Source organism: Parasteatoda tepidariorum, chromosome 1 (assembly GCF_982258835.1).
Source record: "Parasteatoda tepidariorum strain Cologne lab strain chromosome 1, Ptep-v5.0, whole genome shotgun sequence".
Taxonomy (NCBI): Eukaryota; Metazoa; Arthropoda; class Arachnida; order Araneae; family Theridiidae; genus Parasteatoda; species Parasteatoda tepidariorum.
This window is the reverse complement of record NC_141755.1, coordinates 16,564,539-16,636,627: the sequence shown is the minus strand read 5'-3', so window position 1 is coordinate 16,636,627 and position 72,089 is coordinate 16,564,539. Positions and strand designations below refer to the sequence as shown.

The following is a 72,089-nucleotide window of genomic DNA, read 5'->3' as shown; positions in this document are numbered from 1 at the left end:
CTAAAATTCAAAATAACGAAAAAATAAAAAAAATTTTTAATAAAAATAGATACCATAAAATAAAATTCAAAACTTAGCATAAAAGGTAAAAGTAGAAAAAGATAAATTGGAAAAAGAGTCACCCATTTCTGTACACAGCACTGAATTTCTGTACATAGCTAACAACAATTGTTACAGGCAAAAATCTGATATGTTAACATAACTCTTTGACGACACTGGAACGAAAAAGCACAAAAACAGCAGTAATAGTTCATTTAAGCACAAAAAAAAAAACCCAATTTAAATCAACAGTAAATAACAGGTGATTATATGGTGAGCAAATATTGTTAAGGGCAACAAATTGGAAACATCAGTAAAAGTTTAAAAAAAATTAATACATGGAACTCAAACATATTGTGACGCAACTAAAGCGAGGAAGAAAAAAAACGAATAAGGCCAAATAAAACAAAAAATGTAAAGACAATTACTAATAAATGTCAATTAAAATGACATAAAAGGAATAATAACATTAAATTGGAATCAAAAGTAAATTCGATTGCATTTTGCAATAAATAAACAATTTGTCAATTAGTAATATCAACATAATTATGAAATTGTGATTGGAAACGTCGTTTAGAACGCACTATGTTTGAGATAATCATACATTGAATTCATTGAACATAAAATATGTGAACCAAAAATACGCTAAACAGAATTTATGTTAACCATACACTCTAATAAAAATAAAAATTAGACATTGTGATCAAAGGATTGGAGAAAAAAATTGTTCATTAATTAGCAATATAAATTTCAAATTGCTGACACAAAACTAAGTGCTTAAAATGAGTAAAATAAATTAAGAATTATTCTCATATTCATGAATATAAGGTTTAACAAATAATAATATAAAGAACATCTTATCTAAGAAACATCTCATTTACTGATAAAAAAAATGATCGCAATTAATTAAATTGCAAGTTGAGAATAACAAGTATTGTACATTAAAGTCTCAAAGTTTATTGTGTGATTGATAAGTCTATCTTTTCAAAAAAAAGTCTCAGCTTGAAAAGGAAGATAAGAGAAATATCTTTCCCCTTTTTTTAAGGAAGTGTGGGTGTGGGGGGGATTTTCTTGACACTGTCTTATTGAAGGTGACACACAGGGTTTTGATGGTCACTCTCGGTAGCAGGTGGCAGAAGTACAATCTTATCTCGTCATTCGATCCTTTTCTCCACAGGACTCTCCTTTCAACCTTGGGCATGTGAGGAAGGCTTTCCCTTCTGCAGGTGTTTTCCCCAATTAACGGAATTCCCAAGAAGTTGAAACAGGAATCGACTAGGATCCCTGCAACATCCTGTCAAAGATGCAATAAAAATCCGTCTATGCACTCCAGGGCAAGTGGTGAAATTCATGCAGTGTGGGAATTTAAATGTACAGTGATTTTTCTTTCACCCCATGACCTTATCGTAAGGGACAGTGTCCTTGAACACTTAGATAAGTGTTGAGTTCAACAAAACGGGACTTGAAAGTGGGGGTTCAAAAGTTATTCATTAGAGGGGAGATTCTTCTTCTTGAAATTCTCAGAGCATGGAATGATGAGGAATAAAATAGGAAATTGTCCATTTTCACACAAATATGCTTAATAAGAAAACCTTTGTTTCATGATCAGGAATTGTGATAAAATAAAATATCAGTACAATTACAAATTTGAGATATTTGAAGAAATATCTATTTGATAAATAGCACTTAAGATATACACTATAAACACAAAATTATTGCAATTTATGTTAAAACTATATTATTGAGCATAATCGAACGAATGAAGAAAAATATAAAATGTCCAGTCACTTAAATGCAATACAACATAAGATTAAATAAAAAAAATTAGAAATTGACTTGAAAGTATACTAAAAAAATTGAAAATAAAGACAGAGTGTATGGTTACGTACATTAAATATTATTCATAGCAATCACATTTACAAAGAATTCGCAAAATTCATGTTAAACACAGGTAAAAAAATGATTGGTAGTGACATTAATTTATTAAATTTGAAATTATTATTATTATATAAATTTAATGATGCATTTAAAGATTTAGTTTACACAATTTATATATTAATTGAGTAGGAAAATGTATACAAAGAATCTTGTATAATTATTATTATTATTTTTTTTTTTTAATAGTTCAACATGTGACCTCTTTTGTATATTTACTCATTTATACAAATAGTCATTAAATAATTAAAGCATCGTTAATTATAAAAGATTTTGTAAATAACGTACTATTATAACAACAATCTTAAAAAATATGATGGTAACAAACAAAATTGTTTTACGAAAGAAAATATTCATATAATTAAAAAAAATTTTTTTTTAAATACACTTAACAAATGAAGGAATGTTCTTAAACAAAGCAAAAAAATAGTTGTTTTACCTCAAAAGGTACTTAATTATTATTATTCTAAAATAATGAAGGTAAATTATTAAAATCATTTACATTAGTAAGTATATTTAAATTATTCAACAGGTTACGCAGATGATTTTTCCCATAGAGCATCAACACAATTCAATTTATTTAATAATTCACTTGAATCATTATTTTTTTTTTTATATATATATCATCTGGTTTTTTTTTTAACCAGGAAATCATAATTTATCATCTGGTTTCTTTGACCAGGAATAACCTTCTGATTCATTTTTGATCAGTAAAATAAAAAATAACTTCTGGTTCTATTTTGACCAGAGAGAATTCAAAAAAAAATTTTTTGGCTTAATTAACCAGCAAAAAAAAGTAAAAAGTAAGAAGAAAATTCCTTAATGAATAAAACCTTAATTAACAGTGGACCAGGGTTTGAACCTGGGCTTTTGCAATGACGCAATGTACTTCATTTATACTATCCTATTAACCAACGTTAACATCAAAAAGAACCTCTTAAAAAAAATATCATTCCCGAAAAATCGTTGAGCTCAGGTATTACCCAGAGCAATCAGGACATATTTTATCCCAATTATATAAATAAAGTAATCCCAAATAAATTTTTGAGGCATCTGTATTACCAGACACGATTCAGGAAAATCACTATCCCAAATATTTTTTTTTTTTTTTTTTGTAATAATTCAAATAAACACTAAATTATCAGATACACCATTAGGGAAAAGGAAACAAAACCAATCAAATAAGCCTGCCAAATCTTATATCAAAACATTGATTCACAGATAATTGAGAAATAATAATAAAAAATTGCAAAAAAAAAAAAAACTAAGAAAAATTGACCAAAAGAAGAGTTTAGCCAGTAGATAGTAGAACCAAAATAACCTAAACATGAAATTTTTTTTTTTAATTCGTAAAATACACAAAGCCACGTATAAATACAATTATGGTAAGTATTTTTATTTATAATTATTTTATTTTATTTCTTTTTTTTATCTAAAAAAAACAAATTTACGTTGAGATAGGAAAACAATTAGAATAGTTTGAAAAAAAAACATTGAACCATTCCAATGAAAGATCCAAATGATGAGTAAAGTAGCAATTTTGAAAACTTACTGAAGACGTCTTTTCAGTTTTTGTATGGCCAGCATACAACAAAATTTATAAAAATTGGGACTCAGTCCATCAATATGGAAACTTTGATTAATTTAGTTCAAAATTAAATATATTTAATGTAGAATAATAGAACAAAATACACAACTTATTAGATTGTGTAAAAAAATTATAATCAGAGCACCTTGTTTTGTAAAATTAGCACTATTAAATAATATACATTACAGTTGATAGGAGCTAAAATATATATAAATACAAAATAAATCACTTTTGTAATATTATATTAATATGCCTATTTAAAATGTTAGATACACAGTTAGATATAGTTCAATAAACACTTTGAGAATATTTTATGACATTCTTATAAATATATACTATATCAATTTTATCACTACCAAATCAAATAGCAAAACACATAGAGAAAAATTCAAATAAGAACAAATGTATTGTTCATTAATAAGTTTAATTAGTTGCATCATTTCAAACCAAATAACCTCACAAAAATAATAAATACGGCACCATTTGTAAGAGTTAAATAAAAATATTTATATTGGTGCGTATAAAGTAAAGTAAATTTGTTTATGTATTATAATTAATAGATTGCAATATTTGGAAAAGTACTAGTAATTGGATATAGTCATGATTAAAAAATTAGTTAAATGATTGAAACGTCGTGATAAATATAATTAAGGCCGAAATATATGAAAGGGTAATTAAATTGAAATAAGGGGGGAATGTGATCGTTAAGGAAAGTGGTAGTACAATGCTAATGTGGGATAACAATAACCCAGTAGGTTCAAAGGGTCACAAAGTGTGAGGTTTGAACAAATTGGATAAATTGGTATCACCGAATTTAGAATAAGGGTGAAACTAAAAATAATTAAAGATTAATGGTAAATACGATAAAGTCATGCTATATCCAAACAATATATGATTTAATACAGTAAGCTGATGTTTCCAATAAGAAAAACTAATGAATTCACATATATGCATGCCCATAACAATAATTGAAAGGTACTCACCCTGTACACACAGGACATGATAAATCATGAAAATAGAGGCAAATAAATTCTCCAGCACAAGATTAAATTATTAACATATCATTTTATTTAGAACATACATCTTTCACCACATCTACCAACACAAGAAAGACATTTTATTGAAATGGGTGACGGGAGAATTAAAACACAGAAGGCGTCATAGATAAAAATAAAATATAAAAGAACGAGTAATTTAAAGGTTAATATGAATATGGAAAGAAAGCTTAAATTCAAGATGGGTTTTTTTTTTTAATATGTTAAAGAAAATTAAAAGTATAAAAATGTTGATTTTAAATTTTACAGAAATTTATTACAGCTATGGATTTAATTTAAAAATAAAAGTTAAGAAAAAATGTAAAAAGAAATCCCTCGATACGGACCGAAGTCCGCATCTCGAAAAAAAAGAACATGCAAGGAAGAAGTCAACAGAGAATCTCCTCCAAGTCACTTAAAAATTCCTTAACTGGGGTAGACCAGAAAAACTACGACCAATTAAATTTAAAGAGGCGGAGATTTTGAAATTTAAAGTAAAGAGATTGGTTAGTTAGCCCCCCTAAAATTAAAGGAAGAAAAAGAAAGGCGTGAGTAGAGGGGTTGGTTGACTTTCCCCACAGGAAGTGCGATGACCGCAACGACCGTGAGAAAGGTCAACAAGAAAGTTAAAAATAAAATTGCCAAATTGAAAAAAAGAATAACGTTTACAGAAAAATTAAAGGTTAAGTAAAATTAGAAATTAAAATTGTCACATTACATTAAGTGTAAATGTGACAATTATTTTTAGTCGAAAAAAAAAACTGTTTGTTTTAAGCACACAATTAATCCTTTTTATCATTTAAAAAATTCACAGCTCTCATCGTATCTTAGTGTTGATAAGAACTGTTGAAATGTCCGAATCCAACTCCGGACATTCCCGAGAGCTTGACTCTGGCTCCAACCTATACTTAATTAAACTTTCCACTAAATTCTAGGTTGTAAGTATTGGCTGTTACAATATCATCTCGTTTGTAAAACTTAATTAATGCTATTAATTTAAATATTAAAGTTATTGCTTTTCTAATATTCCAAAACGTCTAACTCTGAAAAACATATCTGATGTCTACTCTGATAAAAAAAATAGAGTAGATACTTATTCAAACAGCACTACAGACAGCTGTGAGTCTTGGCCTGTCGAACAAAATCGTTCAAGATCTTTCCTATTTTTAGCTTTCCATTTCCCGTTTTTCACCTTGAAGGTCGTTAGATCGATTCTTGGTGGTACGGTCATCTCTTTTTCTCCAGGGTGAGTAACCAAGTTATTCAACAAAAAATAAGCACCTTTTAAGCACTTGTCAAGCACTCAAAAAATATTTTTAAGCTCTTTAAAAAGAATATCATAATTAGGCAGGGTCGGAAAGTTTTTGACAATTGACGGTTTTATCTTGTTTCAACCGTCATGTCGAAAAAGAACTTTTGGCGTTGTTTTTGACAATTGTCAAAAATCATGAAATTTTGAATCATGTAAAACGAATGGAGTTTTCATACGCTACGGACTGACAATACGCCGAAATAGATTGGGGTTGAATTAATTGTGAAAACGTTGAATAGAACAATCTTTGAATAGATCTTTGCATAATTCGAAGGGAAAATCAACATAGTAAAGGAAAACTCTCATTTTGAAAAAGGGAAAATTAAGCACTTTTTAAAAACACCCAATGAAAAAAGCACCTTTAAGGGCTTTTAAAAAACGAAAATGAGTACCCTCAAGCACTTTTTAAAAACGCTACGCACCCTGTTCTCTTGGTCTCAAGTTCAAAGATTTACAATTTAAAAATTTTCTTTGCTTTTCATTATCATTTAATCTATCAATGCGCCCCAACCATGCCATACGTCTGGATTTAATAAATCGAATTATGTTTTTTCTTCTGATTGAATTGTCAAGTTCACTATTGTTTCGTATACTGCACTGTGCATTTACTTTAATTGGTCTGAAAGTTCTCACTTTTTTTTTCGATGGTAGGTTAGATTCGTCTCTAAATTAATTTTTCAGATATTATGCTCATTTGACATAAATTTAATCTTAAAATGTGTTGCAAGAATTTCTTTTAAAATATTTAAAGAAAGCAAAAAGCGTTAATGTTTCTTATTCTGCGTCCTTTATTTAAAAATTTTGTAATCAGTTTTTGCAACATATTTTAATTAAAAAAATGTAAAATACATAAATAATAATAAAAATATATAAAAAATAATAGTATAAAAAATTTATAAAATATTAAATAATTTATAAAAATATGATATAAAATATTTAAGGAAAGCAGATAAAAGGTCGGTGGCTTTTGAATAACAATAACATCAAATAAACCCAGACTTTTCATCTTTAAAAATTCTATTAGAAATTAACTACCACACATTTTAAGATTAAATTTATATAAAATGAACATAATATCTGGAAAATTAACAGAGACTATATCAAGTCGATTCCTTCATACATTTTCGTGCAAAACCATAGAAAAGTTGATTACTTAAGATTTCTTAAAACTATTCATGTTGTCCAGTCGAACTATTACCAACTTTTTAAAGTTAATTAAATAAGCTTGATAAACTGCTTGTCATATACAAAGTATGTCTTTGAAGCATATTTCAGCCATGATGTATTAAGCCTAAAAAAATTACGGGTGGTAGTAAAAAAAATCAACTATGTAAAATCGACCAGTTGGTTACCTGTGTATCTTTTAGCTAATAACGACTTAAAAGATCCCACAGACCTTAAATCTTGATGCTGGCTAATAAAACAGGTGCAAGATATTCAAGAACCCATGTTAATCAACAACAATGATCAATTTTAATTTTAAAATTATTTTAGTTTCGAAACTGCCAAAAATTTGTAATTCACCCGGTTACAAATCTCCGCTATTGAATATTTTTTCGAATTTCATTTTGTATTGCATTTTGCTAAATTCAATAATTAGAATTTTAATGCTTTGTTCTAGGAACTATTATATCAGGAATTTATATCTGTTGTTTCCAATGCCACTTGCCAATACCAGCAGGCCTGCTTGGTGAAACAGAGCGAATTTAAGGCAGAGTGAGGGTTTTCTTCTTCTTAAGTGGCGTCATCTATGGCCCAGAATATGAATTCAGCCACACACACGTCACAGTCCGTGGCCGGACAATTTCATACTTCCACAGATCGCAATTTTGGCCTGAACCAGAGAACGATCAATCTTCAATTTTGAACCCCAAGAGGTATGATTTATTATGGGAACATAGACTTTGTTACCCTACAGATTTAACGTGTTAATTAATTAATCCCCATTTACAACACAGGGAATATTCGGCCGGCGGGGGTCGAACTCACGACCTCTTGGAGCCAACGTCCTATTAGGCTATCCCAGCCCTGAAATTTAAATATAATTTTAGCCACCGAAAAGCCATTATAAGATAGGCTACGTTTTTGATACAAGAATTTGATTTTTTACATGTTTTGAGGTTTGAAAGTACATTTTTATTGTATTATTACAATATAGTTAATTTATTTACTGAAGAAAATTCGTATTTTTGACTGCCCATAGTAAAGAAATAAACAACTCACTTAATAGATAAATGTAGGGTACTTATTTAGGTATGTAACATGAATCAAAAATATCTTTGGTTAGAAAATAAAAAAATTTCTGCAGCATAATTTTTTTAAAAAATTGTATCCTCATAAAAAAATTTAGTCAAAATAATCAATTTTATTGTTATTACAATTTACGTGATATAAGTAGTAACAGCTAGTTTCGTTAAAACTATTATGGATCTTAAATATGCTTTAATAGACATCGTTTAAGTTTATGCCACATAAAATATTTATTAGTATAATGTTTAAAATACAATGACTTGTAGTATTTCAATTTATGAAACTTTTAATTTATTATAGAAGATAATAGTATTTCTTAATAAGTATTTGAAATTGGATATTCGTAAAAAACTATAATCAAGCAATTCTTCCACGTAACATTTGGAGAATCAGATATCTTACTTAGACTCAGAATTATAGATTTTGGCCATTGCATAAAACTTTCAGGCAGTTTCAGAAAACATATCCCACATTTCAGACTCTGCTCATAATGCCGACAAACCGAAGCACAAAAAAATTCTTAAAATTGGTAAATTTAAAAAAATCAAATTAATAAAATGTTAATTTTAACTGGTTCAGCAAGGGAGTCCTAAAGTATTAAGGTTAAAAGTAAAAAATACCTGTTTTGAAGTGATATTTAAAATAAAAGAATTAATAATATACTTATTTGTGCTATATTTTTCCATTCAAAAATACTTTATTTCACACTGACTAGAATAAATTTGAGTGGAAAAATTCTTTTTCATACAATGCATTTATGTATTAGCGAAAGCAATTTTTTTGAGCAAATAATATAATCCAAACTGCACCGATTCTTTTATATTATTCAATTTTTTTCTCATCAGCAATACTTCATTTTCGCACCAAGCATTTTTAAAATATGACAAAATTATATTAATGTGAGGGGCATAGTTAATCTTTGATGCACATAGACATTTATTTTATATTTACGTCGATATAAATTTTTTAAAAAATTACAGTAATCTGAGAGTATTGAGGGATTGGTTGGATGATTAATCTGCCAGATGGAACAAAGAGCTTATGTAAATAAGCAAAAAGTCATGCAGCACAAAAATATTCACATTACATTAAAAAATTAAAACATCAAAAGTTTTATGCCATTATGAAGGAAATCAGATTTTCTAAGTAAAGTATTCAGGGGTGATTGTGAGCCCAACTCAAATATTCTGAAAATTTCGTGAGTAAAATCATTAATGTCTTTATGAATTTAAATCCCTGATATTTTCAAAACATGAAATTCTAACTAAATTATATGCAGCATAATTTAAATGAATAATTATGTGTAAGTTTACTTTTATCTCTAATAACATTTATTATTCTATCAGAAAAAAATATTTACAAATTAATGAGATGCCAAGTACAAAATCTAGTTCTAATATTTTTAAATAAAATATACAAGAATTTTTATACATAAATGTGATCGGTGATTTCTCGAAACTTCTGGACCTTGGATTTCCGGAAACTTCCGGATCGCAAAATCCAGATTTTTGCCGGAGCACAATCATCTCTGAGTATTTCAACAACAGCCTGTTGTGGGCCAAGGAGTTGTGGATTTTGTGATCAAGAACATGGCAAGTAGTATCAAATTATTTAAAATCTCATAAAATAAAATAGATTTAATAAATTTAATGGAATCAATGGGACGAAGTTAAAGGACAGAATTGTGTGAAAATGCAAGTATGGCTTAGATTCTTTAGAGTTGTAAAAAAAAAAATGTGTATTTGGTCAATAAAACTCAGTCAAAAGTTTGGACTATAAAAGGTACAATATATTATACAAGAAAAATGAAAATAAGTGAAAACTGATTTTCGGAAAAGTAAATAAAAGTGGTGTCCTCTCTTAAGTTACTGTTAAAAGTAAAAATAAATAAATGACAATACAGAGAAATGTAATAATTTTCATTGCAAATTTATTATTTGTGAATACTACAATAAATATTTACTACAAACAAAAATTGTAATACAAAACTCAAAATGAGGTTCCCATTTCTAATATAGTTACATCTAATTAGTAGATAAAAATTTTAAATAAAGAAAAATAAACTCTTATATATTTATTGCAACAATTCCACATAATAAGGTTACCTTTTATGCACAATTTTAAAAAATTCACATAATGCAATCCATTTTGTGTATGAAAAGATAGTATATTTTCAATACAAAAGAAAGTACAAACTAACCTTGAACTTTCACAGTCTGCTACTAGGCAAAAAAAAGAAAAATACTTATTTTAATCTACAGTGTGAGACTATATTTTTTTTTAATTAATTTTGTTTACAAAAAAAATAAATAAATATACTTTTAATTTTCTACACGTCATAAAATATTTAAACATCAAGAATTAATGCGGAATTTAAAATGAAGATCTGTTTATTTTAGTTATTTATATATAGAGTCTTAAAATTAGCAACATGGTTCATTTATTTGGAAAGAAATTGTTTATTTGGAAGTTCAGACATGTTTCATTTTGATTGATTTATTACATACATGCAGATAAACTTTGTTCTTTTGTAGAAACTTTGTTTCATTCCATTTTCATTACAGTTACAAGTTACTTATTAAAATTAATTATTTTGGGGCTTAATTTTAAAGGAAAAATATGTATGAAAAGGTAATAATGGTCTTATAATGATTTTATATTTTTCTTTTTTTTAAAAATTAAGTTACTTTATTATTTAATATAATTTACCTATTGCTTCTCAAACAAAATTCATTACAAGTAGAAATATTAAGTACAAAGTAGATCAGTGAGGTGCCCAGATTTGATAAAAATAAAAAAATGCCATAAAATGTACAATTAAAAGGGAAAAAAAATTTTAAAAAAGAAACTGTGCTTGTTAAGTAAATTGTTATAATAGACCAGATACTATAATTCAGAAATACGAAAGGAAAATTATCGCAACAATAATTAAGAAAACTTCTATTATTGGTAAAGTAAATTTTACATGTTTCTTAGTTAAAAAACTAATTGCAACACAATACATTTTAGAAACATAATTATAAAAAAAGTATAAATGATTAAATTAAAAAAACAGAAAAGCAAGCTTAAAATGGGAACCTTCATAATGAGTGAAATACATTGTTATTTAAAAAAAAAAAAAAGGCCTGCTTCATGAGATACAAAAAAATTAACATTTTATAAAATAATTCAAGTAGTATGAAAAGTACAAAAATATAAATTTTCTCAAAAATACTTTTAACAACATGAAAAAGTACATTTTTATAAGTATACTCATGACAAAGAACTGCATTCGAGGTAGAAATTCAGTTGAATTTCATAATAAGATTTCTGTAAGTATCAAAATCATAATGAAATCATGTCAACCAAAAACTTACCAAGCAAGCTTGGTAAAAATGGCACTCAAAATCACAAAACACATATAACAACTTTCAATCCAATCCAAGTTCATTTGTCAATATGATTTCTTTTAATTAAAACTGAAAAAAATATCTATTTCAATAAAAACTTAAAATATTTTATGCAGTAAAAGCTCAACCACTTAATATATACAAAGTATACTTAACCATCTTTGTTTTATACAGTGCTTGCTTAGCTTTACACTCACACTTGTATTAATATCATATATATTTTTTTACAGCATATCACTACAGAAAGAAATTAAATAAAAAAAAATTAAAAACTTAATTTGGATATAAATTCAATTTAACAGATTTTAATAAATGTTATTCTCGAAATTTCAATTAATTAAAATTTTAATTTCCAAAATTTTATTGAATATTTTATCAAAACCTACTTTTCTTTCAAATAAAATATTTAAATATTTTAAAGAAAACAATTTAACGACAATAGTTAAATTAGGCCAAAGTTCTAACAGTATATAACAAGTAAATAGAAAACATATATAATGGAATTTTAGATTACATAATTTCATTCATGTATATCTAATATAAACCATGTTAAATAACATTACATTATATATAAATTAATATCAAAATGTGAAAAACATAATCTGTAACATTTATGAATGCCTGTATTTGATTCAAAGTTAAATCATTTACCAGTTAGAACATAGTATTTTTACAGTATTTCATATTTAAACTTTAAAGAAACGAATTGTATTTTTCTAAATTATAAGTACTATTAGATGAATACATCCATAAACAAATATAACACATTTAATGTCATTAAAAATAACAAAGTACAGTTGTACAACTCTACAAATAACAATAAACACATAAAAAAAAGTTTAAATAATAAATCATACACTTATTTTTTTAAAAACAATAAAAAAAAACATAAAAGTAATAAAGTTTTCCATTGTGTATTAAATGTATAATACACAACTGATAAATAAAAAGTACAAAAAACAAAACTTATACACAAAAAAAAAAACTTGCAATTTTATCCGAGAGGAAAAAATATGGAAAAAAGATTAGAATAACAGAATTTTACACTAAATATCTTTTTTATTTTTTAAATTTGTAATTAAGGGAGATTTCCATTATTTATTTGAATAGCATTCTATATAATTCTTTAATTTTTTTTTGTTTAATATATAAAGTAAAAAAGCTTTCAAATCTCTTGGTCCTATATTTTTAAGTAGCAACACCCGATTCTTAAGCAAAGCAAATAATAAAGTAAAATACAGTTTTCAAAATTCCATCCATCCCGAATACAATGCATGATTATATGATCTTAATTATGAATTCTTCAAGTAGAGAAATATTACATTTTCTTTCTTTTGAATTTGTCACATGACATTTTTTCCTTAATTTAATATATTCTTTGAGTTAAAAAAAAAATGTGAATGTATGCAAAATGATAATAGCCAAAAAAGTGATAAGAAATTAACAAATATTTATTGATAATATATATTCTTTTATTACAATTTAGTTTGGTGATTAAAAAAGTTGACCAATGCACTAGGAAGAATGGTAATTAATTTATATCACATATAAAAATAGATCACAAACAAAAGACATTAGAAAATGGACAAGAAAATTTGTGAAACAAAAAACTTAAAACATCAACGAATGTTAAATTTTAAACATATAATTTTATACAACATAATGAGGTCCTGCATCATTTTTAGAGCAATTATTAACCTTATCACGGATTTTCTGTTCGGATGAATTTTATACAAAAATATCCCTGCTAGCACAATTTGCTCATAGAATAACAAGATAAAAAAGGCAATTTTCAGTTCAATGGAACAAACACATTGCTACCCGAGCTGAGTTAGGATTAAAAGATTGACCGCACCTATGCAAATAATCATATTTAAAGTAGTGACTCTAGAAAATTAATAAACTTAGATTTTTGACAATAAATATATAAAACCAGCACATAACTTTTTGATAAATGGCATATACTAACACAAAAAAGTAATTATTTAAAGCAATAAAACAGTATTATATATTTAAAGATTTAAATTAAACAAATACTGGCCAAAATATATTAAAGGTTGAAAAGACGAAAGAAAAAGGTTTTATTCTAACCAAATGCATATAAAAGAAGAAAATATATAAGGTATAATCCAAACTAAAAGTTATGCTGGAATGTTGTTTTACACACAGTTAATAACACAGAAATACGAAGTCAAAATGCAATTGCCTAAGTTGAAAAATAAGCCTTGATGAATAAAATGAATACAAAAAGCAATTAAATAATCATAAAGAAGGAAAATGCATTAAAAAAGTGAAATAGCCTCCATTAAAAACACAGTATTTCTTAAAAATTGAAACAAATTTTTAAAATACTCTGTTTTAAAAATGCTAAAAAAATTAAAAGCATAATTTTAAAAGAGGCAAAGTATAAAAGATATACTTTAAAACTTGGTACAGAAACAAAAAATGAAAAAAAGAATGAAAAAATGTAAAGAATAAACTGTAAAAGAGAATATTCTAAATGAAAAATAAGCAGCACTTTTGATTAAAAGTTCAGCAAATAAATTGTTAGAATGTTAAAAAGTTGCTAATGAATAAAAAACATAAGTTTATGAATCATAAGTTTGTGTTATTTATTTCTTATAAACACAACAAAAGTTAAAATTTAATTTTAAATAAACATACATAAAACAGGATATTAGCTTAAGAGACATTTAATCGTAAAGTACACATATTTTTGGTTCTTGTACAATATCTAAAAAAAGGACATTGGAAATTTATATTTTAGGGGGAAAAAATGCCAATTTAAAAGATTTATATTAATTTATAATTTTTTGATATTGCTCTAACTAGAGAATTTGAAAACTAATACACATTTTCTCTTTCAAATAGAGAGAAAAACTTAAAAACATAGAAAGTATCAAATTTCACGGGGAAACAAAAAAAGAAAATTTAAGTAAATTCAGGGGCAAGTGACACTGCAAAATTAAAATTCTATCGCAGGGGTGATTGTGAGCACAACTCAAAAATCCTGAAAATTTCTTGAGTAAAATTATTAATGACTCATTTCAAAAAATTTATGTCTTTATAAATTTAAACCATTGATATTTTCAAAACATGAAATTCTAAATAAATTATATGCAGCAATATTTTATTTCACATCCGTCGTTGAACAGCCAACCCAATTTTGGGTTTACGACTACTTATGTTTGACTCCTTAGCCTTGTCATTTTGAACCAATCCAGAAGACAAGGAAACTCCTGGATCAGTACCCCCAGAGATATTGATTTGTTATAGGAACATGGACGACTTTGCGACTCGACAGATTTAACGTGAATCAGTCACCATTTACTATACCAAGAGTCTTCGGCCGTGGGGATCGAACCATGCAGCATATTTTAAATGAATAACTTAATCTTACTTTTATCTGAAATCACATTTATTATTCTACCAGAAAATATATTTACAAATGAAAAAAACGCCAAGTATAAATTCTAATATTTTTAAATAAAATATACAAGAACTTTTATATATAAATGTGATTGATGATTTCTTGAACTTTCTGGACCTTGGATTTCCGGAAACTTCCGAATTGTGGTTAGAGAAAAATCCAGAAATCTGGATTTTTTCCAGAGCACAATCATCTCTGCTATCGTAAATAAGAATTTCAATTGTATTCAAATATACATTTAGTTAAAACTTTTTTTTAACAACATGCTTCACTTAAAGCAGTGGTTTCCAGGACAGATATCTGTTTTGACTTAACAGGAAAAGAGGTCACTCTCATATTTCACAAGGCCCTCATTCAAAATCCACTAGTATTTCTATCCTTTGTTTATCAATAAATGTAATCAACATGTTCCATTCTGCCCCACAGTGTTTATTAGAAAAGTAATAAGTTACCCTCACAGTATATTTTGATGCAAAGCATGTCACTTGCTCCAACCATAGGAGTAGTATAGGTAATGCTACAATACGATATATACAATACCAAGTTTATACATTATTGTTCAGTTTGGTTTATCACGATTGAAAATTTCACAGCTTTTTACACAATAAAAACAGAAAAAAATTCAACAACTACCACATTTTTTTTAATCAGTTGCCTTGATAGGAAGAAGGAAAAAAATTATATGAAATTTTCTTAGCCAATACCATATACATACATTACAAAGATGTATTCGGTGGTAGATAAAAATCTTATTTATAAAATATACTATGTTAAAAAAAAATTATAAACCCACCATAATATTACTAATTTCCATAAATAATTCCCAACGTTATATTATGAAGCAAAAAGAAAATTGTATAAATGTATAAAATTTGTAAAGCCACATAAAATACTTTAAAATTCTAAGATCTTATTTGATTAAATGGACGGATTTAATGTTTTCAACAGAGAAATTTATCACAGGAAGTATACAGCTCCACAGCTAACAAATACTACAATAGAACAAGAAAAATAAATTTAATTTAAAATATATACACAAGTATAAAAGTAAAAATGATTAACATAAAAAATCATGAAAGTTAAGGATAGATTAAAAATGAAAAAAAAAAAAATCTTTAAACTTTTTTGCCATTGGAAAATATACTGAAAGAAAGTTGAAAAGAGGGCGATTAGTAAAAAAAAGAATTAGATTATTTAAATCAATCAGCCGCAATTATAATTTGCTTACACCATGAGGACCCTTTAAATTTATAAACATCAATATAAAATTTGGGTTAAAAATAAATTTAAAAAATGCAATGTATAAAATGCAAAATCAGTATAAAAAAGAGGAAAACAAAATTTTTTAATAAAAGGATTTTTTTCTTTTCAAAAATTTTAAAGTATAAATACAAATTGTAAGCTTAAATATGAAGTTAAAAAAATTAAAAAAAATTTGCATAAGTTTAATGGTTAAAATTATTAATTTTAATTAATCAATTTATATCTCTTCTTTGTTTTATCGTTCAGAGAATTTTCCAAATTGGAGGAAAATGCATTAGACAACTTGGGTAACATTTACTTAAATATTTAATAAATGTCAAAAATGTGCATAACTTTTTAGTAAAAAAAATACATAATTTGTATTAAATGCATAGAATCACAACAGTTTATAGAAAAGCAAGCTACCTTCATAAAAGGTAATAGTCATTTCATTGATAAAATATAATTCCCAAATGCTTGGTAACACCTTTGTCATTTATTTACCCAACACCAGTGAAATAAATATTACATGAAAATACTTTATTTGGCATTGGGTTAGTAAAAATATGGTAAATAGTTAGTGCATATTTTAATATAAAATGAATACATTCAATATACTAAGTATACATTTGGAATGTATTAATTCAATTTCATTGTTCATCATTGAGAAGGAACATTAGTATAACATAATAACACCCTCAGGGTTTTTGCTCATGTTGAGTTTTGGTTTTCTTTTCTCCCACGGCTGCCTGACTGCTAAACTCGTGAGAACTATATTTAAAAAGAACAAAACACAGGATACTACAGCAAACCAAAAACTAAAACCAAACCAAGCTAAATCTTCAGATTTCCATTGTTGTTCGATTTCCTCTTTCGTCATGACATTCTGCTTTAATCTTGCATAATACTGACCAACCCAAGTTAGGACACTGGCAGCAGAAAATAATGCTACAAAAATAAATAGCTTATATGTTGTAATGATGTAAGTTGAAAATAAAAATACATGACAGTGTGCTGCAATCTGACATAATATTGAGTAAACAAAGTGCAGCAAATATATGTTACCATTTAATTTAAAATGGTAACATATAATGGTAACATATTTGGATATGTTACCAAATATATGCACCATTTTAACACATATTTGTCCATATAACATTATTTGACCAGTAGCCAAATTACGAAAACTCGTTATTTGCATATTGCAGTAACTAATTACTTATTGAAAAATGATGGCATTTGCTCAATCATGGTGCAAATAATGCTAGACAGATATGTGTTAAGATGATTGCCAAAAGATAAGAGTAATATGCACTAAAATTTTTATTCTTAAAAAGAACATAGTTTAAATTTTTTTTTTTTTTTGTCCATTTAAGGAGGAAGAAAAAGTAATTTCTTAAGATTTGAAATTTCTTCTACTTTAGCACTCTTTTGCTGTGTGTCCCCAGCCTTTTCAGCGATAGCAGGTTTAAATCATACAAGGGGTGATTGTAACACAAAGTGATAAACCAAGTGATGCAAAGTGGTGAAAATTTTATGTGCAAAAATTTTAGATCATGAGTTACTGTTACCTTTTTATACAGATGCAACTAATGCTAAAAAAATGTTATCTCGTCACAAAAATGTGTATGTTTTTGTGTGTTGTGCTCTGTTGTATCAATACGGCCCACCCTTTGAATAGGTATCTGTGGCAGGGGTAAATGTTATCACCAGGCAAAGCAAAATGCACAACACTTCTGGCACTTTCCATGACAAAGAACAATAAGTTCAGGGCCTGCCGTTATAAAAAAAAAAGGTCCTAAGTGTGCAAAAGAGTGAAAGTAAAAGTTTTCCCAATGTTTATCAATAATTTTATTATTAAATTAGAAACATACATTAATTATTAATTAAAGGACAACAAGAAAATTAAGCAGAGGATCAATCTTATTACCTCCAAGACCATTCCAAAGATATAGACCAGCTATACCTGTGATGACTTCAACAGGAGTTACAACAGTATTGATGACAGCAAACACGGCACTTACTAATGCAAACAGCATAGCAAGTGCCAAACTCATTATAGTTAACAGCCACAAACTGAAAATGAAAAGTTGAGGATTCTTGCCCATTTCCTGTTGAACTGCAATACAAACAATTTTAAAGGTTACACAAAACAGAATTTGACACAAAATAATAATATCTGATTGAAGCATTTTCATTTGATTTTGTGTTTTTAGATTTTATGACTTTATTTTAGTGATTATCAACAAAAAAAAAAGTTTTGATCATAATGAGCAGTTAGCTGGGTAATTGTAGGAAAAATTTGGGTCACTTAAAATGGATCCTACAAAAATGAGATACATTTGACAAAATAAAACAGGCCTTTTAAAAAAACAATTGCTAAAATCAGGAATGGCAACTTTATTCCACGACATAAAAAACCGTCTCAGAAGATATGTTTTTTTCCAACCCTAAGATGAAAAAATCGAAGACATTTTTCTTTATAAAGGAATATCAAGCATTAAGTTGTAATTTTACATAGTTTATAATTGCAATCTAGTTTAAATAATGATATTATTTCCAAATAATTTAATAAATCATTGTGAAAATAAAACAACAAAAATTGGAGAAAAAAAATTTAATGAATTTCCAAGGAGATTAAAACAACTATAGTTTCTTTCACTGCTTTATCTACGAAGTAAGGTAAATTTTACTTTATGTAAAGAACTTTTAAAAAATTGTAATCTAATTATTTATTATTGTATAATATTACAAATAACTCTTTGTTTTTTTAATTACAAACAGCATACTACTTTTCATAACCAAATGCTGTTAAATATGAATGCTGAAAACAATTTTCATATGGTATGCAAAAGATTTCAATAAATATTTTTACTACAAATTTTCAGATACATAAAATTATAAGTTAATTATAATTTATAAAATTAACTTGAGAATATTTACCATAAATTTTTTTCTATAAATCACTGAATTTTCATTTTTAAACCAATAAATTTGATAAATTTTATAAAATTGAAAAAAAAAACATTTATTAAGCAATAGGTAAACAACTTTAAAGTTATTTTTCTTCCTTTTTTAATATTTGAGCTAAAGATTGTGTTAAAACTAACAAATTTTCAAATATAAATATTATATCTACAATTTCTTCTTTTTTAATTTTGACCATTTTGCTTAAATTTACTTATACTATAAATTTAGAAAGAAAAACTAGCTCCAATTTTCCAAATCTGACATCCAAATAATGACTAAATCCTACAACTAAAATTACTGGGCTTCATGCAAGTAAGGAGATAATTGTTACCAAATGTTAAACAAATGTCACTAAAATTATGCACATGAGCGACAAAATTCTGACCTTGAAATATGTTTGGAAGTTACAAAATAGTAAGAAAAAATAATTGTTTGCATTGAATCCCTGCATTTTTTTTATTTTTAAAGTTGCACTAATTTTATTATTCCTTGCACATGTTAAGTTTCCGCTTTTAAATTTTTCAATTGGAATAACTGAAAGCGTCTGGTACAAATGTTTTTAAATGCTAAAATTTCAAACCTACATATGTGCTGTGCTTTGCATTGCATTCATGTACTGACAATATAATTGTTTATTGATAAAACATTTTAGAATTGAGTTTATTTAGAATTTGACTATTTTTAGATAATAAATTTTTTAATATGATATTTTATTAGTTCTTACTTTCTCAGTTTCTTCATTCATTAGTCTCAATATTTTAATCTTTAGGTTTTAATATTTTAAACACGATCACTCTGTTTCTGGGGTAAATAGTGATCACCTAAGTTTTATTTTTAAAAAAATGATTTATTTTTTAAATTTGAGGCATGAACAAGAATGCTTGTACACTTTACTAAAGTATAACTACATTTACTTAATAATAGTTTTTTTTAATCTAACAAAATAAGTATCTTTTAAATTGCTTTCCGTATTTTCCACTTCAAAGATAGGTTTCAAAATGTGCACATTTCTGCAAAAATCCTCCTCCTTCTCTTAATAATAAATATTTTGAGTAACTTTCTTTTTCTTTGATATAAAAATAGTGTAAGCTTTTGTTTAATTGTTTCACATCTACTGTAAACATCATAATTGATTATAGGAAACCACATCAAATGTTGCCCCCTACTGATGGGGTAATTATTGATCACTGAGCAGGGCTTAATCTAGGTCGATTTTGGTACCGTTTTTCGGTACCTTCACAAAATTTTAAAAAAAGAATCGGTACCTTCACAAAATTTTAAAAAACGAATCGGTACCTTCACAAAATAAAATAAAAATCAGTATTTCAACAAACTTTGAAGCAAAAAAAACGCATCTTCACGAAAATAAAAAAAAAAGTTCGAAGGAATTTAAGTGCTGAATAGTTTTCCGAGCGGTTATTATTAGCGGTTATTATAATTTTATCTATGTATTCTGTATTTCTATTATTTTTTCAACCACTAATTCAAAAGTAAAAGTTAGCACAATATCAAAATAATAATTTCTTAATCATAATAAGTTCAATAAATTTTATTAGTAAGTAAGTTAAAAAAAATTTTTAAACTTTATATAAATCTAATTTTTAACCATAATATTAATCTGTATAGTAAATTCCATAATTTCTATGCTGGCTGGCTGTATAATTTACATTGAATTAATAAATGTAATTAATCTGCAAGCGGTCTTATAAGCAATTCCTTGAGCAATATGTGAATGTTTTTTATAGTATTGTACTTTTTGTATACATATGTAGTTTTTATGTTTTTTTTAGCAATACTAAATTTTCACAAAAAAAAATTTTTTTTCCACAAAAATCATTTTTCTCTCACAAAAATAGGTACTAGGATTGAAAACCTGGATTAAGCCCTGCTGAGGTAATTCCTGATCATTGTCATTTCTTCTTATAAATAGTATAAAAAATAAGTAATTATCTTGTCTTAAATAACAGTTCATATTTATTAAGTGGAACAACTATAAAATATATTTTAACTGTAATCACAAAATTTATTTTTAACTGTATACAAGACAAATGTGTCCTGATTTGCACCATTTCTGGTTTGTCTTATCTTGCTTCTATCTTAATTTTATGTGTACATTGTTATAATAATTTTTAAGTTTATAAATTAGCCTAATATAAATATGGTGAGAAATTATAAGTCTAATACCGATGCTAAGCTTCTAGAAAGCAAAATAAGTGAATTTCTTTTAATGATTGAAAATGAAAATTTCTGTGTGAGAGCTAATGCCAGAGCTGTTGACATACCTTACTTCACTTTACACTTTCACTTAATGAAGTTAAAAAATCCAGCAAAAGTAACCCACGAGGGAACTCTTTCTTATATTCCAGCAGAACATGAGAATGAGTTGTCTGCTGGCCTAAAATGTATGGCACGATGCAAAGAGTTTTGGAAAATTTAAAGTGCTAATCTTTATTCTTGCTTTTGAATAAATCGTTTTATTAGCTGCTTAAACATATTTTTTTGGTTTATTTGTTTGATCTTGATGCCTTATTTGTTAATTACCATTGTATAATTATTTTTGAACAGCCTCTTTATTATAAAAACTGGTGATCAGGAATTACCCCAGAAATGACCAAGAGAAGGGGTAATTCCTGATCACTAAAAATTTTAAATCTTTTAAATTCTAATTAGATTTTCAAACAAAAGAAGGTAGGATAGGACTCATCTCATATAACCTCAAACTTCCAGTAAATATTAAAATTCTATCTTGAATAGTTTTTACACAAAATAGATGTCTGCATTTTTTGATCAGGAATTACCCCAGGTCACCCTATGTTGAATCTATTAACTAACATTATTTAAGCTTTTTTTTCATAAATTTTAATTAATACTTATCTTCAATCATCATGGGGTGTTGAACTTAAGAAAAAATAGGCAACTTTTTTTTAATAGTTTTAGGGTGTAACAGATAGCAATTTATAATTTTTGATGCGTACTATTGCATGACTTATGCCATTGTAAAGCTAATGTTTCCCCCATATAAAGTTTTCTGACCACTAAATGACTATTAGGTTTATGTTAATTTTAATAAAATATCTTCGCACACAATCCAAAACTATCTGCAAGCTCACAATTTCAATTGCTTCACGATGTTCGAATATTGGATTCAATCTCAACAATGCAAAAATTATTTTCACCCCAGTCACATCAGCTCATCTTGATGCCCTGGAATCTTTCATGATTCATTTGAATGGGGATTTCCTTGTTAACGACATTAGTTCCTCTCCATAACGTTTGGAAATGCATCTTACCCAGGGTTGGCAAGGTTTAGGACATAATGGATTAATCCACGGTTTAAACCCTGGTTTAAACCGTCCTGTCCGAAACCCCTTTGTCCAAAACTCTTTTACTCAAATTATGTCAAAATTTTATCTGAACAATATTTAAGAGGTAAAATAGACATAGAACTAATAATATATTGATAATTAAATATACTACAGAATGTTTGTTTTTAAAAGTATAATGTTATTAATATTGTTTCATTCTTCAATTTAAGCATTAAACAAGGGAAGATTAATCAGTAATCAAGTTCAATTGGTCCTCTCATTCAATAGTACATAACTGAAGTTTGACCTTGCCATACAGGTTAAGCTATTAGGGACTAAGTGCTTGGTTAGTCATAAACAGGTTTATTTATCTATAGTACTATTCAAGAATACTTTTATTTCATTCATGTTCAATTCCTTTAGCATAGTGGTGATACATCACCAGTGTCAGTAACTGAAACTGATATTATGCCCTTCAAAATTGTTAATACATTTTTCAGTTATTTTGTATTTCCAATTTAAACTAATATATTTATATTTAAAAAAAAATATTCTTTTTTAAATAGATGTCATTTCTATCATGCAGAAATTATAGCATTTTTTAAAAAAAATATTGTGAAAAATAAAAGGTTAATTTTTAAAAAAATTTAGTATTTTTTTAAAAAAATTATTTTTTAATATCGCATTATTTATCCTTATACAAAAACATTACTTATCAGTATTAAAAGCATATTTATATTTAAAGGATTAGGTATTCACTTTTGTTGTTCAATGAATTGTGGAGCTTCAAAAATTATAAACCTTTTCCTATTATATTATATTATTTTCCTTTAATAAGTTGAAGTAAATTGTATAAAAGATATCAAATATTTATTGATACATGTAATTATTATGTGTACAATAGTTACACCTATAGAATTTTTACCCTTTTCCAAAATTCAAGGTTTTGGATAGTTTAAGACAGTTTAGGACAGTATTACCCAGTTTAGGACAGTATTACCCAGTTTAGGACAGTAAAACCCACGTGTCCTGTCCAAAACCAGTTTAGGACATCCAAAACCCCAACCCTGATCTTACCCTAATCTTATTCTCTGCTATAGCAATTTTCCTTGTTCCATTTTTCATATTTTTTCTCTTTCAGCTTCTGTTGTTTTTCCAACTTCATTTCTCCCCTTTATTTTTTTTTACAGGCAACTTTATCTTTATATAAAATTTTTTTTGTTTCCTTACATTCATGTCAGACAAGTCTTGAAAATGGGCACATGTTTTTGAAGTGCTAAAAAACATGTCTTGTGTTTTTTATTTGTATACTTTTTAATCCAATCAAGTTCTTCAATCAGGTAATATCTTACTTTTCAATTTATTTGGCTAGCTTTACTATTTATTTGGCTAGCTTTAATGTCTGCAGGGGTCTGTCTAGGTTTTTCTGAGAGGTACCTATTTTGTGTAAAATTTAGACCTAATTTGTGAAAATTAAAAACTATATCAAAAAAATCAACAAAAATATGGATTTATCCTTTCTTACAATAATACAAAAATAAAATTTTAAGAAAGAGTATTTTGTGAAACTACCTTTTTTCCTGATGTTGAATTTGTAAAGGTACTGTTAAACAGTAGTAAATTTGGCCTGGACAGACCCCTATCCATCTCCCGCAAGCAAATTCAGTAACTAATTTATTTTTAAAAAAATTTGAATACAAAATTAAAATGACTTGCAATCAGTAAGTGAGGAATATTTCTGAATCTTGATCTGTCATGATCTGACAATCGCCAAAAAACTTGCAAATTTTTTTAAAAAAACAGGTAGATGCTTGCCTGGGGGAGGCTACAAGTTATAGCTTTCGAGTGGGTTTCTTTTTTTGTAGTTTCTTGTAGGCCGCTGCCCGAAAGTTGCCAAGATTTGGCGTTTATTTTGCCACAGATCACAAAACGGAGATCTTCCCAGTAAGTGACCTTACATTGGCTACTATATCACCAGCAAAATGGAATAGAACCTCAGACGGTATATGTCAGGTCAATTGTTTGAACCACTAAAATTGAACTCTTGAGAAAATCTATCAGAATGAAAATTATAACACAGGCTATTATTATTTACATGCTATTATACTCTGGCTATTAGAGAGTTCTTATTATTATAAGTTAAGGTATTCGCATAATCGAGAATCCATTAATGAAAATAAATATATTTTGATAGTGGGATTAAGCATAGCTAGTAAAATATATTTAGCTGTAACATTCACATACCTACTTATAAAACCATGCCACATTACAAATGTTTACAATCATACAGCTATGAGAAATTTAAATTGGAGGAATAAATAGAGATAAAAAGGAATGCATCAACAAGACACTTGTCTATAAAAGAGAATTTATGTGGCATTAATATGTTACATACCCCATATATGGGTTTTTCTGTCACCAAATCCATGATTCAGTGTTTTGGAACCTTCAAACAATCCAAAATGTAAATCCCCACGAAATTTCGTATGATCACCAGCAGTTGCATTGCTAATACTTGGAGGTAACCCAACTTTCACAGGTTTAGCCACAATCCATTTTTGTGTAGCAAGTGATGCAGATATTAAAGCTAAACAGCCACAACAAATAAAAAAAGTACAAAAAGTAATAACACGTTTCGTTAAATCAGCTCGCATTTTTGTAATTTATACTACAACATATTAATTCCTAGCAAGTTTAAATTTTAATTAAAGATCGCAAATTTCAATCAGAAAAATGCGACAACAAATGTAACGAAAGCTCACTATAAGTACATATCACATTAGCGAATTTTTTTTACGCACTGAAATTCAATTCAGAGAGTAATTAATATATTTCTTTCATCAATAATGATAAATAACTTGATAAAAGAAGCGGAATTCTTTTTATATACAACACAATAAAGATGCAAAATACTGCAAAATACCAACAGGTTTTCAAGGCTGGGTTATTCAGATTTTTAAAGGTATTTTAATGGCAACTTCAAACCTCTAAGCCTTTGAAAAATATCAATCTATGTAAGCTACAACCTCAGACAAAGCTATGAGATTGCCATCTACATTCCAGTTGATTTATAACAGTTACATTGGTGACACTGAACTAGTCGAGTGATCTCAGTTACTTTTAGTTCGTACTGTAATTAAGGACTGATTAGTGCGGTTAGGTCAAGTTCTGGTTGTTATTAGCAATCAGAAGCAGATGCTCTCCTCCTTTAGAATCTTTTTTAAAAATGTATTAATTATTACATTTATTTTTTGTGAATTCTACTTTCTTTTTTAGGTATTATATTTATTTTTTGGGTATTCTGTTTTCCCATTATTTGTTAAAAAAATTTTTATCTCTAAACTTTTTAAACCGTTTAAAGAATAAAGAAAAAATTTAGACGGCCTGCTTTATGATTAGTTTTTTTTTCTTAGTTAGTTTTTAAATTTGGTTGTTTAAAATTAAAACAGATAAAAAAAAAATTATAAAAATAGAATATTGGAAATACTAATAAGTCTTTAGTTTGATTATTTTTTCGTTCTCTTCATGATCATGTTCCGAAGATCAAAATGTAAAGTACAAGGGGAAAAGTGGCTATCAAGTTTTACACAAAACCACCTACAAAAGAAAAAAAAATAAGCGAAATGAAATGTCAGAAAGCCTTTGAATAATTTTTTTCTACATTTAGTATCAATAATAATTTCTACTTATTTTTGTATATTTCTCCAAATTGAAAATTCGTTTTCAAATGTATACACAATATCGGTAAGTTTTATAATTCAACATTTAACCATTATTTTAACATTTTGAACATTATAACTTTATTATTTATGTGAAATAATAATGATAAAAAATAGTGTTGCTTTAAAAGTGTTTTTTTTTTTTTTAATTTATTTAGCACTTTGTTTTAAGCATGCAGATAATTTTTAACGAACTTATTTTTTAAATTTTCTTTCTATATTGTTAGGTAAATATATTTATAAATTTCAATTTTATTTATTTTTTTATTATTTATTTTCAAATTAAGAAATCTTTCGTTATTTGCGCTATCATTTTTAGAAAATATAACATTAATATCTTTCTTAAGCAAAACAGATATCTTCAAATTCATAAATTGATTTAAATTAATCTGAGTAAGAAGTTTTGATAGAAATCCGACTTCCTGTGAATTAGTGCCTTGCAATTAAATGAATTTCAAAAATACTATATTGCGATACATCGCTATATCGCGATGCGAAACTGACGATGCATCAGGATATAAAATTTCTTATATCACCCAGTCCTATAGACGGTGAAGAATTTTTCATCTATTATTGTTGATGAAAATCGCTGTATCAATTTTGGGAGCAATTTTTTTTTTTTTTTTTTTTTTTTTAAATTACGTTTGCATCTATTGCTGAAGATGTAAAAACGTTTCAAATCCTGCTTTTACAAGCGCTGTGGAGAGCAACTTACCCAGATAGCAAAATAAGGTTTTATTCACCCAACAAAAACCATTTCATGTAAACCTAAAAAGGGTTTTTCACACGGTTTTCGTGTAAACCTTCTAACCTTAAAACGAGGTTTGCGACAATCTGCTCTATTCTACGCACATTACCCTAATCCAAAACCTTGGGAAACAACCTTCCACATAACAACCTTAAAACGAGGATGTCTTAGGGTTTTCAAGCGAGAAAAGAAAACCTTGAATAAAGCTAGTTCTAAGGTGAAAATCATCTTAAATCTACATAATTATAAGGTTTCCGTTCGCAGCGTTTCGTATGGTCATCTAAAATCTACCTTGTCATGAGATTTTCATTGACAATGCAATTTAATACTATTGCTAGTGTACGTCAGCTAAAACGTCATTCTGAACGTGATGTCATCTCTTCCACGATTGTGTGACGGCGCGTTTCATTATTCGTTTTATATTTTACTTCTTATAGCTTCTCAATCCGAGAAAAATTCTCCTTTCCATCTATTTTGCTTGATTATTTTGGGGAAAACAGTCATTTTTTATCAGCCTGACTTACTTTGCTTTTAGAACTTAGAGATTTACAAGTTAAAATATCGTTTAATATGAAATTTTTTTTATTTGACGATTTGATTAATGAAAACATAAAATAAATAGAACATATGTAATACTTAAAGAGAGTCTGCATATTTTCGTCTTTCTTATTCGGAAATTTATGCGGTGTGAGAAGTTTTGATGAGTGCAAAAATGCTCAGTTTTTTGTATATCAAAGAAAATTAACATTAAATATCTTCTTCTGTCAAAATAAATAAAATGCAACTGATTATTTATCTCTTACTTAATATGTATGATATGATAAATGTAGGAAACGTAATGATAACAAAATATTTTTTAAAAGAAATCGTTTAATGAATGTAGAAGCTCCAAACATATTTTTTTAACACAAAACAGCAAATAAATATTATGATTATCATAACAATTAGTATATGACAAGTGTATTAGTACTAATCAGATATGTCATAATTATATTAGGTATTTTGTTATATAAAAATATTATTTGTATAATAACCATTAGTGACTAATACAAAACTGATACACCATAATCAACTATTTCGTCAATACATAAACAAATGATATTATAGGTATAATAACCACCAGTGAATATACAACATATTTAACATGAAGGAATTAGCGAAACAATCCTCATTAAAATAAATTACTTCCTCGTCAGATATTCTCCTTTCTCTGAAAAATAAGAGGAAATTTTTGTGAGCGTACTTGCGTATATTGAATGAAATTTTATGCATATACACATGAATTGTATGTACGTACATGGACACAAACGTATATTGTACCTACAGGAACGCATGCATACATTATATGTATACAGGTGCATATACACGTGTAAATAAAAATGCATGCATACACACGTATAAGTAAAAATACATGCATACACACGCAGTATATAATTATATTTATGTGGTCACTTTAAATATCGTTGTATGAATAACATTGTTATTAAATAGTACATGCATATAATACATGCACACGTGAGTACATTGTATGTCATATGAACGTAGAATGAATAAATTATTTGTTGAAAACAAAAAGCAGACCACTCTGAAAATTTTTTGATCTAATGATCGGTTGTTTTTGTTGGTCTATGTCGTACTAACGATGAACAATGGGCTATTGGTGTAGAGTTGGGAAACATTCCTGAGGATGATATGAAGACATGTCAACACAATTTTGATCCTCTGCAGAGGGGATGGATCTCCTGCTTGACGACCTGCGAGTGAAATCGAGATCTTAATGGTTGAAAAGTTTAATTAGGATAGATACCGCACACCTTTGGATCCTTTGTAGGTTGATCAAAGTGATCACCCATCCACACACTGACCGTGATCCTTGACTTCGGTGTTCTACTGGGAACAGTGTCTTAAAGTTCACTCTACTGCGAGATGATCGGATATTTACGTTCTTGAACTCAATCTTAAGGGTTCAAAGGATCTCAAATATGTTAATTAATTAATGCAAACCATATTTTAAGTTATTAAATTAGACAAAAATAAAACGTACTTTCTCTGAAAAACATACCTTTTCTCGACGGATGCACATTTCTGACTCACAAAATATAGGGCGTAGCCGCACTCTGGGAAATATGGTCCTAATAATAGGTTGGTCAAACGAGCCGTCCAACGGGTATTCGCAAAACGAAATAAATCGTCCCAATAGTGAGGTCTGAGTCTAAAGCTTAGACTCCTTAATGTTAATTTGACTTTTTGAGTATTTCACCATGTCTTGAGAACTTTTAAAACGAATTAAAATAATTTTGCATACAAACATAAATTTCGTTTATCCAAAGATAATTCTTTGCAAAATATAACTTTTAGTAAATATTTACTTTTTTAAAATTTTATTTTATAATAGCCAAAAAATTTTTGATTATTACAGTACACAATTTTTTATGACATTTTAAAGAAGGAAATTTTAAATGGCAAAATACAACATTTGAGTAGAATGGATCGAATAGTTCCTGAAAATTGAATTTTGAAAAAGTCACATTATTAAGAGCTATTCGATTGATTTCGTTCAAATTTTGCGCTTTGCCATTTAAAATTGTTTAACTTAAATTCAAAATTTTTTAGACTATCATTGAATAAAATAATTAAAAACAATTATTTTGACTAAAATTTATATTTTGCATGGAATTAGCTTTGGACAAACGAATTTTTTAATTGAGTGCAAAAAAATTTTCAATTCATTTAAGATGCTCTCAAGATGTGGTCTCATACGTAAAAAATATTAACATTAAGGGGTACAAACCTTGAACCGCTCTTCTGACTATAACTATTGGGACTATTTTTTTCCAGATTACGGCCACCCCTATAATTTGAGAGTCAAAAACCCAAGAAACACCATAAAAAAGGTATGTTTGTTCAGAGAAAGTATGTTGTGTCTGATTTCGTAACTTTAAATATCGTGGGCACTAAGTAATTAGCATATATGTCATCCTCTCGAACCTTTAAGATTGAGTCCTTGAATGTGAAGATACGATCATTAGATGAAAACTTATTTAGAATGGTCCATTTATTTTTTGCGTATTGTACATACGTATATATACTTTAAGTAGTATATATAAGTATGCATAATCTTATGTACGTTAATTCACATATATGCAGATACACGCATACTTTATATGAATATATAATGTATATGTCACGGGCAATGTAAATAATTGGGCATTGTTTATAATGCCCGGGAAATTTAAAAAGTGCCCAAAAGGATATGACAAAATGATAAATTATGTTGCAATTATTACATTGCCCGGTCATTATGTATAATGCTAAAAGTCAAGTGGGCAATTTGTGTCACACACAGCCACAGGGTGTCTTGGGATATTCATCCACTTTTAGATGCACCTGCATAATTTTTTTAAAATTTTTTCCCGCACATGCGCTGTATAAAGCAACTACTTCAATTACTCTTATCTGGCGCAGTTTTTATTTTTTTATTTTTTAATTTTAAAGCAATAATTTCGGTATCAGTTCAAAATTGATTCAAACGCTTTGTTTAATTTTTTTTAAACATTTAAGTTATAGCAAAAGTGGCACTAGATCTAGTATATATTTCGGACATTTACCAAAGGTCTAGTCACACTAGGTCTGGTTAAGTGCCATTGCCCGGTATATCCTACACTGATGTTTTTTTAAGGTCAAGTGCCACTGCCCGGTATACATTTGCCCGGTATACCCTACACTAATGTTTTTTAAGGTTCAGTGCCACTGCCCGGTATACATTTGCCCGGTATACCCTACACTGATGTTTTTTTAAGATCAAGTGCCACTGCCCGGTATACCCTACACTGATGTTTTTTTAAGGTCAAGTGCCACTGCCCGGTATACCCTACACTGATGTTTTTTTAAGGTCAAGTGCCACTGCCCGGTATACCCTACACTGATGTTTTTTTAAGGTCAAGTGCCACTGCCCGGTATACCCTACACTGATGTTTTTTTAAGGTCAAGTGCCACTGCCCGGTATACCCTACACGGATATTTTTTTAAAGTCAAGGGCCATTGCCCGGTATATATTTGCCCGATACTCCAAACACTGATGTTTGTTCTAATCTATCGTCAGTAAGTATTAAAATATCGAATAAATGTAATTATATCCACGAATAAATTAGTATCAAATTGGATGTAATAAATATTTTGGACATTCACCAAAGCGACTAATTTGATTGTCAACATTCACCGGTGAACATTGGCCAGCCAGAATCACACCACACGCACGTGGTTGTCCCATTGCTGTCAATTAATCAAAGTGCCCAAAGAAATAATAGCGGTATTTATAATGACCGGGCAATGTGAGAAATTATCGTAAAGTAATTCAAATTTATCAAATTGCCCAATTTTAATGGTCATTATTCATAATAACTAAGCATTATGAATACTGACGTAAATAATTACATTGCCCGTAACATTTATATGTATCTATGTAAATGTGGGTATATTTGTACGCCCGTACGTTTGTATGTATATACACAATTTATGTATGTTCAATATATGTACGCATATATGCGCTATGTAATAACGATGTATGCACTTATGTATAAACAGGGCGCAAAAAAGGGAAAACCCTGAAAATATTTTATCTATTGATCGGATTTTAATGTACATAATACTAATCGATCTTATTTGTTTGAATGTCTAACTTTATGAGGGATTCAGTTCCTAGACCCTTAAAACAGGAGAAGCACCTGCCATCTGCAAAATATGGTATCAACAGTTTATGAAGGAGAGCTGTTGAAAGTTTGAATCACTTAATGTTAAAATTCCTTTTTGCAAATTTCGTATTGTATAACTTTTAAAGCAAATCAAAAATTTAAAATTTGAATGAAATCAATCGAAGTGTTCTTCAGAAATCGAATTTTCTATAAATAGCTTTTTTTTAGAATTTGACTACCTAGAAACTATTAGTCCGATTTCATTCAAATTTCTCATTTTGCCTTTAAAATTACTTTCTTAAAAATTATGGAAAAAAATTTCTATATTTTGCAATGCAAAGTGTTTTCGACAATTAGTAAATAAAATAAAAAATAATATTCATTTAAAGTTATTTTTTGCATAGAATTATCTTTGGATAAACGAATCTTATAATAGTGTGCAAAAACTTCATGATTCGCTTAAAAAAGCTCTTCAAATACAGCGAAATTCTCAAAAAGCTTAGTTAACATTAAGAGATCCAAACATTCAATCGCTCTCCTGCCTAAACAACTTTGGCAATATTTTCAGGCTGGAAAACTTTTAAAATATTGACTACCTTCCATATTTTTAGGATCAAAAATTCAAATCCATTGGAGAAAAAAAAAAAATCGTTTTTTTTTTCTTCTTGTTTTGTAACTTAAAATATCGTTTGTATAAATTAATTAGCATGTACAAGATTAGGTCCTCGAACAAAAAAAAAAAAATTGAGACTCAAGACGTAAACCATTTACGTATTAGATTGAAAGTTATTTAAGACGAGTAATTTTGTTTCGCACTATATATAAATATGAAGTCGAATCAATAGATAAACTACATTCAAGTTCCGAAAATTTTGTGGTAGAAGCAATCCATCAATTAGCACAATCGATCACGTTATCTTCCATGTTGAGCCCGAACTATCGCCTAATACAAACTGAACCAGGGTGTCCTAGTACCGGTCACAAAAATTTTAATGGCTATTATTCGAAACTTGACAGTATTCGACGATTTTTGATCAATTATAGAAATCAAATTTCTGAAATGAATTCCAATTTCAAAATGAATCACAATTATTCCTATAAGCAATCAATTCTACTTATGGTGATTAGAAAACGAATAAAACATGTATTATCCTGTCTTGAAATTAAAAGTGCTTAAGCTAATCGGAAAGTTACCGAAATTACAAATACAATCTTCTAGCTATGGATACACTCGAAAGTGGGTTAAGAAAATATTATAAATGCTACGTTTGGAAAAAATCAGATTCAAATTATAGTGATACACAGTTTCTATTTTAAAATCCTGATAAGTAGTCTGGAACCTCATAAAACTTTTTAATGTGGATAAATCTTCAATTTCTGAAATATTATTTTTATTTGCTGGGCTATATTTTGGTATTACTGTAAATCTAACTAACGTTAGTGCTAATTTCCATTTTTTATAATAACTATAAATGTATTGTAAATGCTATTTACTTAAATCTATCGGCAACTCATAAATAAAATAAAAAATTAAGGTAAAATAGTAATAACAGTAATAAATGAAAGTATTGATAATTAAATTTAAATTATAGTTTCAGTGTTTACTTGATCAGTGTTTACTTATATCATTAAGAAACTTCAATTTTAAACTTAAATCAAGCAAGTAAACTCCAAGATTGTAAATGATCAGTAGCCGTAATATTAGTACAAATTTGCGCATGACGTAAGCAGCAGTTTTTAAGACAGCATTTTGAGAGTGAGAAGAATCAGGGTTTTGCAATAATTTTCAAGAGTTAAATTTAGTGAGATTATTTTTTTTCATTTTCTTTTATTTTCTTTTATTTTTCTTTAATTTCATTTTCTTTTATTTACTATTTTTAATTGAAAAAGGATATTGAAGTTTGAACATTAAGCATTGCCTCAAAGTTTCGGTACAATAAGGCTAATGGAAGTTTTTCTAGTTTTTAAAAGAGCTTTGCTTAAAATTTTATTTATTGCTTTTCCATTTTAATTTTATGTATTTTAGACGTATATTTGTTCGATAATTCAAATAAGTTGTTAAAAGAAAGAGAATAGATTTAAAATAACATCTTCCGATTTTTTGAACGACTTAATTAAATTTTAATTAAACAGACTTTTAGCCCCCCCCCTTTAGAAAGACTTATTTTTCTTTATATTAGTCCCTTTTACATTCTTTTTTTATTTTAAATTTTTATTTTCAACAGTGTTTTGCCGATAATGTATAGAAAAAATTCTTGACACGAAAAAATTGCTGCAAAATTTCAGGAATGGTTGAATATTTACATACCTGCTTACTTATAAACTTTTTCGAGAAAATCTTTTACAGCAGTGTCAAAATTTAAGTTAAGAGGTATAAAATTTTTACATCCTTTTAAAATATGTAATTTCACCTGACACAATGCAAAATTTGAGCATAATCGGTTGAATAGTTTCTGAGAAATCGAAATTTAAATATATACAGGAACAATTCGATAGATTTAGCTCGATTTTGTATTTTGCCATGTAAAATTACATACATAAAAATTGTATAAAAAGTTGTATGCCTTATAATTCAAAAATTTCCAGCATTTATTTAATAACGTAATAAAAAGTACTAAATATCTACCGAAGTTTATTTTCTGCATGCAATTATTTTTGGATAAACGAATTTTAAAATTATGTTCAAATTTTTTTTAACTCGCTTAAAAAGGTCTCTATATATGGCGAAATATGCAAAATATAAAATTAAGATAGAGGCATCCAAACTTTGGATCACCCTCATGATCAAACTATAGGGACAATATTCCCCAGATTGTGGCTACCCCCTATATTTTGGGGGTTCAAAATCTGAATCCGTCGGAAAAAAGGTATGTTTCAGGTATGAAAGGTATTCAGGGAAAACACATTTTTGTGTTTAATTTCGTAACTTAAATAATCGCCTGCACTAATTAATGAGATTACCCCTTCGAAAAATTAAGATTGAGTTATAAAACGTGAAAATTCAATCATTAGATCAAAATCTATTCAGTGTGGTCTGTCTTTTATTTTGCACACTATACATCGAGTTCTGTGAACAAAATGTTCTTAAATTCACTCCAAAGATATGATGAAAAAAACTGTGGGTTTAGGTTTTGAATCCACCCAGTTTTAGAGCGGGTACCAGCTTGTCAGGGAAATAAAGGCGGTAGGTGCACAATGCTGATTTTATTTTCACCATCACTCCTCGTTAGTCATAAATCGTAGAGTCTTAATATCGATGACCCTCTAGCTCACAATAGACAGTTGGGCGAATTTTTTCTGTATATAAATATTTTAAATAAAATTTCTCTTCTCGGATATTTTATTGCTATACCATAACTAGGTTTGCAATGAGGTAAAATGAACGAGAGAAGGCCAGACATTTTAAAGGAACCGTAAAGCATGGGAACCCTAAAGCCAAATTCGAGAAAAAAGTAAAATTTGTAAAAAAATATTGAAGAGTCAATTTTAAACTCCAGATTAATTTTTTTTTTAAATTTTATTTATTTTTTAATGAGATTGTTTGAATGAAAAGTTTCTAAAAAAGAACTATTACTTATACTTGTGTCGAGAAACCTTTCGTATGTAAGAAAGAAATTTTTCGTATTGTACTTTCGCAGACCATAAAAAACAATCCAAAAACATGGTCTTATGCTCGGTTATTTGCTTTCTCTTAAATGAGGTCCTTTGCAAAATATTTTCTAATTATTTATTAATATTTTCGCTGAAAAGGTTATTATTTGCTTTATTTCGTTTCCTTTGAAAAAGGTTTTCGCTTAATATTTCTGCTAATCTAATCATGACAGCAAGCAAAAATGCAAAAAATAGGGTTTACAATTTGCTTGTTTTTTAACCCAAATAACAATATTTTTTAAAAAAGATTTAAAAATCATTTACTTTTCCTTTAAGGAGGAAAGGTAGGAAATTGCAATATTTTTACGTCATTGAAAAAAGGTTTTTACTGCAAACCTTTTCGTGACAATGAAAATAAAGTTAAAACACAAGGTTGTCGTAAGGTTACATGCTTTCTGGGTAGTAACAGAGCTGGTTCGCTAAGAATGCCAGGTGGTGCCCAAATCACGAGTCTTTCCTTGAAAGCTTCCCGGATCTCCTAACCCAGCTGATCTGCAAGCACGAGGAAGCTCTGCTGAGCAGCAATCTATCTAGTGGTTGGAGGGCCCGATTTGGTTGAAAGATTCACCACAGCTCTGGCCAGAAGATATAATCGATCCAGATTTGGAAATTATCAACGATCAAAGAAAAAAAACTTTCGTGACTAATCTATTCAAAAGACAAATTCTGTTATATCATAATTCCACATCATATCGAAAAATTATACGAGTAACTACTTGCAGGCCCGGATTAACCTATAGGCACACTAGGCACGTGCCTAGGGCCTACGAAATTCAGGGGCCTACGAAAAGCTTGGGAGAAAAAAATTTGTTGACAAAAATAATTTAGCTTTAAAAACAACAAGTGTATTTTGCACAAAATTATGAAGATACAAATAAAAATATAATATTTTTCGGTAATAAATTATTTTACAGAATCTTATGATCTAATATATTACTTTTTTGCTATTTTTGGATTCAACGAAATCTTGTATTATGCTGTCGAATTCCAAACAACGCAAAATGTCGTATTCAATTGACATAAGTGCGAGCGATGCCAAACGATCTTGATTCATTGTTGAACGCAAATAATTTTTTATCAATTTTAATCTGGAGAAAGATCTTTCTCCTTCTGCATTTGCATTCATAATTCCTTCTGCATTCATAATTTCAATAATAATTTTGCATTCATAATTCCTTCTGCATTCATAATTTCAAAAGTTATCATAGTTTTATCATATGATAACCAGTTATCATATCACTTAGTTATCATAGTAGTATCATGAAAACTATGAAGCTATTTGTAGTATAAATATTTCTCGTAATTAATCTCACTATCAATTTCACTGTTTTCTTTGCTGATTTGTTGTTGTATTGTTGACGTGAAGTGTTTGCATAGTTATCGATCGAACTAATCATAATGGTATTATCGATATCAACTGCAATATCGGCAGTATGTCGGTATTGCAGATAAAGTTCGATAAACAAATTTGTAAATTAAAATCCATATTAATAAAAATGTAAAAAAAATATGCAAGAAAATTTTAGCATATATTTTGAAAAGAGGGAAGGAGTGGGGGAAGGAGGGAAGGGCCTACGAAAACGGCTGTGCCTAGGGCCTACGAAAGGTATAATCCGGCTCTGACTACTTGCAATTACAAATTTTAGCAGAAGGGTAACCAAGTCTTGCCATACTTCATTATAAATTATAACGGATGATCAAGGCATTATACGGGTCAGAATCTGAACAAGAATAGCTATGAGCAAGAATCTGAGAACATTTAAATATATTATACTCGATAAGCATCGAGAACTAAAATATGGTGTGTCCCGCAGTGGACTGATCGTTAAGGCACGGTTCCCAGAAGATCACCGAAGTCAAGCATCACTGGCTGCAGTCAGTGTGCGGGTGGGTGACTACTTGGATCAGTCTGCGTAGGGACCGAGGGTGTGCGGTATTGGTCCTCGTTAAATTGTTCTACCGTAAAGTGCTCGACTTCGCGTGCAGGTCGTTGGGCTACCGAAGCAGGGGTGCCATCCCCTCTGCAGAGGATCAAAATTGTGATGGCATGTCTTCGGATCATCGTCAGGGATATTTTGATTAAATGAAAAGAAAAATATTAAGAAAAGGGAAAATATCGTAGTACATTCCTATACAACTAAAAAGAGGAGGAGAGGGCAGGGAGAGGGGCCAAAAGCATGAAACTGGTCTCTCCCCAGATGACGTATTCGAGCGTTGCGTGGGAAACTAATTTCACCAGTACGAACGTGCTCCCATGTAAGTTGCAAGCCAAATGCCCCTCAATCTTGATAAAAACAAATTATCAATTGTTCGATATTCGATTACTAAAAATATTTTGAATGTTACTATTGTGACACGAGCTATTAATTTAAATGTCTAAAATTCAAAACTTCGAATTGCACTTTGTTTATCAAATCTGTACATCAATTTATAAATATAAATCATCATAATCTTTGTTGCAAAATTAAGGCAGTGAAATATTTTTGTGCATTTTTATTTATCATTGTAATTTCAACTGTTTATCATGGAAGATATACCTGTTTCACATATTGGTCATAAGATACTATATGAATTCAGAGATAAATTAGAATCTAGACACATGGTAAAGATACTCATGCCTGATCTTCAAAATTCAGATTTATGTTCATCAGGTGAGACAATATTTGTCAAGATTATCGGAGCTAGGAAAAGTATTAGAAAAGTGCAGGTTTGTTTAACTGGTTATTATAATTTCTCTTCTCCTTATTATCTCCATAATAATGTAGACTTTTATAAACATTTGTAATTCCTTAAATCAGGGTTGGCAAGGTTTATGACAAAATGGATTAATCCACGGTTTAAACCATCCTGTCCAAAACCCCCTGTGTCCAAAACTGTCCAAAACCCTTTTACTCAAATTATGTCACAATTTTATCTGAACAATATTTAAGAGGTAAAATAAACATAGAACTAATAACATATTGATATTGAAATCTACTACAGAATAATTGTTTCTAAAAGTATAATGTTTTATTAATATTGTTTGACTCTTCAATTTAAACATTAAACAAAGGATGATTAATCAGTAATCAAGTTCTATTGGTCCTCTCATTCAATAGTACATAACTGAAGTTGGACCTTGCCATACAGGTTAAGCTATTAGGGACTAAGTGCTTGGTTAGTCATAAACAGGTTTATTTACCTATAGCATGATTCAAGAATACTGTTATTTCATTCATGTTCAATTCTTTTAGCATAGTGGTGATACGTCACCAGTGTCAGTAACTGAAGCTGATGTTATGCCTTTCAAAACTGTTAATACATTTTTCAGTTATTTTGTATTTTCAATTTAAACTAATATATTTATATTTAAAAACAATTTTTTTTAGAAATAGATGTCTTTTTTATCATCCTGTGATGCAGAAATTAAAATTTTTTTATAAAAAATATATTGTGAGAAATAAAATGTTAATTTTTAAACAAATTTAGTATTTTTTTTAAAAAAAAATTATTCTTTTTTAATATTGCATTATTTATCCTAATACAAAAATATTATTTATCAGTATTAAAAGCCTATTTATATTTAAAGGATTAGGTATTCACTTTTGTTGTTCAATGAATTATGGAGTATTTGATGATTGTATTTGTATGGAAATATTTTCTTATTATATTATATTATTTTCTTTCGATAAGTTAAAGTAAATTGTATAATAAATATCAAATATTTATTGATACATGTAATTATGTGTACAATGTTTACACCTATAGAATTTTTACCTTTTACCAAAGTTCATGGTTTTGGACAGTTTTACCCAGTTTAGGACAGTTTTACCCAGTTTAAGACAGTAAAACCCACATGTCCTGTCTGAAACCAGTTAAGGACGTCCAAAACCCCAACCCTGCCTTAAATATACTTATAATTTCACAAATATCTAGCTTTTTTAAAAAATAAAAAAATGCATCCCTTGTGAAAAATTGAAAATTAAGAAATGCTAAATCACGCATCAGTATACATCAAACACCAGATTCAAAAGTAATCTTGAAAAAAATAAAGTAACTAGTTTGCAGATACTATTATTTACTGTTCTATTTGGGAGATTTCTTTATAAGCAGCCCCTGCCAGAAAAAAAAAAAAAAAACCCCATCACAGACAAGGATGGCAGATATAACTCATAGCCACTCCCTTTAAAACATTTACATGTTTTTATTAAAATAGAAGTTTTAAGTTTAAAATCTGTTTGACGCCTTGTCGATTGTAGTCGGCGCGACTGATCATGATGTGGAAATATCCCCTCCAGAAGGTTGATTTTATAAATTTTAGCAAAAACGTTTATTACCGTCCTTTATGAAATTCGTGTATTGATTTGACAAATGCAGTTTTTGTGAGTTGTTTTAAAATTTACAATTGAGTGCCAGTAATAACCTAATAGAAGAATCAAATAAATAATTTAAAGCATTGGTCTTTATTTTTTAAAAAAAATTAAGTTTATTCCAATTTTGACGACGAAATTCAGATGATTAATTTTTATACAGTAATTCAGCTTTATACCCCAAATTATGTTTATTTCATAAAAGGCTTATAAATCAAAGTATTTAAAATACATAAAATAAAAATTCAAGCTTAAATAATTTATGGACAAATAACTTTGTATCACTGAAGGTAAGAATGAATGAGGAAAGAAAGAATGGTAATGACAGATACTCATTTAAAATAAAATCTTATAAAAATATATATACGCTTAGATTTAAGGACAGAATGTGTAAATTTTTTAACATAATATTGAAAATTTACGTTTTTAATTCGCATTCATGTATCTTTTATTGATAGATTAGGTTTAACAACCCAGAAGGGTTTTGCTCGACTAAATGTTGAATATGTACATCACGCATGTCCTTTATCCGCTAATTCACGAAAGTTCTTTCAATCATGAGACAGTAGATTCGCAATCTTCCATGAATTGAAAATTTCTATTTTAACAAAATTCTCTCTGAGTTCCTCTTCTCTAGAATTTGAATTTCGTAACTTTCACAAAATCTCCTCAATAAGACATTTATTGCTTCTTTCACAGTACCCTTTTTTTCCTCTTCCACAGTTCTCGTTCACGCATGATTTAAATTTTTGTTATTTATTATTTTCTTTTTATGCTGATTTGTAAGAATGAAGCATAACTTCAGTTAAACTTCAAGAACATTAAAATTATAGAAAAATCCGCAATCTGTATTTTAATGCTGTGGCAAAGACAAAGATGTAAAATCAATTAGATAAAAAATTCTTCCTAAATTGCAAACATTTTAAAAATTCAATTGCTAGAAAAAAAGGTTTTATTTTTTCAAAACAAAGCACATTTTCCTTTCTTTCTTCCATCTTAATTTTTGTTTTAAAAAATGATGAGAATTTGGGATCTAGCCAGGACTGAAGAAGATGCAGTCTCTTTTTGTCAGGAGAGAGGTATATTGGCAAACGATGCAACAATTTATAGCTGAATGTTTTCGACTTTTATACCGTCGACTGTTTTGTCATTCACTTTGCTTGGCGACTTGGCTCGCGTTTGGTCCACAATTGGTGACATTTTCGCCCGACTAACGGAAAAGTCAGAAAATAGTTTTTTTGAATTTAGTCATTTTAATATTGACCTTACCTTGAAATTGCAAAATAAAAACATTTCATATCAATAATTTTTTTAAACATATTTTAAATAAATATTTTATAATATTATTTGTCAGAATTAAATAAATTATACTTCATTTTAGTAATTTTTAAATAGGATAATTTAATCTAAGTTTAATTTTATTTTATAATTTATAGTGATTAAAGTTGATATCACATACCTTAATTAGCATTTATTTATGGATATTTTTAAGAAATGTACATCTTTTATAAGCCAGAAAGATAAATTTTTATTAACTTTATTAAGTTATTATAGTTTTGTTCTAAATATAAGTTTTGTGTGTTTTATTTTTTATCCTGGCTTCATTAATTTGAAATGAACATATGTACCTACAGAGATTCCTGAATCGAAAATTGTTATTTCAACAAAAATTGGTATCGGGTGGTCAAGAAGGAGATCAATCTGTAATTATACTAAACAGTGACTCAGAAGATGAAAATGCCAAGGAAGGAAAAAGATGTGTGAAACAAAACGAAGAGGAGCCTCCTAGAAAAAAACTTTGTGCTGAAATTATTGAAATTGATTCTGTTGTACCATCTGTGAGATCAGGAAATCATTCTCCATTCTGCGAAGTAACTAGCACTACTAATGCAGTAAGTTTTTCAGTTACTTTGTCATTAAAGAGTAAAAATATCACCTATATCATGTGTCTATGTTTGTATATTAGGTACTTATTACCACAGCAGTTATTTAGACACACTGTCAGTTGTATTGTAAACACTACTAATGCTGTAAGTGTTTCAGTTACTTTGTCATTAAAGAGTAAAAATATCACCTATATCATGTATCTATGTTTGTATATTAGGTACTTATTACCATAGCAGTTATTTACACACTGTCAGTTGTATCGATTACCGCAATTAATTAAGAAACACATGGATAATTAATTGTATGGAAGTTTTTTTTAAATCTTCCCCTTTAATGGACCCGTACCACATTTGATTATCTAAGACTTCAATAAATTCTTTTATATTGAATAATAGTTTTCCAATAATAATGAAGAATGAAAAGCAAGAATGAAATAGTTTTAAAAAACAACTTTTCTGTGATTTTGCTTGAAAATGTGAGAAATAAGATATTGATTGTAATTTATAAGAATTGATTTGATATAGTCTCAGTTAATTTTCTAGAAATTTTGTTGATTTTCTAGAAATTTTGTTTTAAAATTTGTTTTAATAGTTTCTTATGCAGTTTTTTAAGGAAAGAAATTAAAAGTCAGTGGTTTATTTAGTGTTACTGTTATTCAAAAACTTTTTTATTTTAAGATATTTTTAGTTACAGTAAAACTTGATATGAGGTCAAATGTATTTGTATTGTAGGTATAACTAATGAGAAAAGCTTAAATAAATCTTCTGATCTACTCTTAATATTGACAGAGTAGATCAAGTATTTAGAAACTAAAGATCCAGGTTTATGTTTTTATATTTTGTTCTGTGGAAAGATTTTTTAGCAAAATAAATATGTGGTTTCATATGGTTTCTATGCTATTTTAGTGACATAGCATCGATGCATATGCCATTTACATTGATGACTGAACTGAGTAAGAATTAAACATTAAAAAACTAGCAATGAAATCTTCAATCGAACCATTTGCAATTTCATTTATTACAAAGGCATGTAAAAAAAATAATTTTTCAAACATTTCTCCTGAATGAAATAATTTTTAAACATTTTTTAGGATGAGGGACTAAATTGTTCTTTGTAATCAAAGCTGAAATTTCAGAACACTAGCACTAATGGTTACGGAGTTAAAAGAGATTTAAACAAATTAGCATACACTATACTGTTTGAATAAAAAGAATTAAGGATTAAGTCAGTACAGAGATGACTATGATAATTTTGACCCTCAATTGTTCTTAGTTATCAATTTGCAATAAACCTTAACTTATAGCAATTTTTTTTTGTATTATATGTTATGTTTTGCCTCTATAATATAACAGTACTTAATCCATCTATAATCTGAGTAATTTTTAATTAGGACGAATCAGTCATTATTATAGATGTTCCAACTGCTGAAGAATTTATTCCTATTTGCACAACAAACCCACAAATTGAACTAACACCAAGTACAAAAACTGTTCCTGAAGTGGATGATGATGATGTTGTTGTAATTTCTTCAGATGAAGAAGATACTGTGAATCAGGTACAACAGTTACCAATTGTACCAAAAGCCATTTGTACACCTCCCAAACGACTCAGACCGGTAGTTATTGATGGCAGTAACGTTGCACGAGCGTATGTATTCTTTGAGTATAACTTATACATAGCATTATCTCTATATCGATATTATATGGCGATATAACTTATGTTCGAAACTTATTTCTTTTGAGTCAGAACTACACAATCAGAAATGTTAAATCAAAAAAAAGGAAGAAAATAAATAAAAGAAATAAACTAAAACAAATGAAAATGCTAATTATAAAAAAATGCTTTTATAACATTAATAGCATTGCTTAATTTTTCAACTATAATAATAAAGTTTCATTTACTTAAGACTGATAAAAAAAGTCTTAAAATAAAAAAACAAGCACAAGCTTTGTTTTAATTTTTATTTTTAAAATTAAAAACAACTTAAGATTTATTGTTTTAAAAATCATAATAAAATTATAACAAAATATTTTACATACTAGTGTTTAAAAAAAAAAAAACGAACGTAAAAAGCAAACTAAAGTAAATGGGATATCTCCAAGTGACGTAGTGTGGGTATCAATGCTATTGCGCATGTCACGAAGCTTAAATGTAAATAGAATTTTGCCTTGATCAGTTTGTGATATTATAAAATTCCCTACTTGTTTCGATTGTAAACAATTTTTCTCTCCTTCAAGTCGGGAATTGTTAAATATCACAAACTGATAACAGGAAAATTTCGTTTATACTTTTATTCATGAGAATGCACAGCGCATCCGAGAGGTTGCATGTCTGGGTATCAATGATCTTCTTGAAGTGCAAGTACCCAATTGTACACTTAAGTAAAACAATTTTTAAATTATCTGTTGAAAAAAAAAAACTTGCTTTTAAAAGAATGTAATTTTATTTTTTATTATTCAAAAATAATTAAGTTATATTGATTAATGGTTAAATTCTCTACATAGTAAGAGTAAAAATAAATGAAAGTATTTTATTATTTACTTATTATTTTATTTATTTTTATTTTTTTAAAAATAAATTGACTTGAGAATTATTGGTTTTAAAATTATACTGATTATCTAACAAATTATTAAACGAACACATATTGAAAGAATTTTAATAAAAATTGAGAAAAAAATGCTAAAATCAATAGCGCTATTGTTAAATTATTAAAACTAGCTTTAAAGCTAGCTTAAACATTGCTTAACTTTTTATTTAATTAAAAATTTTTTTGTTGTTTTACTTAATAATTGAATTTTTTTTTTAAAAAAAAGTATGTAAATAACCTTAACTTTGTTTAAATTTTAAAAAAAATAAAGGCTAAAGATTTATAGAGTTTTAAGTAATGTTTAAAAGAACAAATAACTTATATATATTGAGAAAATATTAAGAGAAAATGGTTACAAAAACTAAGTAAACTTAGAGAAAATGGCTACAAAACTAAGGAACTTAAGTACCAAATATTTTTGTTTTAATAAAAGATTTAAAAAAGTAAAGTGTTGCTTTTAAAAAATCAAGATAAAAATAAAGAATATTAAAAATAAATGTAAGCTTTGTTTAATTTTTTATAATTAAAAACGACAAGGATTTACTGGTTTAAAAATAATCATCAAATTCTATCAAATTATTGTACTCATGTGCATTAAATTAATAAAAAAATATTTTATAACAAGTATAAATTACTTAAATACAAAATATCGCTATTAAATTGTATCGCTTAAAATTAAAAAGGATTTTTTTAAAAAAAATGTAAGGAATATAATTTTTTTATTTATAATTTCTTTTTATTAATAGTTGAGAATGAAAGTTAAGGGCAAAAATAAAAGTAAAATAATAGCAATTTCAAAGTTAATCTTACTGTAAGCCTACTAAAATTAATTGACAACTAATGTTAAATCCCGACAGACAAAAAAAAAGAAGAGAAAAGAAAGTAACAGAATAATGTACAGCCACCAAAAAATAACATAAGTCCGACTGAAAATAATCTTCAAGAAACATAAAATCCAGACGGAAGAAGCTTACATTAAAAAACTGCATTGTGTTCTACATTTCATGAAACTGTGACTCCTGATTCAATCGGCTCTTTGCCATTCAACATCATGAAACGAACATCGTTTTCCTAACAAGCCGAAATCAAAATTGTCTTTGTCAGAGCGGTAACCGTGTTACCGTAGTTTAAGATCTTCGCTTGTTAAATCGTTATATCGGCCACTTAAATAAGATTTCTGATGCTAGCAAGAAACGAAAGCCGCTATATTGGCTTGGTGATGCATGTGTTAAATTGATAATTTGTGATATATCAATTTATGGCCCAGTCTTAGTTATGGTACATGGTGCAGTACTGTAATGTATGAGCAATTCCACCATTTACATATGTGGCAGAAATCTCATCTAAATGTGGCGTGACTTGAGTCAGTAAAAAAATTATATGAATCAGTTAAAAAAAATCAAACTGTTCTAATAATTTTTATTAATTTAAACTCTTGGTATTTTCTACACTTACTCCAATTATTTGTAACTTTCATTTGCTTAAAAATTATTTAAAAGTTATAAACTAAGTGTTATGCGCTGAAACACAATGTGTTATATCTGTAACAGCCAGCTTTTTATTTATAATAATTTTTAAAAGTGAATAAAAATTGAAGTAAGGAGAAAGGATACCATGAGTTAGTGAGCAAAAATCATTAAAATTACTTGTTCTTTTTTTAACTGAGATTTTTACTTTTCAAGTTTGCATACATGACATTTGTAAATGCTGGAATTGCCTTTAAGTAACTTAAATAAAACACACCAGAACTCCAATTATTTAGATTTATCAGTATCAGACAAAATTGAGAAATAATTAAAAATTAACAAAAGAATTTAATGTCCTAGTAGTTTTTGGGTTTCTTATTCATTACTTAATTTTTGCCAAAATTAACTTTTGGATGTTTTCTGTTTAATATTTCATTACATTATTATTTTCGTCTCAATTCTCTATGATGCTGAAATTCTGTTATATAGAGTCAGATGTGCTAAAGTGGGTATAAAATCAAGCTTCTTTTTTAAAGGCTCTGAAACCAAACAATTCAATATATTATACTGGAAATTTTAATGCATTCTGTATACATTGGATTAATATAGATTAAATTATATTAATCCAATGATAATGCATAACTTATCTATTTTGTTTGTTTGTTTTCTTATAGTAATGCTTTCAAATGTATATGTAAGTTCTAAATTTAGTATATATTTCACTAAAAAACTTATGTAAATATTGTTTGAGAAATACAAATGCTCTTAAATAAATGTGCCATGATTATATTTAAAAAAATAAATGCTAATTTTTTTTCTTCTTCTTATTATTATTAAATTAAAATAATTATAAAAATTAGGTTTAACTTCAGATGCAGTATATTTTGCAGAACTCTACACTATATCATCAAAAAGCAGGAAAACTATAATAGTTTTTGGTTCATTTGAAATATAAATGAGAATGTAAAAATTCATATCTATAGTGTTAATTTAAAGTGTTTTTACTATTTATAGCAGACATGTATTATTTATGCAATTTAGCTATTTTAACTGCAATATGAAGGCATAAACTTGCGTGAGAACTCATCTATATCCTTATATATGCTCACTAAGTTGTACTATGCTATTTTGGTAATATTTTTAATTGTATACAATGTCTGTTTTATTGTTATTTCTCCCCCTGCCTGTATAATTCTCTTTAAAAAGTAAACTTTAAACGATATGTTCTTTTAAGTGGGCCAACCGGCCTTAGTAGGGGGCAGGGAATTGTCCTTGCACCAGAAAGGTTCTGGGTTCGAATCCCGGGCAAGGCATGTATGTTTTTTCCTTCTCTGTACAATCTGTCCTCACTATGGGAGCGACGTTGGCCCACCTAATATGGTGCCCCTGAAAGAGAGGCCAACAAAATCGCCCCGTATATGCCTGAATTGACGGATGTTGCCACAGGTGGGCATTGGAGAAAAATTTTTTTTAAGTGTTTAAATTACTATGTAGGACTATAATCAAACAAGTAAATTACTTTTTAGCTGCTTCATTGTGAAATATAGAGTATTAGATACTTTAATAAGCTAACCCAAAAGTAAAAAAAAAATCCCTATCATTTGATACTTACCTAAGCCTAACCATATACTCATTTTACCCCACCTCAGAAATCAATTCATTATAAATATAATTTTTAAATTTATTCTTAAATTTCTATGTATATATGTTCTTTAGATGTCCCTCTAACAGGTTGATGTAAAATTAATAGTTTTTCCCAGTTTTTAATGATATTAAAAGAAAGTTCATCAAAAGCTTAAATTAACATACTGTATAAGTTGATCATAAAAAGATCATTTGTAAACGTTTGGTTTTTTAATCAAATTTTAAAACTAAAAAAAAATATAAATAAACGCTTGTCGCAATCCTAGTAGATGTCTCTAAAAAATTAAGCAAATTATCTCAATTGAAAAGGTGAAAATAGATGTTTTATTTATTCATTTATTTTTTCTATCACATCCTCACTTTACCTCATGTACCCACTTGAACTCACCTGACCCTAGTAAATGCTAATTTATTTTAAATATTTGTTTTTCATATGAATTTGTATGACATTTCATAAATAGTTTTTATTTAAAACTAGTCTTAATTCTTTTTTAGCGTAAATCTTAGATACATAAACATTTGATAAGATATTAACTTAATATCCATTTTAGTTGCATGCAATAATTTTACTTTGTTTAATTATGATATTTACTTATTAATTTGTAATTAATTTTATAATATATTAAGGGCATTTATAATAATTGCAGTTGTTCAATCTCGGCAAAATGTTGAAAATTTGAAAGATTCCTAAAAAAAGTATTTTCTAAAGAAAGTTTTTTTCTTGAAAAAAAATTATTTTGGTAATGATTCTAATTTCTAATAACTGCATGATAAACATGATTTTTTAAAATTGCAAATGATATTATGTTATATTTAACACTATTTCAAAGTATCTTTTATTTATTTAAAGAAAAAGATATGTTTGATGAAAATATTATTGGAAAAAATTCATCATGATAAAACTTTTTCTACTTTTGATATTTTCTTGAGTCAGTTACTGTATTACTTTATAAATAACTTTTTTTCCTCCATTTCAGTTTATTAATTTTAAGTTTGTTTTTGGGTTGTTGCAAAGAAAATATATTATTTCATTGTTTTAGGCATGGGAAACCACAAAATACGTTTTCATGTAAAGGCATAAAAATCTGTGTAGACTATTTTTTGAAAAAAGGTCACCCTCAGGTCACAGCATTCGTACCACTTTTTAGACGGCATTGTAGAAATGGTCCTATAGTGACCACAGACCAGTATATATTGGAAGAACTTGAGAAAACGCAAAATGTAGTATTTACCCCCTCTAGAAGAGTTGATGGAAAGTCATACATGTGCTATGATGACAGGTAAAAAAAAATATATTAATTAATATTTTATTAATTGTTAATGTTTTGCTTTTGAATTATGGTTCTGGAAGATGAGCATTATTTTAAAAGTCATAATGGTAATTATTTTGAAAAGTCATTATTTTGTGCACCTACTTAACATCACCCAGCATACCAATACCATCAGGCTAATTTTATTTTCAAATATTATTCTCTGTTCCACTCATTCTTTCCGAATAAGAGGAAAATAAACCAGTTATGTAAAAAATCATGCTTATTAATCCCTTAACTAACAAGGAACTGCATTTAGAGTACAACTAATTTGTTTTCCTGCAACAGTTTGTTTTCTCACATTTTATTCAAAAGGACATTATGAGCTTGACTGGGAAATTGATATAAAAATTTTTCCAAGTGGCAGATTGGGTTTAATTTGTATCATCAGCTAACGTCTCCAATACTATCGATTCTCCTTTGTGATCTCTTTGCGTACATTATTATTTTTTTACTTAATGTGCATTATTTTCCCGCAATGATAAATGTTCATATTTATTTAACTCTAGATTCATAAACTCTCTATATAATTCTCAATTTATAAACACTCTAAATTCAATCTTTTTTTTTTTTTTGCACAATGTGAAAAGAAAATGATCAAAATATGAATACGAAAATAATCATTTTCCCTAAAATACGAACAGAAATTCTTATTATTCTTTAAGAATTTATCTCTGTTCAGTCTCTCCTCCTCTTCTTTATCCCCTCAATTTACAGCATGTGATGACTCCCTTCTGAGTAAAAGATGACCTTATCTCTGGATATTCCCCTCTGAAACTCTCTGTTTGAATGGACTTCAAAGACAGCTGTCAACTTTTTTTTTCTTAGAAAACATCTGGTTTTTCAACTCCTATGTCTACAAATCTCTTCTAAACAGTAACTGAGCAACAGTTAAAATCATTTTCTTTTTTTCACAATATCCTTTATTTTAGTGTGTAGTGCTGAATCATACTTGTTTATTTTCAACAGACTCCCATCTTCATTGTCACTGATTATCTTTAAATACAACTGATATATATATTTTTTTACTATTTCATGTCTTTGCTTTGAAATTTGTTATTTGTAGTTCATATTATTCATTTAATTTTTATGCATGAATTCCGGTTAAGCATATATGTGTTTTGTTATTTTAAATCCAGATTCTTCTGTTCAAGTAACTGATTATTTTCAGTTCAATTTAACTTATTTTATTCTGTAGAGTTATTTCGTTCCTGAATACTTGGTTTAATCTTAAAAGTTTTTATTATTGAAAATGCATTTTTTGAGGTTATCCACTCAAATGAACTCCCATATGTGTGGGTACTATTTATTTTCAATTAAAACTGGTCATTTTTCTATTACTACTTTAAAATTAGTTATTAGTCTTATATTAAATATTAATATATTTAACCACTTATATTAAATATTAATATATTTAACCATTTATTTAACCATGCATTGTAGTATGAGACATTTTCAACCAGTGCAATATTTGAGAATCAACCAGTGCAATATTTGAGTAAAATATCTTACCAGCATTGAATATAAATTGCGAATTTTCTATAATCTTGGAGATCAATACATAACTGGGAAGTGTTATTTTTTGTTTAACACTTATCAGTTCTAAACTTATTTATATTTATTAGCTTATATTTTATTCTTCTGATGTATTGATAATTGAGTTTAAATATTAATACTTTATTAATTATTGCTTGATATTCAATGGCTTTTTATATTTTCTATTCTTTAGGTTTTTTGTTTTTAAGATATATTAATCATTCTAGTTAATTTCAAGTTCATAATTAAATTTTCAGCATTAAATTTCATTTAAGATCTGGAATACTGGCACCTTATTCATTAAGTAGTGTAATTGGCTCTTGTAATTGACAATATAAAGCAACTTATAAGTTTACAGAAACGTTTATTTTTAAAAAAAAATAATAAAGATTCAATATAAGAGTTTTATGTCAATTAATTGTAAAGATGTTCCATTATTTGATAAAATAATAATTATAATTGCATTGATTCCTTTTACTAGTAATATTGTTTAGTTTTCTCCGAAGTAACATAATAATTAGTATTAATATTTTAAACGAAAATCTTTTTTGAAAATAATTTTAAAATGATTAAAATTTGCAATTACAAATGAGATAGAACTTTTTCAGTTGAAAGAAAGCTATCTCTTATAGTAATTTTTTTTCAATTTTTAAAAAATTTGCCAAATCCAATCCTGATAAGAAGAATGTAGCTATTAATTCTACTAAATTGTTTTTAAATATACACATTAAATATACCAATATTTTATATTTTATGGGAATTGTATGTAATTTTGTGTTAACTGTTTTATTTCTTTTGTTTTCTTATATCTATTTTATTATTTTTTATTTTCTAATGTCTATGAATGATATTTATCTTAACATTTTTGATGTCAATGAAAATTGTTTGCAGTTGTACACTGATTTTATTTTATTATGCTGTGAAAAAGGTTGAAGGATTTTTTTTGCCACAAAACTATTAAATTTTTAAAAAAACTCTTTAGTTTGCAGGATTGTTGATATTGTGTAAACTGTTAAAAATATCAATGAATTTTTAGAAGTTATGTTATATCTTTTTGCTTAATCTCTTTATATTTAATGAAAATATGTTGATGTTGTATATTATTGTGTATTTTTCTTCGCTGAGTAGAAACTGTCACAGTTAGAAACATGCATTGAAAACAGTATGTAGAAAGTACACTAGAGAAGAAAAAATATTGATATGTAGTTTTTGAGTTATTAACTGTTAAACTTTTTATAAAATTTATTATGGATGACACTCTTCAAAAATGCAGACACTATACATGGCACTATTTATAATAGAGATTTGCTGTCTTGAATAGCGACAGTAAATTAAAAAATTTTTCTTATTAAAATTTTAATGACATTATTAATTTATTTATGAGCGAGATAATATCAACATAACTTCACTTATTTTTTAATATCTGTCCCATCATTAAAAATTTAATCGAAGGGCATAATACTATCTCTATTTTCTACTTACATATTAATTGGATTGATAAAAGTAATATCTAAAGAGCTTGTTTTTATAATTATGTTTATTTTAAACATTGAAAAATTATATAGAGAATTTTTCAATATGCGTATTTAATAAAAAACAAACAAACAGAAATTAGAAAATTAAAGATTTAAAAAATTATGTAGAATGTATTAATCAATCATTGAATACACTAACACTATAAAATTATTTTTAATAACACTGTTTTATTTATGAGAAAGATAGTATGAAAATATCTCTACTATCTCTACTTATTTTCTGCCCGAGCATTAGAAATTAAATAAATAAAAGTCTAACATTGTCTCAATTGTTGTTTTCTCCTTTCATAAAAATACTTATGGTTATTAATTATGTTACGAAAAATAATATCTAAAGAGATTATTTTTGTATTTAAGGTTATTTTAAATGTAAGAAAATCATAGCATATTAAAAAATAAAAACAGCAATCAGGAAATCAGCTATTAATCAATCCTCTATTCAATACACTAACACTTTAAATGAATACCAATTCAGTGAAAAAATAATTCAAGTAAAAATGCAAAAACTTATTTTACTGGTGTCTATTTTTTATACTTGTCATTTTTAATAATATTTCTAATTAAATGGTCTATTATTATTAAGAATATGCTGAAATAACGATAAAAGGAAACCTTGCATGTAAGTTCTAAAACAATGTATCAGCACAATTCCTTGAAATAACAAAACTTCTTTTATTAGTGTGTGTTCATACTTTTTTTAAGGAAAAATATATAGATTGCATTTAAATAGAATAATTTTGTTTGCATAGATATATTTTAATAACATAACTCCCTGCCTGCACAACTCACAACTGACTATTGTTATCCCATTGATAAATGGTTCGAGAGTTACTAGGTTTTGTGGGTTCTCTCTCTTTGTAACATGGATGACAATTATTTTCTCATAAAAAGTCTTTCCTGAAAACACATTTGTTCTGTTAATTATCTTTGGTCTTCTGAGTTTTATTTTAACTGAACAGGCAAATGTTGTTTCCTGAATGATAATATAAAATCATAATATGATAATATAATATGTTTTTAAAGGATGTTTCTATTTCATGCTAAGTAACAAAGATGATTTCTAAACGATCATGGAAGTAGGTGAGTAAATTAAATATGAAGCAGAGTTTTTTTTCTTCTTTTAATGGTGTATTAAATTTTAGCAGCTAGTTTAAAATGTTATTGTAATTGTTTATCAATAACATGTCTTTAAGTGCACTTACGTAAAGAAATATCATGAATTAAGCAAGAATTTTATGTGAATGACACAGCCAATCAGAGTGGTTGAAAAACTTGAACATTTATGGGCAAGTGCTAGGAACTAACCACTCATGTTGAACAACAGTTATTGAAAGAGTTCATCTACAAAATGCACATGACCAGGAGGTCACAGTTAGAGAAGGTCTGTGTTAGTTTGTATAAAATGTTGCTTGAAAGGGCAATGTATTTAACATAACAAATAATAGATATGTGATAAGCAATACCACAAAAGAGATATTTAAAAATTCATTGATTAATTTTAATGCAAGCTTTCTGTCTAAAATAAAATATTTATGAACAAATTAAATTGCAACTATTTTAATAAAAAAAGTTAAATTTAATTACAAACATGCAAATATACTTGTATCTTACTCACATGTAATTTGACTCTGTAATATCTGTGTTATCAATTGTGTTTTAATTTAATTTATAGTTGATCTAACAATATTTTTTATATTTTCAATATGTTATGTTTTTTTTAAAAACTTATTTATTTGTATTTTATTTTTAATTTTATATCATTTTGAAATATTTGTATGATTGGAAAGAGCTATAAAGAGAAGAAAACTTGACATCATATAGGCTGATTTGAAGACATGCAGGGATGAGATTTTTCCACTTTTTAGCGGATCTCCGCTTTTTTCACTTTTATCTCTTGAATTTCAGCTTTTTTATCAAAAATTCAGATTTTCTAAAAATTTCACTTTTTTTTATAAATATTCCGCTTTTTCAGAAAATTCACCAATTTTCAAAGAGAAGCAGAAAATTCAAGCTACATAGCTACCAATCCTTTCTCATTTTCGTAGTTCAAACGACGCTGCTTCTGACAAGCCTTTTAGAGGTCCCAAGCCTGAAATCTGCTGATATCTCGATTCTTATTCACACGATTTTAATATCAAACGTAACTTTTCGTCTTTGCATGTTGCGATTCTTATTCACGCGATTTGAATATTGAACGTTGCGATTCTTATTTACGAGATTTAAAAATCCTATATTGTGATTCGTATTTACGCCTTTTTAAAAACCAATGTAGCGATTTGTATTCACGCAAGTTTAAAATTCAATGTCTTGATTTGTTCATTCCGGTTTATAATATCAAACGCTGATTTTTGTATTTATACGTGATTTTAAAATAAGGCATAGGGATTCGCATTCAGGCATTCTAAAAATTATGCATCATAATTCTTATTAATGCAATCTAAAAATTACGCATCATGATTCGTATTTACGCGATCTGAAGATTGTGAATCGTGATTTGTATTTACGCGTTTTAAAAATTCTATATCCCAGTTTGTATTTTCTCATTTTCAAAATCGTATATCTAGTTTCATATTCACGTGATTTCAAAATTCATAATTGTTATTCATATTCACGCAATTTTTAGATCAACTATCGCGATTCTTGTAAGAAGTAAATCTTTTTTTAAAATTAGTTACTATAAAGGTGACTGTTTTTCTAGCTACGATTATTAGTATATGTAAGTGTTACAACATCAGAGAAACTGGAAGAGAATATATATTAAAAACTTACATTCTGTGCTTGCAAGGAAGAAAAAATAGGATTCGTCACAATATGTTTGAAGATGAACTAACGACTAAATATAGCAAACATAAAAGATATAGCAAACAAAAACAATCACTTAAAAAGGGATTTCATTAAAAAAAAATTTTTTTTTTTGAAAGAAGAGTTAATTAACTCATCATCAAAATTTTATTTATAATTGCTGTTATTTATGCTATAAAATGCAAAATCCTTATCAAATTAAAAACAATTATCTAAACAGTTGCTGATTGTCATGTAATTTTTCAAACTAAAATAGCAATTTTTGTATGTTAAGGAGTTACTGTTTATTTCTACTTTACTGTTATTGATATGTTTCAGAGAGCTCTAGTTAGATTATACTGTAATATGAACATAATGATTCGGTCCATTGTTAAAGTTTTTTTCCAATATAATTTAAAAAGTAATATTACTGATATATTTGCTATAAATCACATAACAGTATTTATTTAAAGAAATGAAATATTAATGTTTATTCTCAGTAGTTTTAATTTGCTAAACCAGGTAGTTTTTCAAGTAATAATTGTCTCTTATGTGAACTGAGGAAAAATATAATTTCCAGCTTTATTTTTTCAATTGGTAATTTTTATTTTTACTAAATGTTAAGTATCAATGTAATCATTTATATAATAATAGATTAGTACACAATTGTATATCAACACATTATTTATTACCTTAAACCAGGGATGGGCAAACTTTTTTGATCGAGGGCCAAAAATCAAGAAAAAGAAACATTTGGTGGGCCAAGTAAGATCTTTAAAATTTAAGAAAAAAAAAGTGATATACAAGTTTTAATTTAAATATTTAGTGGGATGAAGGAAATTGCGATTTCATTTCTAAAAGTTCCTTATATTAAGGTTCGAAGTGAGATATGCTTATTTTAAGGAACAAGGCTAAATCCTTTTCTGTTAGTCTACTTCTGAAATAATTTTTTCTAAGGTTCATAATTGAAAACTCTTGTTCACGTATATAAGATTAAGCAAACATAGCACTGATTTTCTGGGCGTGAAATTTTAAATTTTGGAAACTAGCTTTTGGTAATGATTTGTCAAACTTAGGCATATTTAGAAACAACTGCTTCAGATGATTGTTAGATTGTCCGCTCTTTGGAGTGTAAAATGCGCAGTCTGCCAAATGTGAAGCACAATTTACCTATATTAGATTCCATAAGTCAGCTCCTCGAGAAAGACAAACGCTAGTTGGAGCCAATCTACGGCTATTCTATAAAGAACTTCTGCTTTCAGCATTTTACCAATTGAAGCTGTCTGTACTAACTATTTCCATCAATTTATATTTTGTAGAACAAAAATAGAGAAAGTAAAAATGTCATCAGTACTTTGTTAAAAAAGGAAGAACAGAAATAATTTTAAACATAGTCAACAATAAAATGGATGTATATTGTTTATATTTGCCGCTGATCGGCAAATAAAAATTCTATCCGCGGGCCGGATAAAATCTTCCGGTGGGCCACAGTTGGCCCGCGGGCCGTAGTTTCCCCATCCCTGCCTTAAACTGTCTGGAATTTATTATTAAAGGGTTGCGCTTGCGTAAAATTTACTATCGTGGAAATTCAGCTTTTTTGCCTTTTGGCTAATCTCATCCCTGGACATGGCTAAGTCTTTAGTCAATTTACAAAAGATGTAAAAATCTTTTGATTAACTCTTCTTAATATACTTATTAAATCAGGTGATGTGATGGTTTGATCTGTTATATTTGACTGATTGTTGGTGTAAGAAGATGATAATTCTGTAAGAAGCAAATGTAGACTTCTTTTGCCACCTCTCTCTTTTTATTTATTTATTTTCTCATCAAACGTGTTCTTATAAGTAAAGTTGAGTTTTATCCTTGAAGTAAGAGGCCAAATTTTTACAGATTGTTATAAAAAAATATTTAAAGCTTTATTAGAACAGTTTACAACAGTGGTTTCCAACTGGTAATGGCTTTTCTTTTTTTTACTTTGTCCATTTTTACTGAGCATTGTACTACAATGCTTATTTAAAATAGTTTTTAATTGGTATAGAAATGTCACTTGTCATTTTTTCCTGCTATCTTCTTAAAATTTCACTATCAATGCAAACAAATTTATTATTGTTTATTATTTTTTTTCACACTAATTGTCACTTAGTATTTAATGTTGTACTATTTATAATGCTATGTTAGATTTGAAATTTATATTTCAATATGAAGGTGCATCTTAAAATCTAAAAATGTAGTCCGGATATATTTTGATAATTAGTTTTTTCTGTACTTACTTAGTAGTTAGATTTTGTTTAAATTAATTAATTATTTAAACCAATGAATGAACTCCATAGGAAATTCACTGTAGTTTACTTGTTTTCGAATTCATTTTTTCAATTTTAAATAGCTTTAATTGTAATGAATTGATTTTGTTCTGATCAGGCAATATTAATTGCAAATAATGGTTTTTAAATTTTGCATGGGAGTCATTGCAAATTACATCATTAAAGAGGTTAAAAGCTATACTAAATAGTTTTGTTACTTAAAATCTAAAGTAATTATTTTTTGTAAAGGTATATTTTGTATGTGTAAATCCTTGCAATTACCACGCAGGGTGTTAAATTGAAATTACTTTCTAAAGTTAGTTTAAAAAAAAAAAAAAAAAAAAGAACTGCTGGTGTCTGAAGGATCTTATTTTCATCTGAGTGTATGTGAAGAAGTGGATTTTTTTAAATTTAATATATTTTATTTTATTTATTTATTTTATTTATTATATTTTTATTTAAATTATATTACTTTGATATTAAGTTTAAAATTGTATATTTATGTAACTTATAATCGATACACTTCTAACTAAAAGTATGAAATTTGAGTCAATCCAGATTTTATGTTTTAAAACCCATTTTTATAGAAAAAAAAATATTCTTATGAAAAATGGAAATTATTTTTGGGAAAATTTCTTAATTAATGAACAGCAATCAGTTTTAGTGATCACTCTATATTAATGGTCAATATAAAAAAATATTTTATAATAAGTATATGCAGTAATTTGATAAAATACTATAAAAAACTCTTTTTATATTTTTTATAATGCCTTGTTAGAAAAACAGCACTTATATTTTATTCCTTGCTTGATCATTTTATCAAAAAAAGAATTGGAGCTGATTAGTCGTTTGCAAACACCAGAACATAAAAAAATTAAAAAGAAAAAAAAATGTCAAGTGATCGTTTATTTTTGAATTTTCTGATAGGACATGTTTTTACAGATTAGAATTTTGTAAAAAATGCTGCCTTTTGAAATTAAATGAATTGAAAGAGCTATTTTTCAAAACAGTCCCAATTTCCACCTGAAGTTTGTTCACTTTTTTATCTCAGTTGAAGAATATACAATCTGTACCAAAAATGCTGAGTTTCTGAATTTAAATCATGATTTATTTTTTAGTTATGAATGACATTTCCATGCGTACAATTGACTTTCTGTTAACACGAAGTTAAAGGGTTGTTTCCTATTAACTAAAATTAGTTTTAAACAGCTAAATGCTTTTAGAATGATTTTAAAAAACAGAACACTGAAATAAAGTTATATAAATGATATACTGTAATGAAATAAATTTAAAAGTGAAATTAAAAGAAAAAAAAACCATTTACCTCTGTAAGTTAGACATTAAAAAAGTCATTTATTGACTTGAAATTTTGATTGAAATTTTGTATTATGCATTTGTTTGTAAAATAATCCACTTTTTCGAATTTCCAAACGTGGAATGGGCATTTTGCTCAAATAAAAACCACTAAATTAAACACTTACCAAAGAATTGCACCATCAGCACGGAATGCACACCTGCCAAGTCTCCTGTTTTTTAAAGAAGACTCCTGTATTTTATGACTATCTCCTGTTTGCCCCTATGTTCTCAAATTTCTCCATATTTGTTGAAGAAGTTTCAAACAAAAAAATTTGGACAATAAAAAATCACCTGAGGGCGAAAATACTTCTGTTATTCCTTAACAGATAGTGCTATTGCCAGTACTGCAGTATATTGAGTGTTAATAGTTTAAGTAAATATAAATAATGGTTTAAAAAATCTTCTTTAGGTTAAGATTTATATACATATTTTTTACTTGTCAATGTCAGTGCTTATATTATTTCACATTTTGAATTTCTCTTTTTGACTTTTGAATTTCTCTTTCAATTATGCTGGATGTATGAAAATTTTACTCGTAGCCTAAAAAATGGCGCTTGTAAAATCTCCATTATTTTATTTCTCCTATGTTGGAAGGTATGGGAATGCAGAATCACCACTTAGGTCAGTATCACTCATTCCCTCGACAAAGGCTTATGGCCCCTTATATGTTCTATAAGTGACCTTAAATGACCCTTGAATGATGAAAAATGTCCCAAGTGTGACAATGTTATGCTTTTGCTTAGGTTTCAGATATTAATTCAATTTCATCTAGAATTTTTTTTTTGTAACTGAAGTTATAATACTGCAGCTATTTTCTGTGAATGTATGCAATGAAATGTCACACTTGTCTTAATTGTAACAAATTTATAGGAAATCTTGTTGCATTTAGGCCAGGGTTTGAAAAAACTCGTATATTTTAGGAAAACCCCAACCCGCCTGGGTTTTATTGGAAAAACTCTGGGAAAATTTAGTTTTATTTGAAAAAACCAGGGGAAAATAGTTTTTTCTCGTTTAGTGCTCATAAACTTTAAGTTTTACTGTGTAAATATTTTTATTTGTTAAAAAGTGTTGTGTAAGCGTAAAAATAGAAATAAGTTCAGAAAGTTATTTTAATTTTGTTATGTGTATTTTATATTAAGTTTAAATAACGCATTATCACTAATACATATTTGAATCTTTATTGTTAACTACATTACGTTTCACAATTTTTAACTCAAGCATTATAAAATTTAAATGCAGTAATTAAACAAGTTTATTAATCTTTTTGTTTTCACACACATTTATTTAATATATATATATATATATATATATATATATATATATATATATATATATATATATATATATATATATATATATATTAAATAAAAAACTGAAATAAATATTGAATGGTCTTCCATGTTTTTCTAATAAGATTAATAGAAAGTGAAATTAAAATTACGTATAATTATGAAGAGTATCAGTTACTTGTCCCATTTGTTTTCAAATAATTAACCATAGAAAAATGATTTCATTTTTAGATAAATAATTTTGAAAAGTTCTCTTATAAAAAGTTTTAGCTTATTTTTTTTAAGCCAGAAAATAAAACTGTTTAAATTTGTTAGTGTATTGCTTGGTAAAAAAAAAAAAAAAAACGTTTCTTTTCAATTTTTTTAAACATATAAATTAATAATAATAACCTGTATATTAATGTATAAAGCATACAACTATATTTGAAAAATTGATCTTTTCAGACTATATTATTTAAATTTCTATTTGATTTAATATCATTAAAATATTACTTTTTGAAAAAACCCACTTAAAGTTTTCAATAGTACTATAAAATTATAAATTCAAATTTCTTTTACTTTACTAATATTAAAAACTTAGTTTTATAAATCATGCAACTCTATTTGACAAATTTATGCTGCACAGTAAATTATATAAAAGTAAATCAATAATAAGTTTTAATAAAAGAAATTTTTTTTTCTTGAAAAAACCCACTTATTGTTCCAAGGTTACCCAATAAAACCCGGACGGGTTTTTTCAAAGTGGGTCCACTTGGCGAACCCTGATTTAGGCACACTGACCTTATTGTCTGCCTTTAATTCTTACAATTGAATTCTGTATTCTTAGCTGTGTCTTTTCATTTCACAATCGACTTCTTACCTGCACCGACCACAGTGCAGTTATCAATAATAGTGGTAGATGGATCCCGGGTTTGAGTCCCATTGCCATCGGGCTAACTGTGGAAGGTAAACGTGGTTTCCCCTTCCATGTGACGCAAATGCGGGTTAGTTTCCCTTTGAAAGTCCTCCACGAAGGCAAGCTTGTCCCAGATACTTGACTCTAGAATTTCCAAGTCTTCTGAGCTATGTTTGTTTTATAAGGATGCAGTGGTTACTGGCTATTTTGCCTGTTTATTGACTGTAAAAATATGCAATAATACAGATACTACAGAATTTTACTCAGTTTGTATCTGTCATTTTTAATTTAACTTTATTATAGTATTTTTTTCAATATTAATGTAGTTAACTGTTTTTTGGATATTCTAAGGTTTATTGTTGAGTTGGCTGTTGCAAATGGAGGTGTTATTTTATCAAATGACAATTATAAAGATCTGATAAATGAGAGTCCAGACTTTGCAAAAACTATTAAAAATAGGTAAGATTACTTTGTTTTTTACTTTGTACTTTTTTGTGATTAATGACAGAGCATGTTTATTAATACAGTGAAGCAGCTCTCGGGAGCGACCACTCTCTCCTCCACAGTAAAATGCTTGTTGATGGAGGTGGGTCGTTCTTAGAGGTTACCTCCACTGACTTCAAAATTGTTATCAAAGGTACATGATTTTTCCCGAACTATTTTAGTTTTAGTCAGCGTTATTTTCTTGGTGTGGAAATGCCACTTCTGTCGGCGACGCGGAAAGACGAATCGATGAATAAAATTTAGAGCCTATAAAAATGATCCCAACTGATACAACTATGTGAAAAAACAAATTTGCCAGTTATGAATGATAATGCTATTATAAATAAATAATCAATTATTTGTTTAAGTGTGTAAGTTTGCATTTAATTTTTTATTATGAAATTAATTTTTAAAAGATGAGAAGAGGTTTGTTTGTTTCAGATACTTAGTTTTTTCTAAAACAACTTTTTGTTTCTAACTTTACTTTCAACTCTAAAAGTAAATCATTGATAACATTGTCTTTAGTGCACTCTGACTGCAATATGAGGTTGTATTGTCAAAAAGTGCTCTCTAAATAAGAGCCTCACTAAAATATTGTGAATACATTTTAATCTACTTATTTATTTTGTTAAATTGTTTGCTTTGATAGTTTTTTTGTGTTTCCTTATTTGACAATTTTCGCATCTGGAGCAGATGCTTGCCCTTTCGCTGGGTGAAATTTTAATTGGCTCACCAAAGGGTTTTCTTCAACAAGAAGTCTATGGAAAAAATTCTGTGCCTCCCAAAAGTGGTTGCAAATAGATGTAGTCATTACACAGAGGTGGTCTTCCCTGGACATTTCACTAAAACTAAACTAAACTCAGCGGCGCGACAGCCCTAGAGGGCCAAGGCCTACTGTGCCCATCTCAGTTTTCTTGACCTTGGGCCCTGGGGTGCAGAAGCAGATGTTTCGGTCAGCTGGTCAGCCGAACACGGAACCCCCCAGTGTTTTAGTTCCCAAGCATGCTTGGTACTCATTTATTGACCTACTGAAGGGATGAAAGGCTGAGTCAACCCTGCCCGGCTCGAGATATTTCACTGTATATGCATAAAAATGCATTATATCTAAAAATACATTCAAAAATAATATTCCAGTTTTGAGTATTCCATTTTGATTAATCATACAGCAGTAAGGAGACTAAATTTCTTTTAGTTCACTCCTAAAGATGCTCAATTTTTTTTATAGTTCATTCAAAAATTGTTCTCTTTTTTTCTTCTAAACTCCCATTTTTGCTACAAAATAAAAAAAATCTCAAATAATCTATGAATTTGTATTGAAACTACTCAATCATGCACAGAACTGAAATGCGTATGTACACAAATATAAAATTTTAAATTATTTTTTATATATTATTATTAGTCTCCCTTCTCATGAGTCAAAGGGTATAAAAGAAACCTTTCTATTGAGATTATAATATAAAAATGATTTATATGTTAATTTTTATTGAAACATTAAAAAATCTTGTTAATGTCATTTTTTGTTGCTTACATTTGAATAGTGCAACTTCTAAAAAGTTCTTATTACCTTCTCGATATTTTTGTTGATTGGATAATTGATGTTTAAAAGTAAAGAAACCAATGTTAGGATAAAATTGTTTTTAACACTAGAAAGACAGATGGGGCCAATTTGGTCCCTCTAGTTTTTTGCTGCTCTGTAATTGGAAAACTACTTACTGAAAGTGCTAAGTACTACTGACTTATCATAATTTAATCCAATTTAAGTTCTTGTTTAATCATTCATGTGTTAGCTATATAAAAATTATATATACACCTAACTCCTTATACCTAGAAAGACGGAAGGACCAGAGTGACCCTTTATGGTTGACATCCCATAACCCCATGTTGTAACCCTTATATCCACTCGATATAGTACCTTTTAGTATATATAGAGTACCTCAGTTTCTTTTAAAAAAATAAAGTGTTTCAACGTATGTATAATTATTACTTATGGAGAAAAGATAACTCCATTATCTAGAAACTAAAATATAAATATAATTAAAAAGTAAATGTTTTGTTCAATCAAAATTGTTATATATCGCTAACCAAATCAGATAAAATACCATAGAATTTCAAAAATCGAATCTATTATAGGTTTTTTCAAATTCATTATGCTTACATTTTAAGATTTTGGATGTCTAATCAGACAATCGGGGAAGGGATAAACGGGTCTCTTCAGTCTCTCTAGGTTTACAGCAACATTCAGTCTCTCTAGCGTTAACATTGTTCATTATGTTTTTATATAGCCATTTCTAAGCACATTTCTAATTTATTAATTTTTTTAAATCCTATAGATTGTTGATGTATTGCTTTGTTGGAGATATGTTAATGATTCCTGCAGACCCTTTGGGATCAAAAGGACCTAAACTTGAAGAGTACCTCTCTTTTCCTCCTGGGTACACATAAGATTCTTGTCATCGGATGTTTGTTAACTGTTTTTTTTATAAATACCACTTGTTTTGGTGAAAAAAAATTATTTTTATTTAAATTTTGTAAATAGATATGTATATGGATACTCACAGCAGATACTGTAAGCATCATATATTCATATTGAAATAAAATTCAATTTTTTCAAGTGAATCATGCGTCATTACTAGTTTTTCATACTATTTAAAAATTTTTCCTTTTACCATCCTATCTTACTGTTAAAGTTACTAAGCAGCTTTTGTTTTCTAGGTGGTATTTTATCAAAGTTAATGCCAGGTTCTTAAAACTGTAATGTTCTAAAACCGTACATATATGTTTACTTCATTTTCTTCATAAATGCCTAGAAACTGAGAAAAATTAATTGTCCAGTAAGCCTTAATCTAGTATCTATATTATTGATTCGAGTCCTATTTATAAAAGCGATTTTATTTTGCTCTATAATATATCAACATTTTAGCAAGTGGAAATACTCATGAAATTTATATTTCTTTACTAAATATTTTAGTACTTAAAAATTCAAAGAAGATATTTACTTATTGCACAGTGAGCAAAAAAAAAGATATCACCCTGAATAATTTTCCTTCTAATTATTGGATTTTCACATACTAAGTGTCAATCTTAATGGTTCCTGGGGGGAGTCTTTAAAAATGCTAATTATGTAATGCTAACTATTAATAAGTTATGAAATTGGACACAAAAACGTACTTTCTCTGAATAAACATAGATTTTTTTTCATATTTGGATTCTTAACCTTCGAAATATAGAGGGTAGCTGCAGTTTGGTCCCCTTAATGTTAATTTCACTATTTGCGTTTTAAGTCTTATTTTTAAAACTAATTGTGCTATTCAAAACAAATTGCACACATTCATAAAGATATTTTAATGCAAAAAATATTTTTTAATAATTACTTATTTTTTTTATTGGGTTGTTCGGAAAGTAATTTCGTTTTTTTTTGGGGGGGGGGGGAAATGAAAGACAATTAATGAAAGAATAAATATTTTATTAAATTATTTATTGGCCATTCTGGTCCAACACCTTTTGCCATCTTTCTGGTAGTAGCATGATTCCACGCTCATAAAATTTTTGGTCTTTGCTGGCAAAAAACGGATCCAGGTGATTTTTGACCTCTTCATTTGAAGTAAAGGTTTTATAGTCCAAAAAATTTTGTAGTGACCGGAACAAATAATAATCCGAAAGCGGAAGACCTGCAAAATATGGTGGGTGTGGCAGTGTATCCCATTCAAGCTGTAAAAGCTTTTGGGGAGTGACCAAACTTGTATGAGGTCTCGCATTATCTTGGTGGATTAATTCTGGCCTTTTCTGTTGGAGAGTATCAGTTCAGTTTGTCCAGCTGACGACAGTAGACTTCAGAATTAAGTGTTGTGTTATCCGGTAAAAACTAAAAAAGAAACTATTCCTTTAAAATCCCACCAAACAGACAGCATCACCTTTTTTTTTTTTTTTTTTTTTATGGATATTGGTTTTCGAAATGCTTTGAGCCGGTTCATCTTTTTGGCTCCATGATCCCTTGCGTTTGACATTGTTATAGACAACCCATTTTTCGTCCCCAGTAATGCTGCGCTTCAAAAATGGATAATTTTTGTGACATTTGAGAAGCGAATCACAGACGTCAACGCGACGATTCAAATTCCTCTCCGTGAGAACATGGGGAACCCATTTAATATCGAGCTTCGAGGTTTCAACCCAGGGCTTTCAAGTAGTCATGAACAGTTGAATTCGATAAATTTGACCTCGTACCGATCTCACGTGATGTTATTCGCCGATTTGCATCAACTAATGCCTTTATCGTGTCTTTATCAGCGTCAGCGGGTCTTCCAGAACGTGGTGCATCTTCGACATCAAAATTGCCGGATCGAAATTTTGCAAACCAATTCTGGCAGTGGCGTACTGTCAACCCATCTTACTCATACACATCGGTAAATTTCTTTCTGGCATTAACAGTATTTTTATCTTTTCTATAGTAAAAAAGTAAAATATGACGAAAATACTGTTTATTGCTCTCCATATTTAAAAGGGCACCAACCAAAAACTACTGAGTAGAATTAATTGAATTTTTTCACACACAAGCCTTGCTATATCAGCTCTCAAAACATATAATGATAATGCGGCTTAAGTGTGAAGTTCGGTTCGAGAAAATACAATTAAATCCTCTGTCGGAAAAACGAAATTACTTTCCGAACAACCCGATATTTTTTAAGTTAATTACGTAATGAAAAATTTTTGAATTATGAAGTATAAATTTTTTTTATACCATATTAATCTACGTATTTTCTATTGCAAAGTTTAAAGTTTCAACAGTTTTTATTTAGTAGAAGTCGAAAAAAATTAAATGCTTAAAGCAAATGTTTAGCTCGCTTAAAAAGCTAAAGGACTCATTTAGACTAAAGGAACATGATAGATAAGTCCCTTTTCAAGAATATGAAAAATCTATTGCTGCCCATTCTTTGCATCTTTGGGACAAATTTAAGCTCGATAATACCAAAATTCTAACCACCCCTGCCACATCAGCTCTTCTTGCTCCCCGGGAATCTTTTTTTTTGTTCATATACATGCCGATTCTCTTGTAAACGATATCAGTTTCACACCATCTCTCTATGAAACATGGAAATGCATTTTGCCCTGATTTGCTTTTCCCAGTTATCGCGGTTTTTCTAGTTGTTGTTTTTGTTGGTTCTTCATTCACGTGATACGAGTCTTAAGAAATGGCTCTTATTTTCTTCATATTTTTTGAGGCCAATGAAGTTTTTACTATCAAGTATAATGGATCCTGATCATTATTTTGATTAGAATCTTATGCTGGAAGAAGCAAACATCTGTAAATTATTATTTTAACAGCGTTCATGCGATCCTTAAAACATTTAAAAAATCGTGTCACCTATATTGAAGTAAGGAAGTTATTTTTAACTATAATATTTAAATTTCAAAACTTAAGATTTTGTTAGCAGATATTTGAAGTTATATGTATTGAAATTGATTACTGAATACTGTGGTGAATATAACCGTAATAAAATACAGTTATCTTTTTAGTTTTGCTGCCACTATTACGGTTTCTTAAGGAACATACGAATTCTGTTTAAAAGGAGACTGTCATGTAAGATATATACTGTAATGATCGTAAATTAAGTCTGTAATAAAAGGAATAAAGCAAAGAAATTATAGTAGCAATATTTGATGACCGTAACTGTTGAACATGTTGAGCGTCATTTTATGGTGAATTTATGAAAATGAGGTGAGCCGGGTTCGAATCCCAGTGATGGCTGGTCAATACGAATTCCGCATCCGGCTTGCACCGACCACAGTGCTGACATGAAATATCCTCAGTGGTGGATGGATCATGAGTTAGAGTTCCCTTGTCGTCCGGGTAACCGTGGGGGGTTTTCGTGGTCTTCCTCTCCATGTAAAGCAAATGCGGGTTAGTTCCTTAAAAAAAGTCCTCCACGAAGGCAAATTTCTCCCGATACTTGATCCAGAAGTTCCCTTGTCTTCTGGATTGGGTTCAAAAGGCTACTGAGTTGAACATTAGTAGTCGTGAATCCAAATTTGGATCGGCTATTCAACGACTGTTATAAAATAAAATAAAATTGTCTACTTTCTAGTGACAGTTAACAAATTGAAATAAAATAGTGGAAGCAAGGAAGATTATTACTTAATTTTGATTTTTTTGGGGGTAAGAGCGAGATATAACGAAACCCCTTTTGTACCTGTCATTTTTTTACGACACGAAAAATAAGTTTTATTAGATATTAAATATAACTAAAAAAACTCTTGATTTTATTTGTAATTCGAAAACTTCATAAAATTAAAAATTTTAAAGGTATTTTCAGAGACCGGCATACGTTTAAACTCTTTTTTTTAAAAATTATATTATTAATATTATTTGAGCATAAATTATACGCAACGCAATAATTTAAAATTTATTTACTCACCGTAAAGTGGCAACTTAATTGAAAATTTATATATATATACATATATATATATATATATATATATATATATATATATATATATATATATATGTTTTTTTTTTTTTTTTTTTTTTAAATAAGTTATTATTATTATTTTTTTTTTTTTTAAAATTATAATTGGAAAAAAGGGTTACTTAATTATAAAAATTAAGATGAAATGGATCTGAACATGCATAAATAATCCATATCAATTTGAAAGATGCTTAAATTATTGTTTTAAGAAAATTATAAAAAATAGTATATCGCTGGTAAAATAAGGAAAAAATAATAATTTGAGTTTTGTATAATTTACTTAGCTGACTTATGTAATAATCCAGGTCATGTTTTAAGCATTAATAGATTGTTAACATTCCATGCTTGATTTTTAACAAAAGAAAACAAAATGGAGTAAAGCAAAAAAAAATCTATTACAGTATATAAAAAAAAATACATGATTAATGGCTCTTGTGTCAAATTTCAAAAAAAAGAGAAGGAAAATTTAGTTTTTTCCGTTAAAAAGATCTAATATGTTATGGTTAATGGGGAAAAAATAAAACCAGCTAACTGCTGAAAAGATGCTTTCAAAATCTACAAATATGGTTTAAAAAACTTTTAAGATTAACGACGTAGACTGTAATGAAGGAGGGATATTTCTTAGAGATAAACTATTTCAAGGAGGAAGTTCCCTAGTATAATGAGCCCCAATTTATTAAATTGTGTTGAAAAAGTACATTTAAAAAAAATTTTGTTTGGAAGGCTTTAGACAATTTTTTTTAAATCATATTTGTTGATAATCTTACTTGCTCTCTTTTAGTAGGATTACTAAAGACATTTAATAAAAATAAGAACGTTTCTTGAAAACAATTTTTTTTTTTGGAATTTCCTTTTAATATAAACAACACAAAAAAACTGCTCTTACAAAAAGACTGCTCTTAATATATAATTTTTAAATTCCTTATGAAAAGACATCAAAAACACATTTGCATCGGGAGTCACAATTTAATACTCAAGGGATTGAAAGACAAAGTCTTTCAAATCTCAGTTCATGAAGGCACATGTAATAAACAACAGTAAGACGGGTTTGATTGCTGGAGGGTACTCAGTAGTTGGAAAACGATTATTAAAAACACCTTTAAGTTTATGCCTAAACTTGAAGTAGTTTTGATGTTCGTTACATCTGCTATCCTTTTGTTACGCTGAAATACGCATAACATATTTTGAACATTTAAAAACTGAATTATTGTCTTATTTAATCCTTTTGTCAGGAAATAAAAATTATTCTTAAAATCAGTAACCTTTTAATACCACAATAAAAAAATATTTTTAGAGATTCTCTCTAAATCTGCGTAACATTAGCATAGAATTCGAAAACCGTTATATAGTCGACAATGTTTTGAATTCATTAAATTTAGTTATTATTTTTCACACTTTCGTTTCCGCCAACACATTTGAATGTGTAAGGCTAAGAAAAAGAGCCTTGGCTGTAGATTAAATCAATTAATGGCCAATACATGAAATTCCTTAACTTTCCTTGGCGTAACTATGCTAATGTATGAATGACATTTCGCTTTTATGATTTCTTAGTAGACGGAGGTGCCTTGTAGGGCTTATACCACTTCATCTACACCATAGATTCTCAACCTTTTTAACGTTGCCGCCCCCTTAAGGAGCAAAAATCATTTCAACGCCCCCCCTTTGTGAAAATCCAATCATTTTTTTACGTGTTAATTTTTTTTAAAAATTAATGTGTACGTTAGCGCGATACTTTTATCTCGGCAGGTAATCACAGTCTATTTATCATAATCAAAATAAATACGGTAACGGTAATAAAAGAAATACAAAAAAAATTAAACTTAAAAATAGTTTTTTTTTCTTAATTAAATAATTAAAGAAACACCCAAAAATAATTTTGTTCATTAAAAAGTAGTATAAATGAAACAATCAAGTAACTATGTCAGTCGGATGTTTGTACTTGATGGTTCAGAGCCAGTTTCTTAACGTTCGGTTCAATATTTTTAGCGAAGGAGAAGAAGCAAGTCCCTTCGTAGCACGATCTCAAGTCGATTTCTCTTTTTTGTGACTAGATAGCACTAAATCTACGTTCGAAAAGGTGGAGAAAGGGGGGTCGATTCAAAAATTTTTAACGATTTCCCACAGTTCAGGGTAGAGGCGACTGATGTTACCTTGAAGCCAAACTTTTGTGAGACGATCGCCATTCAAAGCTTCAATAGTTTAAAGTTCAACTAATTCCTCCTGAATCTGAACCTATGTTGTTTCAATATTCACAAAAGGGTTCATAACCCATTGAGGGACTTCCAGGGACAAAACATCTTTGAAATGGTCAGAAAAGTCCACGTGCAAAGAGTCAAGGTGTTGACAATATTCTTGTGCATCATCAGCGGTAATTTCGTCATTCTTTTTAAGATATGATAGGATTGGAAATTGGCTGAACTCATTCTTACCGAAATTCTGTCTCCACAAAATTAGTTTTCTTAGAGAGGTAGAAATAGCTGATTTTGTAGGGATCAAATTGAGCTCGTTGACTTGAAGTTGTAAATTAAAGTCATTAAATTTTGCAAATAAATCCGCCAGCGTTAACCCAAATTCTAGCAATCTGTCTCTCAGAGCTACATCTTTGTCTTCGAGGAACTCAAGAGCAGAGTCGAAAAAATTCCAAAACCTATTGAGACAATCACCTTTGGAAAGCCAGTGAAACTCGGTGTGTAGTAGCAAGTGATATTCTTCATCGTTTTTCTTACATAGTAGTCTGAATAATCAATCGTTGAGAACATTACTGTGAATTTTGTTAAGCCAGGTATGATACACTGCTATGACTGATGCAAAGTGTCGCTTTTATTTTTCCTACAAAATGCTGTCTGTGAATCACGCAGTGAAGAGCTAAAATATCTGATACCTCCCTCTTCAAAACGGCGATAAACCCACAATGGCGATCCCCTATTGCAGGAGCTTCGTCAGTGGCAACAGACATAATATTCCCAAGAGAACTGTTTTGCTCTTTAAAATAATATTTGACAGCATTAAAAATAGATTAACTTTTGGTATCTACAATCAAGCAAAAAGCATCTCCTCAATAATTTTTCTATCCTTCACAAACCGGACGTACGCCAACAGTAAAGCCTGCATTTCTTGGCAAGGTTGACTCATCAACTTGAAAAGAAAATTTGTTGGATATCAAAAGTTTGCATAAGGAAACTTCAACGTCTTCAGCCATCTCATCAATTCATCACCGCATTGCATCGTTGCTTGAAATGGATATTTTTGATTGCAGTGGATGGTGTAGAACTATTTCTAAAACTTCCTCGACGGGCGGGAGTATCAACTCTTTGCTGATGGTATGAGCTTTCCCAAATTTAGCAATTAATTTTTATATGTTGTAAGAGGCAATCAAACCTTCGTCGCATTTTGTCGTGATGAGGTTGCTAGTGAGCCAGAAACGTAGGTGTCTTCAGAAACTTGTATTTGATGTTCGTGAAGAATGACAAATCTTTGTTTTGTTTGTCAGGATGAATTTTTTGCAAATGCTCCTACTAATGAGAAGGTTCCATTGCCTCATTAGATAAAACTTTGTTATAAAATAAACACATGGTTAGTTGAGAGTACGACAGCGATTGAACAAATCCGAACTTCAAGTACGTGACTCAGTATTGACATTTATGTTAACTGACATTGTTGATCGCAGCAAAATACAAACGATGAAAGAAAATCAACTATTTGTTCAAATTAATAAATTATTTATGGTAAAGAACTAATTCACCCACATACCTGGCCAAATAAACAATGAAATTGCATCTAAACTGGGGAAAAAACTGTAAGGAAGCAAACGAAAACCATCATAAGAAACACGGGTCAAATCGAACATTCATACTAAAAGCGCTTGCACTTCAATTTCCACTAAATGGCTTGAATGAGTCAGAGGCTAAAACTACTGACTCCTGCGCTGTGCTGGTTCGGATCGGAGAATAAGTGCGGCATAAATTTGTTTTATTTCTGGTGCAAATAGAGTATCCGATATTCTTAATTTATTATATTAATTTAATCTTTTTTCTTTAATATTAGTTTTAGATTAATTTTACTTATTAAATAAATCTTAATTTAATAATTTTATTTGGGAATTATAAAGTTAAATTTGAATAACAAAACATGCTCATCGCCCCCGTTGAGAAACACTGATCTACACCCTCTGGGTGCATTATAAAAATTTATTGCATTTATTAATTCACGTGTACTACATGTATGAATACATGTATTTATTACATTTATTAATGTAGATTTCTCTCTACTTTGGAGCTCGCTAGATTTTATCTGCAATTTTTTTTATTGTTTATCAAATCTGATTTTTGGAATAAAGTATAGACATTTGAAAATAAGCACATCAACTTCTTCAAAGGAAACTTTACATCATTAACCTCTTCAAGCCCTTCCATCGTAAAACATTTTACATTTTCATCAAAAGTTTCATGACAAAAATATTCTCTTCCATTTTCAATGAATTCAAAACATATAACGATTTTCGAATTCTATGCAAAAGTGTTAACGCAGACGTACAGGCATTTCTAAAAATAGATTTTTTCTTGGCATTCAGTTCCAGGCTGTGGTGTTAAAAAAAATTATTGATTTTACTAATGATTTTTATTTACAGAGAAAGATAATAATTTAGTTTTTAAATGTTAGGAGATATGTATTTTTCAGCATGACACCTCTACTAATTTTTTAGATTTCAGTAGTATTTTTTGCCTTTTTCTTGCTTAAATACTAATTTGCGACCCAATATGTGTATAGTTTATTACCTTCTTATTTGATAAGGATTCTAAAAATACATAAAAGTGGTCTTTACAGAACACCCTATATATCCATGGTGCTCAATAAAGACCACATCTAATATGTATTTTATGGAATCTTTACCAAAAATGAAAACAAGA

At 28.1% G+C, this 72,089-nt stretch overlaps 2 protein-coding genes and 1 long non-coding RNA gene across 3 annotated transcripts; 1 reads left to right on the top strand and 2 right to left on the bottom strand.

Moving 5' to 3' along the window:
* Nucleotides 1-14,686: 14,686 nt before the first annotated feature.
* LOC107446383 (clarin-3) lies at nt 14,687-25,458 on the bottom strand. The gene is made up of 3 exons (XM_016061015.5): nt 24,890-25,458; nt 18,150-18,338; nt 14,687-17,167 (listed from the first exon to the last, which is right to left on the bottom strand). The coding sequence occupies exons 1-3, from the start codon at nt 25,146-25,148 to the stop codon at nt 16,896-16,898; spliced, it is 720 nt and encodes a 239-aa protein (XP_015916501.1). The 5' UTR covers nt 25,149-25,458; the 3' UTR covers nt 14,687-16,895.
* Nucleotides 20,175-23,019, bottom strand: LOC147816290 (uncharacterized). The gene is made up of 2 exons (XR_015432634.1): nt 20,486-23,019; nt 20,175-20,454 (listed from the first exon to the last, which is right to left on the bottom strand). It is a non-coding gene; the product is annotated as an uncharacterized LOC147816290 (long non-coding RNA).
* A 12,058-nt stretch (nt 25,459-37,516) lies between the features above and the next one.
* Nucleotides 37,517-63,337, top strand: LOC107442481 (uncharacterized). Its single transcript, XM_087159747.1, has 6 exons — nt 37,517-38,010; nt 41,287-41,544; nt 42,930-43,186; nt 48,277-48,516; nt 60,590-60,697; nt 63,052-63,337. Exons 1-6 carry the CDS (start codon nt 37,828-37,830, stop codon nt 63,161-63,163), a joined length of 1,158 nt encoding a protein of 385 aa, XP_087015873.1. The 5' UTR covers nt 37,517-37,827; the 3' UTR covers nt 63,164-63,337.
* The last annotated feature ends 8,752 nt before the right edge of the window (nt 63,338-72,089 follow it).

Excerpts from the sequence above, each read along its gene's own strand:
- LOC107446383 (XM_016061015.5), bottom strand. The coding sequence starts at position 25,148 with ATGCGAGCTGATTTAACGAAACGTGTTATTACTTTTTGTACTTTTTTT. Across the intron at positions 18,339-24,889 it reads CAGAAAAACCCATATATGGG|TTCAACAGGAAATGGGCAAG; the intron begins GTATGTAACATA and ends TTTGTATTGCAG. Across the intron at positions 17,168-18,149 it reads TCTTTGGAATGGTCTTGGAG|CATTATTTTCTGCTGCCAGT; the intron begins GTAATAAGATTG and ends TTATTTTTGTAG.
- LOC107442481 (XM_087159747.1), top strand. The coding sequence starts at position 37,828 with ATGGAAGATATACCTGTTTCACATATTGGTCATAAGATACTATATGAA. Across the intron at positions 43,187-48,276 it reads GGCAGTAACGTTGCACGAGC|GCATGGGAAACCACAAAATA; the intron begins GTATGTATTCTT and ends TCATTGTTTTAG. Across the intron at positions 60,698-63,051 it reads GCAAAAACTATTAAAAATAG|ATTGTTGATGTATTGCTTTG; the intron begins GTAAGATTACTT and ends TAAATCCTATAG.